The 72089-nt window shown below is 31.2% G+C and overlaps 2 protein-coding genes across 2 annotated transcripts; both read right to left on the minus strand.

Annotated features, from left to right (window-relative positions):
* Positions 1 to 16207: 16207 nt before the first annotated feature.
* On the minus strand, positions 16208 to 17183 carry LOC149484740 (uncharacterized). The gene is made up of 2 exons (XM_089700902.1): positions 16944 to 17183; positions 16208 to 16691 (listed from the first exon to the last, which is right to left on the minus strand). The coding sequence occupies exons 1-2, from the start codon at positions 17181 to 17183 to the stop codon at positions 16527 to 16529; spliced, it is 405 nt and encodes a 134-aa protein (XP_089557028.1). The 3' UTR covers positions 16208 to 16526.
* Positions 17184 to 23278: 6095 nt separating this feature from the next.
* Positions 23279 to 46904, minus strand: LOC149484741 (uncharacterized). The gene is made up of 6 exons (XM_089700401.1): positions 46743 to 46904; positions 34076 to 34281; positions 31427 to 31562; positions 30119 to 30252; positions 28876 to 29080; positions 23279 to 24837 (listed from the first exon to the last, which is right to left on the minus strand). Exons 1-6 carry the CDS (start codon positions 46780 to 46782, stop codon positions 24743 to 24745), a joined length of 816 nt encoding a protein of 271 aa, XP_089556527.1. The 5' UTR covers positions 46783 to 46904; the 3' UTR covers positions 23279 to 24742.
* Positions 46905 to 72089: the final 25185 nt, after the last annotated feature.

Consider the following 72089-nt stretch of genomic DNA (forward strand, 5'->3'; position numbering starts at 1 on the left):
CTTATAAATTAAAAAGTTAAAATGAAAAAAAAAAACATAAAAGTGAAAAATAAATTAAAGTTACCATACATTAAAAAGAATGGAATAAAAACTATATCAATGAAGGTTAAACAATTACACTGTTAAATTTAAAAAGCCATCTTCATAATCATCATCATCATCATCTTCCCTCTCACTGTCAGAATTATTTATGTTATCGTCTAAGCCGTCTAAGGAATTGTTATTGTTTTCCAATATTCCATTATCTGTAACAATAAAAAATAATAATTCATTTATTCAAAGTAAAAAGATTTGTTCGTTATAATATAATAATTTAGTTTTTCTTGATTAATGTTCTATTCAATACTTACTTTGAATAATAACATCTACAACTGTGGAAGGTGATTTCTCTCCCTCAAACCAAACAAAATCGTATTTATCTTTGTTGATGGTCCAACCAGAAGCAACTGGAGATAAAGCTGTCGGTTGTTTTTGGTGTGCATTTCTCCATAGCTTAGTCACATAGCGAACCCTTAATAAATGTTGAAACAATTAAGCTTTACAGGGTGGTAAACTGGAAGAGTCGAAGTTTCGAAATTTTTTTGCTAAGTTTTCTTCAGATTTTTTACACTTGAAAGTACTTGAAAACAGATGAAATCGAACATCATTAATATTACAACAATTTTGGACACCGTACATTTGACAAATAAATTTCTCAAGGGTTATAAAGGTACTTTTCACTATATCTTCATCATCGGTAATTATATTTTGAAAAGCTAGTTGATATTCGTTCGATTTTTCCAATATTTTAAAAGGTCTGACTTTGCCTTTTCTAAAAAATGCTGGTGTGTAATCACACCCGGTGATCGCGTGGAAGCATGGCAAAGATTTACATAAAGATACTCCAAGTATTCGGTATATTTCATTAACGTTTATATATCGCTGATGATTTCATTAAATTACATAGGTATATTAAATTAAATATTCTTAAAATGATTAGATGGAAATTAAAAAAGTCCCAGAGTTTTTGAAATTGGAAGCGAGACAACTAGAAAATTAGTTTCAATATTGATGTACACACATACACATACACAACACACACACACACACACACACCAAACACGACACACACACGTGAACACACACACACTCGCATGTTTAAGTTTGTATTGAATTTAACTAAAGTAGTTAGCATGAATTTATATAGCTAGTATACTAGCGGTCCGCCCCGGCTTCACCCGTGGTACCTACATGTTTAAACTATCCTATCTCTCAAGTTGGATCGAACTGCACATGGTGTGCGAATTTTATTATAATCGGTTAAATGGTTTAGGAGTCCATTGAGGACAAACATTGTGACACGAGATTTATATATACATATATATTTTAGTATCAGCATCGCAACCGTGCGAAGCCAGGGCGGGTCGCTAGTTGAGTAATAAAAAAAATTGTTTTGTATAGAAGATTGTTGATGTACCCTAATAGTTTATTTTTATTCCCTAGGAACAATTCAATTTCTATGCATCTTATATTTTCGAAAAAAAAAAAGTTATTGTTTATTGTTATTTAATTTTCGCGGCCGACCCTTTCTATCTGTCTTGCACTTTAAACTATCTCTCCATATACACAATCATCAAATTGTTATACTTATCTACTTTCACTACGTTTTTATTTGTACATATTTAATACTTAACAATCGAATTAGCGTCTGGCTAATTAATTTTAGATTATATTATGTTTGAAGAACATAATATGAAATTTACAGACATTCTAAAATAATTTGAATTTTTTATAAAAACGAAATTAAAAATTGCGTCTGGCACCTATTTAACAACGAAAAAAACGTCTTGCAATAAAAAAATTTTGATTGATGGATCTATCTAAAGGCAAAAGTTTAAAAATTACGCGTTAAAAAATGACTTTAAATTAAGGATAATTTCCTGTGCAGATAAGATGCGCACTACTGAACGCAACCACTCCGGCCAGCCAGACTGCGCGGACTCTAACCGAAATAGCTAGAGGAACAATATATCAAAAAACCAACTATACTAAAATTCTCACTTGTCAACGTTGGTAGCTCCTATACGATAAACTCCCTAAACCTTATTTAGCTTTTAATTATGAATTTATATAACTAATCATGGAAGAGTACTGCTAGGTAGCAATTTATTCTAATATTTGATAAACGATAAAAACTTTAAAATTTCGCATTTTCTCATCGAATAGATTTATTTGGCATCCATAATAATCTAATCACGACGAAAATTGTTAAAATAACTTTCTAAATAAACTTTGATATCAAATATTTGGGTCAATTTTGGGACGGAAAATTTTGATCGTTAATAATCCGCTTGATGAGCCATTCAGATCGGTTCTTGAGCCCTGGGCTAATTTCCAGATCAAGGTTAGGATTTTCCCCGCGAAATTTCGGGAAATTTAAACAGAAATTAAAATTGTGGCGGCTCTCTAGTGTAACGATGTTTAGGAAAATGCAAGTAATTGTGGTATTGTCAGTAAATATGAGTACCACTTGAGAATTGTGTATTACTTTCTAGGAAGAAGATTTTTGGTAAAGTATTAAAAAAATAATAGACAATAGACATCAGACAAGTCGTAAAAATATATATGGAAATAAAGTGTTTGCTCTATATTTTTGAGATAAATAAATAAACAACAGATATATTTTTAAATAATATGTGTGGGGTAACGCAAAGAATATAATATTACATTAATTGTAGTTGGATATATTTTGCTGTTTTGATATTTAAGTTTTTAAAACGGACAACTTAAAAAAGGCATTGATTTTTAAAGATTATTTATGTTCTAAGAAGCCGATATCTGTTCCAATTATTTCCAACAAGCCTTCTCGATATTTTATCTTATTTTTAATTTATTTTTACTTCATCTCTTTTATATTCTAAGAACTTAACATATTTTTATATAAGTTTTATAAATTTTATAAATAAATTCTAAGAAAGATTATAATACTAATTCTAACTAAGGTTTCAAGTAAAAAAAAGGTTGTTGAACCATTGTAAGAAATACGTTAGTCACTTTTACTATGCTCTTAAATAACATTAAAAACGGTGTTCTATAACCGCCATACCTCATAAACACAAATATAAAGCAGTCGAGTAATTAGAAGAGCCAAATGCGCATACGTGAAAAACATAAGTTTAAAGAGTCTGTATAGCAAACAGTCGTAAATCTGATACCCCGCTTCGGTAATGGGTTTTCTTGTGTCAACAAATTTTGAGGAGTAGCTACAATTTAAAAGCCGCACTTTTGTTGACTCACATCTCTGGAGATACGAGTTTCTGCACATTTGCCGTGTAATTTTGCATGGTAAGCATGTTATATATTAAGTGTTGGAGTGCCCAATGTATGTAGATTTAGTTTGATGGAAAAAATAGTACTAATAGTGTTTATTTATGTAGTAGTAGTATTACATGTATATGTATTATTACTATGAAATTACTTGAGTTACATTATTAGACATAGAGACACTGAAGAATTTGATAGGTTGTCGAAATACTTGCACGTTTTTATTAATGCTTTATCTGATGCCATTGGACATTGTATTTTACAGTAGCTAGTTTGGGTTATTAATGTTACAATGTCTTCATTTCTTTTAATTTGCATATCCATCGTGAGGTCATGAAAAACTACATAGTATCAACTATATTGTGCATACAATAGTTCTTTACATTATAACTTACTATTTTTACTATTCTATTATGTTGCTATCCTGTATATTAAAATGTTTCATTGGTTAATTAATAAATGGATTTTGAGATTTTCATAGAGAAAATAAATGGATTTTGCTTTAGCAGGCTTTCAAATATATAATCATAATATGTCTACGTCCTGTTTCACGCCTCAAATCTATCTCTATCTTTGTACGTAATTTAACTCAAATCCGTTCAGTGCTTTAAACGAGAAGAAAAGAGACAGAGTTACTTTCGCATTTATAATATAAGTATAATTTCCATGTAACAAAAAGTTATATAAATAAAGAGAATAATTATTGTACTCTAAAATAGAAATTATTATTCGTGAATATTATTTTTCATCATATTTCTCTTGACGGTATTGACGGTACATTAAAATTCAACAAATGCTACAGTATTCTGGATTAAGCCGACCGTGGTTTTATCATATTCAGTACGTGCATATTTAATATATTATGCAGAGGTAAATTCATACAACAACAAAAATAAACAAAATATATAGACGAGAATATAGTCGTAGACTATTGAGACGTGTAAATCAAGCTTAATCCCCAGACTAAAGCAAAAAGCCTTTTCCTCACAGAGGGTGTTGAGACGTCCTGCAGGATGCTAATGAGCCAACACCGCCCACAACTTCTACATACCTCAAACAATGAACATAGGTCTAAACCAGAGCATTAGTTTAATGACTAATATTTAGGCATTGTTAGGTTTCCTATTAGGCGGTTCCCTACAGTCTATATCTTAATAAACTATTTATTCCAATGTGTAGAAATGACAAAGCTATTACAATTATTATTTAACACTTTATGGTGCAAGAAAACCAGTACATAGTTACTATATTACATTAAATAAAAGAAAAAATCGACCTTATCACAGTATGTACGTCGTTAGCGCCATTAATTTCCCATTGGAGATAATACTGCTTTAACTTTTAATTCATAATGGTAAGCAGGGGAAAATGACAACACAAGTAATTTTTATCAGTCACCCAGCGTAACGGGAGTAACCATGATGACTTAAAGCGAGCCACATCCACACTGACCAAGCTGCTTCTTTTTTATGTGGTGTTTCTCGAAGTTAACCAGAAGGGCTGCATACATCTTAACGCGAACTCGTGGGTGAACGGAAGGTTCACCCTGGTGGTGACATGGGCAAGGGCGTCCCCCCTTGACGGCGACCACGAACCTCGGCTTGGGCTGTCGCTTGACCAAGCTGCTTCGCTCAGCAACTGCTTCGCGAGGCTGCTCTGTGGACAGTGGACACCCCGCCTATTGACTGTTAGTGAAAACGCTGTGGTGGATCCGAATAAATTATTTTTGTAACAGGATTACGAGTTAATCTATATTGCATTTCAATAATGACTACAATTACAGGCGTAAATTGATTTACAGAGCTAATGCGGTTCTGTACGTTGATTTAAGTTTTATGTACTTGTAGATTAACCTTGGTACTATGCTTTTGCCTTATTCTTACAGAAAAAGGATAGACTTTCGATTCTTTAATCTGATATATATTTTTTCATGAGCCCATTAATAAAGAAGTAGGTAAGAATTTTAATTCCAGAGGCAGTAAGTAAAACTATTACTTATTAGTCATAGTTAATCACGTTATCTATATTGAGATGTAGAAGGAACATAATTTAATTATTGAACAAAATTTAATTTATGATCAAATAAAAAGTGAACCTAACATTATAAAAATGTAACCATGTATGATAAATATTTACCTAGGTATAGGTATGAAAAATAAATGTTTTATTTTGGAGTACGTAAACAAAAGTCAATTCAAAAGCTTCTATATTTATTTTATCAAAGCTGCTGTTTGCTCGTACCCACAATGTAAAACCAATATATTTATTTTACTGTAGTTACAGGAAATCCATCTTGCTACAAATTTTAATAAACCCACAATTAAATAACCAAAACGATATCGCTTTCTACGGTTTAATTTAGCAAAAAGGAATGCAATATAGTATTCATTACTAGCCAGACCGGGTTCAAATAAACCAGCGAATACGGAGTTTTCGAGCAAGAACCTCTTAGACAAAATGGCTCTTACGTCGCTTGTCAACCCGAGTGTCTCTTCACTGATCTCGACTTGCAACCCCTATCTACACACTGTTTGAACCGAAAGAACTCAGTACAAACAAACAAAGGAATTTCATTGCTTTTTCTGTGAATTTTAACGCGGACGCAATGTAGTGTGGCATAAAGTAAATTAGGGATGATTGAGACAACTCAATGTCAAAGACTACATAGTCGATTTTATAATAGTAATTAAAAGTATTTTTTTCAGCTTGTTGAATAGTTAATATTTTATCAAAAGCTAGTTGAAAACACTATAATTCAGCTTCGTTTTAAGTTTCATTTATAATTACTGATACCGGCATTTTTCATTAGTATCTTTAAGTCCCTAATGTATATAGAAAATACACAAATTAAAGATTAACCGTTTGTGGTACTTTCTAATCTATCGACTAGTAGCGTGTAATTAATGGAATTTCATTTCTTTTGATAAATGAATATTACTTTTGAAAGCAATTTTCTTCATTCTTCGAATAAGGTTAAGCACTTTTGAGGCGTCATGTTTTCCAACAAGTTCCATCTTCAACGTCAAACAGTATTGGCAAGAAACTAGATATTTATCTAATATATTGATTAATCACTTAGAAAATATGCATATTAAGCATTCACCATATTAAATATGTCAAAGTTAAAATATTATTCGCCTTTATTATATTAAACGTTCAATAAACAATTAAAAAAAAGATTAAGCGTCCGTTCTATTGATTGGATAACAAAATGATATTGCAGCTTTGCACCTTCGTGATTTTGAGGGCTATTAAATGTTTTGAAGTCGAATCAGAAGCTGTTGCTTGAACGTTTTGTGAACTCCTTTCAAAAGAATCTGAAAAAAAAAAACATTGCCAACAGATTATTTCAAAACATCTAAGTGATAATTTATATCAAAATAGTCAAATCGCTTAAATCACTTCTGTTTTGTGATTTAGGTGCAAATCGAAAGAGAAGGAACTTCCTAATTCGATTTAAAAAATGTCACCATACCTATAAATTTTTATATTTTACCAATTTTTATTATACTCTTTTTAATTGAACGCTCAATCACGCGCTGCTAAAAAAAGACCACAGCTAAGCCATTAAGTTTTACCAAGTAATTTTTCCAACCAGTAGTTTTTCTCGTCTCGTTACTCTATCAAATCATTGGTACATTACTCAAGTATTAACACATTGGATTCATGCTGCATATATTCAAAGTTCCAGAAGCAAGATCGTTCTACCTGTATATATTCCATTCCAACGCAACTCGGCATTGCTATAAATTATTTAGCTATCGCCAGGGATCGTGTACCTTCATTAATATACAGTAAGAAAAACTGTCCCACCAGCTCTGCTCCGACATTTACTGTAAGTTATTTAAAAGGAAATAGACTAAAAAGTTTTGTTCTGTTTAGTAATTGCATACTAATTTATTCGTTTTCGATTCACGATGTTAAAGCCAATAATGTTGTGTTAGGCTAACTCGTGGATAGTTTATTCATTCAATTCTATAATGCTTAATAAACACTGTCAAAGGTTAAAAATTAAACTATTTTTTTTGTGAATTCTATAGTCTTTATGCAACAAAGAATTTTAAAATTCACGTCATCAAACTAAATTTACAATTACAATATGTTAGATAATAAACCCTATACTTCAGTATGAAGCAAAAAATGAAAATAAGATTAAAAAAATTGGCAGAGCACCTCTAGAACTCAAAATATGCCAAGCAAATGAATAAACAACAAAAATATTAGACAGAGCATCAGCGATGTTTACAAGTGCGCTGTAAGTAAAAAGAAGTGAAATAAGCCGCCAGAATGTGTGATATGTGGAAAATAGTCTCTCAAATAAGTCGGAATAAAATACAGTTGAACGAAACAAAGGCTGAGCTCGCAAAGCGACATGGTGTAACTCCGCCCGATAGATAAAAGCTCTATTAAGATAGTAGAAGCGTAACAGACGTCTTGCCAGGGTTTATTGCATCTATGTTTGCTCGCAAAGCTATAATAGCGGGACGACCCACCCTCCTTTGGAATTCCGGTACTAGTTTCCGATTGTTATTACTCCCAACTTAACCTATACTTGCTGTGAGGTTTACAAGGATTGGGGATCCGTTTAATAAAATACCGTTTGTTTGCCTATTTTTAGGAATTGTAGCAATTATAGAATTTTAAAATAAGAAATCGTATTACATCTAGTCATTATATTATGTATGCAGGTTTTATGAAAGCACGGAAATAGAGAGTCGTGAATATCTTACACTTATAAGTCGTCTTCTATAAAATAAATAGAAACCATCTCTCTGCACACTATATTAAACAATAATTAAGCATAACAATTTAATGATATTATAGAACTATTTGAAATAGACTGCACAGTTTAAATGCATCGATTTAAAACAACGCAAGTAGAATCTATAAATTGAAACTAGAAATAAATATTCGCAATCGAAAATAAATGTAAGTTATACATTCACGCGAACTAAGTTTGAATTGCTATGGACATTTTTCTCTTTATTTATTCATAAGTTAAGCAATCTAAAACAGACTGGAGCTACTCGAAAAATACGTGACTGCCAAAGCCTAAATAATTTATAGAGAATTACTTGAAATGCGGGGTTGATAGTTGCATAGCTGTTTACTCTTCGATTTTATGATACGTGGTATTAAAGCATTTGAATTGTTTGCTAGAATTGAGTTTCTTTTTATTCGTAATGTCGGCCACATTTCCAATACCATCTTTGTAATTTGAATAGAAATTTGATATTATTACTTATGAAAGCTTTGAATTTAGTAGCATTTATATGCTCAAATACGATTATGAGATCATAGAGTTATATTAAACTCTTAGATATATTGGTGATGGTAGAAAACACAAATAAACGGGGTATATTATTTTTTTGTTTCTAAATTGAAGACCAGTAGTTTTCCATAAAAATTATAAACATACATATTAGTAGCAATTAACACTTAAGAATTTTGCTTTAAGCGTCAAACATTTCTTTCTTGAGAGCTTCAAGAGATTCAGATTCATATTAAGTTTCAAGAGTCATGACATAAAGTTAAGCAAATTTTTTGACCATTTTATATCTATAACATCTGCTTGTACTTGTACTTGCTTCAACAGATATTACCTCTGAAACGTAAACCCACTTGGGGCCGTCACTGTTTAACTATGACTGTGCCATGAATTTTAGAAAAGAAAAATATTTAAATATGCTCTCGTATTCAAGCAAATCCTACCGACTGTACCGTTAAGATTACAATATTAACAATATTTGCAGGGATTTTCGGAAAATTGAAACGAATGTTGACTGAAATAACGTAAAAGATATTTGTATAACGGTCTCATGTTTCTTGTAAATATATCCTTATCTACTCGAGGTTTGTGCAAATATATTAGAATATTTCCTTAAATTTCATGAATACATGAAATGGAGTAAGGTATAAAATATTATCTGGATAAGGAATTGTTTGTAAATTAGTTTAATACGTAAAAGTTTGTTTTATAGTACCTTATAAATATAAATAATATGAATTTAAATATATTTTTACGTTTAAATAAACTATTAAATGTTACTTTAGTTGGTATTAAAGTAGACTTTTAATTAGATAATAAATACCGGGAGAGGGGTTTACAAACTTAGTTGATTAATTAAGAACTATATTGGCTCTATTTAGAATCTTTAAGATGATCACAACTCAGACCTCAAAACCAGATGCTTTTATAATTGACCTACGGTCCAGTCAGTTAAAAATTCAAAATTGTAAACCTATATTTTGCCTAAATCCACTTTCAGTATTTATACCCAATATCACTTAGTTATATCGCAGAAATAACACGACACAATAACAAACCTCACAAATTTTATTACAATTTAATATCAAATAATATTCCATGAAGCCTTTGGACTTTAATACATTTAAAGCCCCTAATCCCTGAGATCTTAACGCGGCGGTGCCCAAAATAATCTCTGAATACCTGCTTATCATCGAGTAGAAAATTAGTGAATCCGTTGGAAATGTATGAAATATTAAGCCTATTAATAACGGATCACAAAAGAGCGCCGCAGTAAGCAGCGTCTTGAGGACTCAGCTTAGAGATAATGATGCTGTGATCCGCGTTCGCGAGAGATTTGCCAAGTCCACTTGAATTAATTATGTTCGAAATCCCTCATATAAGTTACAATTTAACGTTGTTGAATGAAATTGTATCATTTGTAAATCTGGTTTCAATCTAATTTTTTATGTATTTTCACACGCTACACAAAACTTTATTAGAATGAAATCCGAGATTGAAATGTTATGTAATAGAGATCGGCTGACGTGCATACGAGCGATGCCGCAGGCGGTAAGCATGTATATTACTCGTATTTCTCATCTCTGTATTTTGTTTCAAATACAACAAAGTGTGTAAATAATATATAAATAAAGTAATATAATATAAATATAAATAAAATATAAATCTAATAAATTTTTTTTATAATGCATAGATATTCCATACAAACGTTTATAAAATAAGCTTAATGGGTCATCCATAAATTGAAAAAACACGTTAGGGGTTGGGAAGTAAAAGGGAAGTGTCAACGGATTGTAACATTGTGTGACAAGGGGTAGGAGGGGCCATAGGCTTTTTAAGTTCACTAGTCATGTATCAAATATTTTTTTTATATTGTATGTGTTACTTGGTAAAAGCAAATAAATGGGATATTTTTAACATTTTGTGCTATTTCAAATTATTAATTAATCGTCTACTGCAAATTCATACTTATTGGAAAGGAATCTATCCATCTATCCAAGGCAAAGTTTCACATTTATAGAACCTACTTTATTATAGCGTTCTAAAACTGTAATTCTATGTAATAATGATTGAAGGAAATAGCAAACATCTCTTCCAGTAACTAAACAACACATCCTTTTTCTGTTTATAAGTCTTATCTGGATCACGTTTATACTGAGTTCCCATTATGTATATATCTGTTTATAAGTCATTTTTTTTTTATCTGGATCACGTTTATATTGAGCTCCTACTGTATAAACATTGTGACTTCTATCACATAAAAATAGTAAGCTTCTTTCCTGATTAAATCCTTAATTATTATTCCTAAAAAGATTTATTCAACCAGGAAAAATTATTACAATCAACACTTCGGAGATATCAATAAAAGTACAGACGTACAACCATAACGAAAACAATAATCACAATTTTAAATAACCTTAAAATAGACATTTAAATAGATACAGAATATAATTGGTTAACTGTTTAATTGTTATTACTTTATTTATTAGCGTAGGTATGTCATAAACCAATTCACAGTTTGGGTTCTTATCGGTCTGATAATCATGGAAGTTTGTGGGGGCGATGTAACATCTCTATGTTATTAATATTAATTACATATCCTTTATTAGTCCCGGCTCTAGAGATGTTCATTATTTTTCAAGCCCACGATTTTTGTTGCCCACGTAACGTAACAGTAATTGACTTCATCTTAGATGAGGTAAAAATCGTGACTCTTGAGATCTCATCAACTATTTATTAACGATCTAACAACATTTGTTATTTATAATATTCCAGAAAAAAGCTATTTTGGTAAAATGTATCCTTCTTGCCATGTGTAGGTTGCAAGGTTAAATTATTATCAAACTTCTATGTTCTAGAAATTTCCAGTTATATCCCGAGATTTTCTTCACCAATACTATGGATAGTATTTTTTTAAACTGTTTTCAAAAATATGAAGAAGAATAATTATGAAACTTTTCTACATTTATAATTAAAATGGTAAAATATTGACAATTAATAAAATATAGTTCTTAACATCACAAACCTTTGTAGTTGAAGAAGACGAAAAATACAATTTTAAATTTCAAGATTGCTTGAAATACGTTGACAAAGGTGTTCCGCTGTGAACGAATCACAACAAGAAAATAAGTAAGTAAATAAAATAAAAGAAACTTACCTCACAAAGCGATATAAGCACAGGCTAATGACGTCACGCCTGAATTTATATGGAAGACGCAGCTTTTGTTGAAATTTTAATGAAAACGGAAAATGAATACGTTGTGCTAAGCATTTTACATTAGGGTGTGTTGATATCACATGTTTGAGATGAAGGTATATAGAGTATGTTGAAGTAAAAAGGATTTTATTTTATGTGGCATTGAGATCAAAGTAGCTTTCGTCGAAAACTCTCTGGTTTAGCTTTCAGGTTTATCAAAGTATTTGTGAACTATTTCTTAAGTTATGAACTGACGGTATTAAAGGTATCAAAATTACTACAATGAGAAATAAACTGTATACTAAATAATCATTCAGCATTTGAAAGTCAAGACTTAGAAGACACAAGATCTTTTCGATAGTGATAAACAGCGATCATTTTCAGGTATCCTATGGGCTCAATAATACAAAAAAGTAAATGTGATAAAAATAAAAAATGCAAACTATGAAGATATAGTTTGTTTGTGATAATATAAACAACTTTTAATCATCTCTGCATCACGTTAAGATAAATATTGCACTATAAAACGTCGGGCAACTCCGAAATTAGTTTTAAATGTTCTGTAAAAGTATGCTTCAATTTAAACTTTCAGGCACGGAACTATGTAAAGGAAAGTAAAGTCATACGAAAAATACGGCCTCCTTCAAGTTTTGATTGATATTCATTATTTCATAATGTTTACATTTTTATCTATTAACTAGCCGTGCCCCGCGGTTTTACCCACATTGTTGCGATCCTATTAGTCGCGTAATGATAATATAATGAATTCCTCGGTAAATGGGCTATCTATAACCGAAAGAAGTTTTCAAATCGGACCAATCGTTCCTGAGATTAGCGCGTTCAAACAAACAAACTATCTCCTCAACTTTATAAATAAATAAGTTTAGAAGATTGATATAGGTTAGAGAGTAGTAACAATGACATTTGTTCCTGTAACTATCATAATATTATATGAAAATTTCAGGAACTGGTAATCTATTGCCTATTTGCAATTTAATTATCAGAAAATGTAATTAATCAAACATTCTGGTCTAGTAAAGCTTATGTTAAATCATTGCAGCTGGTTTGAATGACATTTAATTATAAAACGAAACGTTAATGTTATTTATTGGAATATTTAAAAGTAGGGAGACGCAAAGGCTGAAAAGCAAAGTATGTATCAAGCTTACAGCGGTCTCACAATTACTTTTCACCAATTTTTTGTTACAGGTATCTTGTTGCAGTTCAATACATGATTGACGGAGTCCAAAAAGCTATGAGCAAAAGGTCAAACTATTTTAGTGTAATCTACAAACGGAGGAACTGAAGAATGGCTGGACAGATAGCGTGCACTAGCACTGCGTGACCATGCCTCATTGATCACTATTCTTGAAAGATAGATGCGAAAGACATTTTTTTTCACACGGAGCGTCCCCTTGTGGGCAAAGTGGGTGCGAGCAATTCTCATACCTACGTAATTTGTTACTTTAATGCGACGTGTGGCCACTTGGCGTCCCCAGCGCCTTTTGTGCGAGATTTAACTGGGCTTTTTATTTGATCGAGAATGTTTTCGAGGAAACTTTTTGGCGTCATTTTTATTGAGGTTTGCCTGAAATTGTCGTTATAATATATTGGTTTAATAGAATACTGTTGTTGTAGGAAACTGGCAAATGGCTGAGTGTCCTAATTGCTTCATTTACTATCAACTCCTTGATTAATGGACTTAGCACGCAATATATTTGTATATAATAATATAATCGCTGCCGTGTCTTGTTACTTAATTAGGTACGGACTATTATAATGATATATTGGAAGGGAATATTATGCGTCCATCCGAATAAAAACAAGGGAATTAATATTATATGATCGTGGAAATTAAATATACAACGTTAAGTTGGCTATTAAGAAGACATGTTGTGGTTTATTATACGAACGAGTAACTCAAAAAAACTAGATAAATTGACATACATATTATTTCAGATGAGATGTTCAAATCAAGAACTATCGAAGATGATGCTTATTAATTATCAACCAAAATATAATAAAAGCTCTATCCTGAATGTTGCTACGTAAAAAGCTGCTACTTATATTAAAATCTACAGTTTTAAACAAATATTTTTAAGAACACCATACCTTCTTTATTCTTCATTAAACTGGAATAACAAATTAGCTAACTCTATCAGAATACCCAAGCAATGACAGAGTGGTGGCAAAAATCGTTCACGCAAAGCTTCACAAAGGTAACATCATTTACTTATATTCCGACGGCGTTCGGAACTCGGGATTCGCAAACGCATCCGTGAGTCCACAAAAAATATTGCCCTCTGCTTCCTGCACTGCAAATTCGAACCTAGTAAAACATTTGATGGTATATAGTGTACCGCGTTTAATTTATTTACACCAATTCGCTTGGAGTACTTTCTGGATGATACTGTGAAGTGAAAATGTCTAAATCAATAAGGGAACAGGATATAGGTACAACTTATAATATTATGTCGATATGTAATCAGTATATACAACACATTTTAACAATTAAAGAAATTAAGGAATGGAATAGAAAACAGTTTAATCATTGTTGAATATCTTAAGATTTTGTTAATTAATAGTTTGTTCTTTTGTAAGCTCGATTACAGATAATAAAACGGAGGATCGTGTGTATTAAAATAGATATTTTAAAAGTACTTCTTTAATAAAAACAAATTACAGACATACCTTAACTGAGTAAATTAATAATACCTTTTTACATTTTTCTTAAAATAACAGTTAGTAGTAAAATACATAAATGGGTAAAATTTCTTTCTTTGCATATGGTCAAGTCACCTTGATTTATTTAGAGGCAGTAACCGTGATTTATTTATAGGCACAGGTTTCTTCCGAAGTGTTACAATCTTTAAATTTGTCACGAAAGGCTTTTGGGACACGAAACCCGCATTTTTCTCATTAAAAATCGTAATGTAAATGTTAAATAACAAGTTTAAATACCCTTTAACCTACGTAATACGATAAATATCTCGATGTTGGAGTTATGATTTTATTTTGTGAGTAAATAATACTAGATTATTTTTTTTGTGAGCGTTTGTAGACCTTCTAATATTTGAATAAATTAAACGAAACGAATAGATAAGAACCTATATAAATATATTACAATTAGTTACTTGTTTTAATATCTAAAAGTATAATGTTATCCTCAATGAACACAATCATGTATAGGTAAACCATATCAAACGTTATTCAATAATATAGGGTTATGTTAACGAACAAAATATACTTAGTTGCAGTGAAATCAATGGAATCTGAAAAAGAACGAAAACTATTAAATCTGATTTCCTACTACTCCCTGAACAGAAAAAGATAAAAAGATATCGTTTTTATTTTTTATTCACGCGCTTAAGTCCTTTTTAATAATCCGAAATATATTCGCTCGTCATTTAATTTCATGAAAAATATAATCTACGCGAAGTTAATAAACACAATCTACTGGTTTATTAATGCCACGAGGCTTATCTGACGCGCTTATGTTTTGAGATGCGACGTTAATTTAAGACTTTATTAATACCTCAGTAAAATACATAAGATTTTTATATTAATTTGGATTTTATATAACACTAGTGGTCCGCCCCGGCTTCACCCGTGGTACATGTTGACGTTTTCTCTCCATAATAACCATCCTCGTACTTCAAGGAATACAATAAAAAAAGAATTATCGAAATCGGTTCAGCCGTTCTCGAGTTATGCGCTTACCAACACATTTTGCGATTCATTTTTATATATAAGAAGATTACTATGAAAACGAAAGCGTGCTAGATTCTTAATGTAAGCTTACTTTTTCCTTTGTTTTTACAATCGGCAATCATGTGATTTAAAAACGCTTAACGCGTATTAATATTTCTAGTAGTTAATAAACTCCATCTACATTAAGCCTTTAAACCCACTTTAACGTATAAGTTATTACCAATAATCACTTAATACTGTATTAATATCGCGACAAGATCGCTAATTAGTTGGTTATAAGCTAGTCTATTCAACAGTAATTTATTTAGGTAGGGGAGATGGGCCCAAAGGGGGCACCTTACGGGAAAATTAAAAAAAATGAAGTTTGAAAAGAAGTTAATCCATTTATTTTTTTGCCAAAAGTTCCATTAATAAATACTTTTGAATGCTAAGTGGTTAAATTTGTCAAAAGTTAAAGTATACAATAATTATTAACAGATTACTAAAAGCCTACGATTGCCCGCTTTGCCCGAAGGGGAGGCCTAAAGCGGGCTTTCGTTTAGGGCAAAACGGGCAGTAGTTGGGTAAAGCGGGCAGGCCTGGATTTAAACAGTAGATTTCAAAATATACAGCTACAAATAATATATACAATAATAAATAGAGTAAAAGACACAAAAATATTTTATAAGTTATGTATTTCAAACAGTCATACAAATACAATTATTTTTAAATGAATATATGAAACAAAGGAACTTCTTAGGAGCTTTAAACTTTTAGGTACAATATTTCCAGATATATCTGAAATAATATTTAAAAAAATAACGCCCTGCTAACAGTCTATCATTATTTAGTCTCTAATAAGCGATACAATTATTTCATATATATATTTTTTTTATAAATCCTAAAATAATGTAATAGGTAGGTATACAAGTTCCAAAAATTCTTGTTTAGACAGCCCGTAAAATAAAGAGTCCATGTGGAATACGTATTCCAAAAGCTCCATTTCTTGTTCCGTAGAAAAGACAGTAAGTAGTAAACCTACCAAGCTTTACATTACACGAACCCAATTTAAGATGTCTGCAATGTCGTTCTTGGAATCCCATATTTAGTAGTTACTTTTTTGACAGGTTTTCCTAACTCTTGCACTTCTCGTTTTGCTTGCTGCATAGTTGAGCGTTGCCATGAGGCTTGTGAAGTTTTACGCTTATATTTACGCCGGTTATAAGCGGTCATCTGAAAGGAAAAAGCAAATTATCAAAAGAATGTAACATTTTAGCGGACGGGGCAAAGCGGGCGCGTGCCCGCTTTACCCTGCCCGCTTTGCCTTTTTCGACATTTGAAAGGTTCAGACGAAATTCTACCTCAAAATTTTTAGACACGTGGATTTTTATGGAACCAAAATATGGCCAGATAGCCACTTAATAACTAACAAATTTTGGTTAAAGGATTGTAAACACCAAAATAAAAAGAACACATATTACATACCTTGCAATATTTTTCAAAAATCGTCGAAAAACATTTATTTGTTGCAGCTTGTAAATGCGTGCTCGCAAGCGAATCCAACGACTGCCGCGAGGTGGGAGGGGTGTGGGGATCGTGCTCACGAGTCGCGCGCGCGCCATTATTTAAAATTGCGATACTATACTGAGTGCCCTCTTTAGGCTCTGTGCCCACTTTAGGCCCCTTTCCCCTATTACTTGTATTTATATGATAAAGGAAATTCATAAATCCAATTAATACCACCGAATAAGTATCGACATAATATACTCCATACTTGTGTATTTATTTACGGAAAGGTAAGAAGAAAATGTATTTCGGCATTTACAAGAAAAAGTAAAATAAATGAGGATCATTTCGAGCGGTGGGATCATTCACTTTCCTTCTGTTTCTGATTCATAAGATTCTTATCGCCTATTAGAAAAAGGTAAACAACTGACACTTACATATCGTTTACTCGTCTCCAAAAGTATTTAAAACTACGTGAGTGATAAAATTGCTTTATTTAGTTACAAGCTAACATTGCGTGACAAAACGCGGCTATCCTCTAATCAGATTATGTGGCCATTTGGTTGTCTTTCTTGTCAACTATCAGACCCTACGCAATAAAAGTCCACGGATACATTTGTTTTACCGTAACAATAAATAATGGGATTACTAGTGGCTTGAAATATCAAGTTGTCCGTGTCCATAGGTAGCTTATTTACCTATTTATGTGTTTGATAAAAATTATTTCAGACTATTTCATGCTAATGCTTTCGTCGAAGGTATGTTCAGAGCATAATTGATATAGCTTTTCATGTCCTGGACTATAACTCTACCAGCTCAGCTGGACAGCTATTATGGTTTTGACAAGTTATGCGTGAAGCAATTGTATGCCATTCTAAATTTAATTCATTGTTCCTGATAGTAAACTTTTTTATGATCCACATTTCAAACTTGTCCTTATTTATTGGAAAGTCGCAATGACGCTATCAGGTATACAAGTTTCAAACGCCCGTTAAAATATCTGATGAAAGTAAATTCCATCTGTTTTTCTAAAATATGAAAAGAAGAAAACGGACTAATTTATTTATATTCAATTAGTAATGGATTCATTTACTTTGAACCATTAAGACACTGCTCAAAAATCTTTATATCTCGGTTCGCGTAAGATTTAGCTCCCTGATAAATTATAATGAATAATTAATTTAATTCATAATCCTGAATCCAGCTTAATTAATAATTAAATTCTGTTGCTAATATTCCTTAATTTATGTTTGAATAGATCTAAACCAGACTCCTTCGTGTAAGTAATATAAATGTTGCTTTGATGTACTTAAATACTGTTATATATATATACTAGCGGCCCGCCCCGGCTTCGCCCGTGGTACATATGAAAATTAGATGTTGGCCGATTCTCAGACTTACCCGATATGCACAGAAAATTTCATGAGAATCGGTCCACCCGTTTCGGAGGAGTATGCAGACTAACATTGTGACACGAGAATTTTATATATAAGAGATATCAATTTGTTAGTTCGCGTGAGTAATAAAAAGTATGCGTGTACAATATAATTTTGAACAAAATAAAGTTATCCTTCAATGTTTACGTATGGATTAGCCGTTAAACTAGTGGGATAATACCATGAACTTCGCTGACTAGGCAGTTTTAGCTCGTAAAAATTCAATAGAATTCTATGAGCTATGAAGTATTTTAAAGATGAACTGTGAACTCTGTTTATATTTTAATTAAAAAACATTTATAGGTAGGTACACTTATACATATTCTTCAGTTGTAAAAATTGTTTACGATATCCAAAAACCTGTCGTGTAAATCTGGAAAATTATTGAAAATGTAATTTTTAAAAACAATTCGCACCAACGAGCTTTGAAAATAAAGCTAAAATTTATGAAAATAAAAAGTATCATATTAATTTTATAAATCCATTGAATATAAGAGAAGGCTCAGAGAAAGGGTATTATTTAAAGTACAATTTGTATCACTTATAAAAAGAAATAATTATGCAAAAACTTTGAATCTGTAGCCAACTTTGAGTCTTAATTTTTTCCCAACATTTCTACTTTTGTTGTAGCTATATTTTTATAATGTTATAAGGTATTGTAGATTTCGTGTTTCTAGATTTTCCGCTAAAAATCTTTTAAACAACCTAGTCATTTACTAAATTAACCTTTAAGAGTCTACAGTGCTTCTCTTATGCTACCCTAATTACCGTACATGATTGTACAAATTCATATAGCTAATAATTATTTTTATATTATTGTGGGAACTTCATAATTATTTCCATATTCCTTACAAGTGGGGGTATAATTTCTTATTTAAAATATTTCAAGTACCTACTTTATGAGGTAAGTACAGAAGCCTCTTGACCCTCTCTGGCCAAAACCTAAAGCATTCAAATGGGTATTATTAAGGAACAACAACGGGTGCTCATTTGCGAACAATCACAAGCAACTTTGCGTAGCTCTACAAAGTTAAAACTTCACCCCAATTGTATTATTTATAATACATACAACTTTGTTATTGCGAGTAACAAAGCCCTCGTCTCGACGTCTTAGAAGAAAGACGTCATAAAAATGTTATTCCCTAAAAACTGTCAGACTACCCTTGTTTGTATTGCATTGAGCCATCTCGGAGTTTGAAACTCAGCGACAAAAATTTAATAACGCAGTTAGAATCTCATTTAAACTTTTAGAGGGTGTTATAAACATGGAATACAATTATTTGCACTCTGTTCACGCATTTAACACGTAGCTACACCCTTTTGCGTGTCCCACGTTATTAACTCACAACGCGTGTTTGACACGACCACTTAATTGTGACCTAAACTTTTTGGCACATTACCCTGATATAATCACTTTGTTCGTTATCCGAGGGAAACGAGGCGGTTCATTTAAAAGTGGCGGGTTAATTATTTTGATGGCCCTCCTATCACCCGTTGATTTACGTAAATGATTCTTTGCGTGCCAAATTATAGTATAAGGGAAGATTACAGTAACTTTAAATATTGCTGGTGTAAATATTCCGATTGTTTGAAATTGAATTCAATGAACTTTAATTTGAAGGAGTTTGGTTGGTTTCTACGCAGTTAGCATATGCAAAGCTTTAAGTTCCATTGAGCATACAAGTTACAACACTGTATTGAAAAAAATAGTTCGAACCTGAGGAAAATAATTATCATAATTAAAAAAAACACACGGTTCGTACGTATTTTATCGTATATTTTTTATTCAAAAAGCAAAACTTTACAATACGTATTTGGCATAGTTCCATTGTAGGATTAACGTAGGCTTAACTAAAATAAAATTATGAACAGCGATACAGTAATTTATAATACACACTGTATTTATTATTAGTGCTGTTGAATGTAGAGGCATAATATTATATTCTTATTGAACGAATGGATAACCGATAATCCATAATCCATACTAATATTATAAATGCGAAAGTAACTCTGTCTGTCTGTCTGTTACTCAATCACGCCTTAACTACTGAACCAATTTGCATGAAATTTGGTATTGAGATATTTTGATACCCGAGAAAGGACATAGGATAGGTTTTATCCCGGAAATCCTACGGGAACGGGTTTTTCTTTGAAAACGCGGGTGAAGCCGCGGGCGGTAAGCTAGTATTATATAAATCATAAAATTGCGTGTTTGAATCTTTACTTTAAATATTAAGAACATTCTCAAACGTTTATAAAATAACCAAAAACTAAAACCAAACTTATCATATTACAGTAAAACCATAAAACATAAATAGTTGATGGACTCAGTCAATTTAATATACTTACTGTAAGTTCAATTTAGCGACGAAATACGACAAAGGGTTCGTACACAAGTATGTTGGTTTGCTGACAAAAGAATCTTGTAGACAGCTTCAGCAATTTGCCCGAGATGGTCAGGATAAAATGTGCTTTACGAACCTTTCAAGCAGGATTTACTTTCTTAACTGTACGACTTTTATAGTAATAACTCTGAGCTGCATTTTTGGTCAGTTTGCGAAGCTTTAGAATCAGGGATTATTGAAAACCAATCTCTTCCAACTGGATGCATTTTTTTGGTACAGATTTGGTTATTGTCTATACATTTTTAATCGGAGGATTTTACCTAGTTTTATATTACTTTAATTTACATCTGATTCATTGATTTCATTAACTCAATATACTATTTTGATTTGACTTATTTAATAATGAATGCTGAGTCCATAGCGACAAAGTCTATCTTATATCCAATTCAAATGAATTTTTAAAATTATAATGAAGTACTTGAATAAATACAAGATTTGAAGAAAATTTGATGAAAGAAGTGCTTCTGAATAAAATATGTTAACTGATAACAATATAGTTGCCGGGCGAAATTACCATAAACGATTCTAGGCTGTATTATTGCACAGTCTTCGTTGTGAATGAAAAATGGTGGCATTTATGTCCGTCCTCATAATCTTTATATGAACATGGGTTGTTATTGTTTGGCTCGCCCAAAGGGTAACATTCTTAAGGGTATACCTACGGATATTGATCCAATGTATTGCGGTCACGTTCTCAGTGTTCGAAGAAATGCAATTTTCATGTTTGGGTATTTTCGAAGTGCTATTAGGTAAATCAGTTTGAGTGCTTAAGTGAATCTGTTGATAGAAATATTAGTAAGTACCTACTTACTACATTTTTGTATCAAAATTCCGCGAGTTGAAATGAAATACAGCATGATGAAAAATATGTTGACTGTTGTGTCTAAAGACAAAATTGCACTGAAAAGCTTATTGAATACGATAATAATTATCATTTCCAACCTACAAAATTACATTGGTATAAATTAATTTTCAAACATCATTATTAAAACCTTTGAAAATCACATAGCTTCATGATAAAATTGGAAAAGCTGGTCGCACAGAAACACTAGTAAAATTATTCCGTTTCGTGTAAGAAATGTCGAAGAATAGCAGACATAGCAGTCAATATTAGTCTTCATGTAGGACTACTTGTTGCTCAACGTATATTTTGCCAAGCGATACGTTATCGAAGAGTTCATAATTTATGACTGTTGTTTTTCTTTTTGTAAATATTAGTGTGAGTTGTTTACTTTTCAACTTTGTCGTGCCTTTGTATCGTTGTTAAAGGTTACACTAATGTTGATTTCGGTAAGATCAGAATCTTTGTAAGTAAATAGAGTTGAATAAAATAAAAGATGAAGTATTTCAATTATTATAAGGTCTATTTAAAATATTGTCTATTCACTGTATAGTGTGAATAGTAGGTATGTAGAGTGTCTAGTTCTAGTATTAGTGTACTAGGAAAGTAGCATATTATTAAGTAGCATATCAATGAAAAAGTCTTTGGTGTATTATAGCCATACACAGATCATCTAGTTACTTTAGAATTTTCAAGTTTTCACAGTTAACGTTTATTATCACATTAACGTTTATGCATGAGATGGTGTATTTGTGTTATTGTGACGGTGACTTGTTATTATAAATACATTGTAAATATTATGTCTTTTAAAGCGGTTTTTTTTTCATCAAAAATAAATGATTCAAGCCTCTCTATTATAATAAGATTAAATAGAGAGAGTTTTAAGAGTAGATTATAGTGAGGTAGATTAAATGAAAGTAATAAAACCAATTAATTATGTTAATTGTTTATTTTATTTCAATAAAATCATAATCTTGTATTCTAGATACAGAACAAATGAACAAAAAAGCATTCGTTTCTTAGAATCTATTCACATTACCTTAACAGTTATAAAAACTTCCATTCGATTCAGTTCTTCAAGGGACTAGAAAAGGACATGAAATTGTAGCTATTTACTAATAAAATGGATTAAGCCGCATTGATGTCTGGGTTTCAACGTTTAACTATAAGTTCGTTTAGTTCCTTTGAGCTGTAAAACTTACTTTACGGCCGAAGTTAGAACCAACCTTGATTAGAGGGTGTTTAACCGTTCAAACAGTTAGGTAACTTGATACCTAATTACATAAAACATTGAATATTATCCATCGCTTCATCTTATATAACACAAAAAACAAATCATTATTTTCTACAGAGATACAAATAACGGCAATCACTATAAATAAGTCTATTTTCTCAAGGTAAGGTAATCAAGTCCTTAGCGTAGGTTTGTCTCAAGAGAAATCCACGGAACAAAGAAGTAACCCGACATCGGACTACGGCCGTTGAGTATTGAGAATACATTGAAAATAGACAGAACTTTAATTAGGATCTTTTTTATTTCGTGTTCATGTAATTTATGAGTAACATTTCATATGCCTATCATATGCATATGAAATGTTTGCAATAACAATTTTTACGCGTTCATTTTGAATTTGAAATTCCAAACGTATTATAATCCATTTCACTCTATCATGTAATATTTGATATGTGAATTTCTGTTATATTTAATATGAACTTATTTATACAGAAGTTGATATTCTTTCAGTTTATTTTTATTAAAATTTAAAACCTTTCAGCCGCCGTCATATTAGCTTTTTATTATAATTACATTAATTTCACAAGTAGGTACTTTAAATCAATATAGGGCTCATAAATTACAAGAACTACAAAACATTTCAAAATAAACGAGAACAACTTATGATATTTTTTTACATTCAAACTTATTACCTCATTACACTTATAAATTAATATTCGTATGTTTGTATTTACAATTGACAAGTTTACCGATACATAGCACTGAGTACTAAAATAATTTGTGAAGATATGCCTAATAAAAATAGCCAGAATTGAAAAATAATATTTCATTTAAAAATAGATAACATTTACATAGTACATGTTTTAGATTTATCCCTAGAAAGATTGTCTAATCATGTTACAAAAGAACTTCACCTATGCAATATTTACAAATTTATTTACTAGGAAGGCGTTACTAAGTTTTTATTCATATCCAAGTAGAAACAAAAATAATAATGAGAAATAAAAAACTTGAGTGATGTCAAGGGACATCCGGATGGAACGAAGTGTTAAGTTAGATAGAGACAGGTAGAGAACCACGCGCACGCCGAAGGGCTTACAACACTAGCAAAAACTTTTCGTAAGAATTTTTTCCGTTTGGCCCCCTTTCATGACGCGCGATAAGGAACTTCGATCCAATTAATTTCAGGCATGTTTGTAAAACAATAAGTGGCTTAATTACAGATATGTATTTGATGCTTATGATTAACTAATTTCCAAAATATCTATCTATAAAGTATGGGATACTTGCATGGCTGAAAATTAAACAATGTATGCAAAATTTTATTAACTACTTATAAGTATCACAATTATCGCTTTGGGGTTACATTTTTAATACAAATAAATCACTAGAGACTCAAAATTAAACGAGATTTAACATTCTTCATTTTAACATCGACATTAAAATAATAGTTTTCGAAGTACCTAAACGATAAAAATAATCTGTACAACATTACCAAATCTTAAAAAAAATTACACTTAGAACGTGTATATAAACGGATATGTTGAATTTCTGGCAAACCAATAATTTTATCTATTACACAGATTCGAAATATACGACAAACCTTGTAAAATTCCATATTAAATTATATCAAAACTTACAGTAAGTACCTACAAAATAAACAATTAAAAGTATACAAAACAAAACCCAAAAACAAACACAATACAATAAAACAATTAAATTCAACCTTAAATTAAACCAATTAAAAACACAAGTACCCCATCGCAAATAACTTACACCTAATCAGAACCCATTGCTAACGAATTCAGAGTCATGATTGCGTCTTAGCACATTTTCGGTTAATAAATACAAGTGATAATTTATCACGTCTCTGATTGTATTAGCGAACTGAGGATTTGAAGGAGCAAAAGTGTTAACAGCATTACACTCAACGTGGCTGCCTCGCCCGAACTTCGCACTGAAACAAACAAGCCCAGTTATTATTCAACTTAATGGAAGGACTTTTGTAATGATAACTGTGAATAAGACGGGGGAATTGCGTTAAGTATTTAAGAATGTTTTTATGTTCATCTCTTTGCTCTAATTACACATAATTAATGAATATTAAAAAGTTCGTTATAGCGTGTTATTTTCGTTGGAACGAGCGTGGTATATTATGCGAGGTGTAATGCTTTTTGTTAGAATAAGTTGCTTATTTTTTGTTGACGCCTGTTCCTTTGATTTATGTGGCAAGATAGGTTTGGAATTATAGTACATAATATTACTATTTCACAGGGTATAATAATATAATATGTACAACAGTACTTTTGATCAACTAAATCTGTTAACTCCGAGTTGAACTTTTTCATATTTTACAGAAGCTTTCAAGTTTTAAATGTTATTACCCTATGTACGTTTGTATTTAATTTTAATTTATTCATTCAACATATGTTTTTTGCTCACGCATATGTTTTTTTAATAATTTTGTTACGATATTAATAAAAATAACAACTCAAAGTTATCTTCGTAAGGAGGTAACATATTCTCAATACGGTAACGAACTTGCTACGTAATTAATCCAAACTAGATGAGTCTTAGAATCCATATGTTGATAAACTGCAGTCAATCATTGAGTCTGTAATTAATTAAATTCTACATAAATAGTATACACTAAGTGAGTATTTCAAATTCTTTGTAATATTTTATTTATTTAATTACTAGTTACTCTATTGAGTCTTCTGACTTAAAATATTGATGATGTATCAAAAGTTTCGTGCCCCCTTATTAGATTTTTGTTACATGCATCACGATTGTTTATTAGGATATTAAAAGTATTCGACAACGATATTTAAAACCCCTTTTTCAATACGAATTTTCGAAATCAAAGCTATTTAAAAATATATTAAGTTTACATTTTAAAGAGATTTAAAATGAAAACAATTTAAAAGTACGGGTGGCGCCGTGTGCGGATACTAGTCTGACATAATTAATTTTGCAGCCACTAGAACTAACTAGCAACCCGAATGCGATCATGCAATGCATTCCGGTTATTTATAGGAGGTATATATTAAATTTGGACTGAATTTACAGTGAATTATTTGTATAGGTAATTTATATTTAGGTATATAGACAAGAAAATAATAAATTGTAATAACTAAGTTGGTTATAATTTAAATAAAGGTTTAATTTTAGGACATGTTTCACTGCATAGTATAAAACAAAATTGCTTGCCGCTGCCTGTCTGTCCTTATAATATGTATATTGAAAAGTACGCTACAAAATTTGATGCGTTTTCTTTAAAGGTTAGAGTGATTCTCGAGGAACGTTTAAGTTCGATATAATTTGATAAGTTTAGATAAAGCGGACGAAGCCGCGAGCGGAAAGCTAGTTTCTTATAAAAAAATATGACGATTGCTACAATTGTGTATTAAATAACCTAGACGATTTATAAAAGATACTATTAAATATTTGATATTCATTTCCACATAAAAGCATAAGTTAACCATCAATATAATAGATCTACGCTTTTCATTTTTCTATTCAACGTTTAATACGAAATTGAATGCAGTGGCTTGAATGTATAATCTCCCACGGCGAAGGAATATAAATTATACAGTCAATTTAGGAATTCATTCCGTAGAAATAGCAAAGGGAATTATTAGCGTTGATTAAATGTAATATCATGGCCGTTTCACAATTGAAAATATCGCAGCCCCAATTTAGAGAGGGCAGCGAAGTATATTCGGTGTTGGCCGAGTTAGTCTTTGATATAACTGAATTAAGATTTGCTTTTTATCTGTTCAAATATTTATCGTGATTAAATGTATAGTAATTATATATGCATTAAATTATAAAAGAAACAATAATACCAATGAAAATTAAATCATATTATATTACAATGTTACAATGTGTCCTTAATCGGGGATTGATTAGTGTATTGCAACGGAAACTAAACAGGACAAACCTTTCTAATACGATTTCTATGTCTATTTACCTATTAAAAATGCATAAAACATAAGTACCTAGATACTTATGGGCTTAAAACCTCTTAAACAACGGGTAACGTAGACTTACAGAAAACAGACAGTCAATTTCATTTTGTTTTATTTTAATCACTTCTTGTCTCAAAATCACCACTTATTGCAACATTTTTTACATTTATAGGTACTTACAATTTTATAATTGTTCACATGAAATCTCTAATACGCTATTCTCCTGCACAAGTTCTGACCTCTTGGGAATTTAGGATCTATCTTCCTGTGAGAGACTTCTTTAAATGTAGAATGTAGAATAAGCCCTCAGAAAGACAGACAGTAAAGTTGAGAAAAAAATGTTTGGTACCTATCGTTTAAGCGAAATAAAGAAAACAAAGTTATTTTGAATTCATAGGTCATAGTCATGTTACCTAGTTAATGTAACCTACAGAAAAATATTCTATCAAATTGAAAATATTACTAAAAACACGTTGTACTGTACTTCGAAAATCGTATTTATTTTTGTTAATTAACAGATGTAACTAGTTCGAAATAAATTAGTCTGAATATTTCCGCTTGCTTTCAAATAGATAAAATTTAGTTTACACGAACGTTGAAAATAAATAGAAAGTTATTCATATGCGTCAATCGAGATTGTAAAGAGCATTTTCATTAAACTAGCGTAAAGGAAAACGATCATATTAATTTACTAATTACTAATAGTGTAATCGTATTTAAAGTGGTATTGAGAATACTCTCCAACAGATATCGAAGTTAACTAGTTGATAACCGCGACTTTATTATGCACAAAGTTTTCCTATTAGCGTCTCAACCAAATGGAGTGATTTTATATCGTCATTATTAGAATAGCAATTGACTGTGGAATAGTCAATGTTTGTTATTATTTTGTAAAACTATTTTTTTTTACATCAGTATATCGGTTTAAGGAAATTGTCTTTATCTTTTTGAATTATATTGAATGTTATTGTAAAGAAGAAAGCTTTACCAACTTCGTACAAGGAAATGTTGTATTTGATAAATTTTTTGAACAAATATTTATGAAGTTCATAACTACTATACAGGGTGTCCCGCTTTCGGTATACTAAGCGCGAAGGGACTTGTAGTTTTGCATACACTAATCACATAAAAAATACTTAAATAACAAAATTACGCGAAAAATTTTGTGCTAAATTTTTCCTTAAAATCCATGTATTCGTCTCTAGCTTCGCGCAGCCGGCATATACCGCTTCGCTAATGTGAGTATTTTGTCTATGAAAACATAATCTTAAACGATAGCTCACATGCGGGTGGCAAAGTTGGGCGGTTTGCTTGTTGGGGGTGTACACATGGAATTTTAAGAATTCCTCTATTTAAAAAAAAAATGCGTCTGGAATTTTATAATTATTTTTTACGTACTCAGCGTATGCAAAACTACAAGTCCCTTTGCGCTTAGTATACCGAAAGTGGGACACCCTGTATATATTTTCTTCTACGTAATAAATACTACATATATAAATGTTTAATAACTATTTTTTGGGTATTAGATTTAAGCTGTGTACTTTAGAAGCTTTCTTTTAATAATAACTCTACATAATATTTTGATTAATTGTAACAGTAGGTATAGGTACAACGGCAGTCTGTCATATGCAATTATACTATTGATTTTGATATAATAAGGCAACGTCATGAAAATGAGATGATTCAGATTGGGTATACCATATATTATTATAAGAAAACGAAAGTTGTAGTGAGAAAGATGTCTAGACACAGGCATAGAATTTGATTTTATTGTGATCTACTTACCTGATAAGCTCGTCCTTTCGATATTATAGAGTTATAGATGTACTAAATCAGTGTAACAGTAGTCTCCTCCGACAGAATCACGTGTATGTTTATTGTTATAAGACACAATACCTTAGAGTTTAGACTTTGTTTATAAACAAAAAGATGCGTCGATTTTCTTGTTGATAAAATTACCCGATTAATGTACGACACCTAATTTGAAGTTTAATTCATTAGACCCACAGTTAACTTTCGCTTACCTAATAACATAGCTTCTTTACTATCAGCCAGCTGGCTGTTGCCGATCACGGCTTCGCTGCCCTCCCGCCAGCCGGGCGCGACGCGGGCTATGCAGCGAACCTGCATCGTCCGGCCGGTTGGCACGCGCAGCCCTAGCGCGGTTGACAACAGCCCGTGAGCGTGTTGTATTGGTGGGTAGTGGACTAGTAACTCGGGGTCTGTTACCTGAATAAAGGGATAAAACGTTATGTTTGACGAAAAGATTAAAATAAACTTTTCTATGTATTTTCTGACATCTGACATCTAACTTTGAATAGGGTTATTAATACAATTAAAGCAAACACGACCTTTAAACTTTAACAATATTATTTTTTATATAAGTTTTAAACGTCTAGACTTTTATATTGCAAATCTTGAGTATCTTAAATATTCAAAATCTGAATAAAACATAAAATATGAATTCATACTAAATTGCAAGCCTTTGAATACAAACATGTTGTAAAATGCTTCTAGGATTCAATCTTATGCTGAGTTCTCTTCCTACATTTAAAGAATAGTATCAAAAGCATGTAACTAAGAATTTATAAGATATTTACTCGAACATTTTGTATTTCATTTTAACCGCTAGTTTACGATACTTTGTTGTAAAGTATTGTATTTCTCACCACCCTTATTGTTTTCTTTATCAGGTTTCATACTGGATATACTCGGGCTTAAATTTATTGAGAAACTTTGAACGTATTGATTCATTATTCATATCATGATTATTTTATCATCAATAACATATTATTACTGACAATATTTTGTATAACGATTAGTATAATTATTATGGTCGATAGTAGAGACTAGAGAAACATTAAATAAGGTATATTACGAAATATGAATTATTACTTTACTAATAGAGGTCTAACTACAAGTCCAAGTAATATTAATATCAAATACTAGCTGCGCTTCGCGGTTTCACCCGCGTGGCTCCGCTCCTGTTGGTCTTAGCGTAATGATATAATAATATAGCCTTTCCTCAATAAATGGGCTATCTAACCCCGAAATAAATTTTCAAATCGGGCCAGTAGTTCCTAAGATTAGCGCGTTCAAATCTACAAACAAACTCTTCAGCTTTATAATATTAGTATAGATGAAGAATCTAAAATCTATTTCGTCTCTAGTGTCTCACACTTAATCGTATGGATTTCTTAAATATTACTTATTATTACAATGAAGATACTAAATTTTAGGTTAAACGTAATAATCATCTTTATTTACCTTCTCACCATCTATGTCCCAACTAAGTACTGCGGCGGGGTATGATCGCCCCGACGTACAGTTCAGAAATAATGAGTCACCTCTTCTATTTTCTAGTTCATTACCAGTTATTCTTGGACCCTCACGTGGTAGATCTGTAACAAAATAATTATTTTAGAATCTATATTCAGTTTATATGATAATGCTTAGTGTTTTAAGCATCGTGTAGAGTTGACTGATTTCAGACGCGCAGAGCTCTATAGGCTCTAAAAGCTTTTTTATATGACACTTTTCTACGTTCGTACAAAGTTCACTTATTTCTTGTTCAATGCTTCCACACACTTTCCTGTTATAAGTGATGATTGATATCGATTATTTGTTTTATTAGAAATTAATAGAGAGTCATGGTTATTGTCAAAGCTAAGCTTTGTCTCTAGGTTTATTTTAAATATTTTAAATATTTTAAATGAGTAGTACTGCATGCATACAATAACATATATTTACTTTAGGTAATTCATCGCTCTACATTCACAAGACTAAACAGACAAATAATAATAATGAAAATTACAAACGCCATAAATAAATTTAGCAAAACAATTTGAATAGCAATGCCAGTAATACACTATTTTACCGGATTGAATTGATAAATGAGTTACCAGAAACGAACTCATTGTCAAAATAACACATCGCGCATCCATTAATATGCCGCAATATACATCATTACATTATATATGTGTTTTCAACTAAAATAATTGGTTTTGAGTGTTTTGGTAAAGCCTATTGTGTGGGCTATTGGGCAATAAAACCGATTGATGTATGTGCTTTAGACAAATTCGTTATTAAGTACGATACATAAATTACCTATTGAAGTGAAGAGGATCATAAGTAATGAATTGATGATATAGCCGATTTACTGGAGCTTTATTATGGTTAATTCGTTAAATTATTTAACGAATGCAGTGCTGTTCATTTCAATAATTTATTGATTGCAATCTATACAGATGTTTATTATTAAACAAATGCGTATATCAGGTTATAAGGCTATAAGCTGTAATGAAGAGTCAAGAAGGTGGAAATCACTCTGAATTTACCCAATAAGTACGCAGTAATTACTCAATAAATTAATACCTGCCTAAAAACGTCAGTAACAAGCAACGAGCCATAATTAGAATATAAACTACAATAACAACACTATTTTTATAACCAAAGCAGCAAAACACTTGAACAAAATTTCATCTAAGTCGGAACTAACATCCAGGTATTTTAATCTGGCCGACCGATGTAGTTTAAATGAAATTGAAAACTTTTATAGGAATTGCGGGGACTTACAAATAACTTCCATTCTTCCCTCGTCGGCTGCAGATGCGAAACTAGGCGCTTCCGCTGACACTTCACATCTGTATATGCCTGATGTTTTGAGCGTCACTTGGTGGAGCAGCACCTTCTTCATGTCTGATTTTGATAGCTGCAACAATTTTAAGCGTTATTCCTACTACACTATTACCACAAATTATTCTACACCTTTTACTATAAGTCTCTTCTAGCTTTCTGAACTATTATAATACTATATCGTTTACAAAAGGTCTCTAAATAACTAGCTTTTTGGTCTTATTAACGCTATTGCGACCATATAGTCAAAGCAAATGTGAGTTTACATGCGTTCAACTTGTATTGTAAGGATGGAGTAGGTAAGTAGATCGAAAAATCTTTAAACATGTTTGATTCATTATTTTAGGTTAAAACCATGAGTTAATATCAAATTGAGTTCTGATAGCGCAATTTGCGATGCATAGGTATGTACCATACATTTAGTTTTATTTCTGAAAATAACTCCCATTTATTTAGGCTGGGTGTAAAAATAAAATTATTCTATTCATAAACCTATAATATTGGTCATTGAAATACCTAAAACTTAACTTAATAACGATTTGTTGACAAACCGTTCTGTCATTCTCCACGACACTCTAATTGAGGCTTTGATTTGTTATCAACTGACGACAGTTAACTTGTCGCTATGACTGTTTACTCAGAAAGTTTGGATATCGATTATACAATATAGAAGCACCGAAATATACGCACTGTGAATAGTCCAGTACGTTAGAAGTTTTATATAATTGAGTATAGGTAAAAGGGTTGTCAGTTAGAAGATGTTTTAATAGTATATTTTATTGAAGTAATTTTTTTAAGGACATTGTGGAGCCCAGACACAGCTAGAAGGCGTCACGGCAGGTCGAAGAAAAGATGGCGGGATGAACTGGACCAATTTAATAGAGACTGGTCTATAATAGCACAAGATCGTGATTCATGGAAGCGCTTTGGGGAGGCCTTTGCCCAGCATTGGGACACAACAGGCTAATACAATACAACGATACAATTTTTATAAATATTAAAGCCTTATTTAATTAATGATGACTTAACATTGAATATAAAAAAATTGGTTGTCTGTAAAGTCCGTTTACTGAAGATAGTTGAACGTGACAACGTCCGATTGTACTTCTTTGTCGCTCGTTCCGCGCTCTCGCTTGCATTTCAAGCCTTACATGGAACGCCTCAGAGCGAGGTAACGCCGCATGAGTCATGTTTTTTCGTGCGTGCAGCCGGCTCTATCGAATTATAAGACGTTGTCACGTCAAAAGTAATGCATTCGTAGATATTATTAGATTTATACTTAACTATTCACTGAAAGTCAAATATCCGATGAAGTTTAATTATTTCCTAATACAGTTTATTACTAAGTTATTTTTATATGAATCTGATACAAGTTCAAATTGGTCAATTAAGCATTTATCTACACAATACATTTTATATAACATGCCTACTAATTACATAACATTACCTACAATTGCTTTTGGTTTTAAATTACTAAAATCGAATAATTGTAATTAAATAATTCCTAATATAAATTTTGGAATTATAATGTAAAATATTCACATAAACCATAACGTCAACAAATAGTGTTTTCAATTAAAATACTTTTACTATTTTTATGTGAAATAAAATTCCAAATATTAACTGAAGCATTATTAAATTTAATACTATGTTCCAGTAAAAATATTTTAACGTTAACATCAATAAAATTTTGTCCTATCATTAAATATTTTCAGACATTATTTTGATAGAAAGGAAATGAAAGAAGCGACTAGAATTTTATCATTAAGTTAATAACATCGACCGAACATTGAAATATTCATTTTTATAATGTACAAAGTGAGTGCTTTCGTTCGTCCCATTTGCTTTACTAATATTGATAAGTATGTTTGAAATAATAATCTACACTAATATTATAGAGTTGATTTGCTTGTTTGCTTGAACGCGCTGATATCAGACACCACGTGTCCGATTTGAAAAATTACACTGTTAGACAGTCCATTTATCGAAACATATAATCACGCTAAGACCAATATTATAGGAGTAGAGAGCGAGTAAAACTGCAGGGCACAGCTAATTAAACCTTAATTAATGTAAATTAAACAAAATGTCACACGCAAAAGTTAGAATAATATAAAGAAAAGTTTAATCATAATAATATAATGGATGCAAATTTACGTTTCACACTCTCAATATTTGTCATTGTTTAATTATAAGGATAATAAATAACAATAATTAGAAAAGCTATCTTTTGATCTACATTATAAAATACTCGTATAAATAAATAACTGTTACATAATTAGATGTCCATTTTACTTTTCTTCTTAGAACGACATAATTATTATACGTAGATTTAAATGACAATACTATTTTTTAAATATTTATGCTCTTTAAATATAGTAAAGACATGTTATAAATTTAATCAATGACTTTTTATCAATTAATTTACGTATTCATGTGGATTTATTATTCGTAAGTTAGATACTTATTTCATAACAAAAATATCCAATACTAATTGTACAAAAGACTAAACAAGCAATTGCGAAAATCCGCTTACAAGTATTGTATTAATTAATCCATCAGATCATAAGTTAAACGTATAATACTCACGTCAACCTTAATCCCCTCGACTTTATAAGCGAGTTTGGGCGGATCAAACTTCGGCATGTACCTGTAGAACTCTTCATTGTCTCTGTACCATTTGACTGAATATAATTTGTCTTCACCTAACTCGAAATTACATTCCAACTGGGCCGGTTGACCCCTCACGCGGTATGACGGGACCGTCACCCGAACCACTTTTAGAAGTAGAGAATCTGAAACAATTAATAACATTATTGGTAGCTTTTTATCACAGAAGTTTGTATGGTAGTTGGTAATATAGTTATCCTTGGCTTGTCGACAAGTTTCTTTGTATCTTTATATTATTAGGAATTCACAACCATAGTCTTTCGTATTTCATAGAAATGTCGCTAAAGTAAATTACAGAAAAAAAGGATTCAAATACATTTAAATCTGTGTAAATTTGCAGTGACAGATGTTGTATCCATTTATTTATAGGCTGATAAATAATTTGATAAAAATCCTGAAATGATTTAAAAAGAGAAATATAACATTCTTCGGTCAACAATCAAAAGAAAGACAAATGTAAACGACATAATATTCAAACATGGTTTATGTACGATTAGACAAGTTGAAAAGCCGCCTATCTAATATATTTCTGCACAATTTACGCAAGAAACACTAAATACAATTTGAAAGATATCTATAGGCAATTTATTCGTTGAACGAAGATAAAACTGTCGAACAATTAGAAGCAAAACTTAAAAGGAGATAAGCCGAAGCAAGTTAAAGAGCCATAGTTGGAACAGCAATTAGGCAGCCAACTCTTTAATAATTACCTTTAGCGGTACGACATTGTTATCGTTCTTAAGTTTTATAATTCTGTGGTATTTGGTACGTACCACTTAAGTGCAAAATGGTGATTTTTGGGTATGAGCGTTTGAAAGTTTTCACGGTTGCTACCCTGTTGCTACAGATCGGAATAAACACTTGAGTAAAACAAATTTATGTTATTTAAATGTCTATTATGTTCAAGTTTTGAACACTTACAAAAAAAATAAAAAAAATGTTCTAGTTCAAGAGTAATTGTTACTTAACATGTTTGTACCAAAAGAAAAAATGTGAAAATGATGTGAAAATGTCTAAAACATGTGTACTTAAGTCGATTAGAGCATATTTATTTGTACTCTTAATTAGTATTTATTCCTATTTTTACATTAATGGAAAGGATTTTTCTTTTTTTTTTTCGACGGAGACATAAACAGACATTAAAAAACAAATATTATGGGGAAACGTCTTCCATACAAATAGATTTAACCATATATAAAAACAAAAACGAATAGGAGTGTGATTTGCCACAAATAAGTACTCATAAAAAAGCCAGGAAATATTGTGATTTTCGTGCAATATGCAATTCTCTGATACTCTCTCTACAAAGTAAAATCCTAAAAGTAGTGTGTGTGTGTGTGTGGTTCTGAAGTCACGGTAGTTCGCTTGCCTGCCGTGCTAGATGCTGCGGGATCGATCCCATCAACCGACATGTACCAATGTGTCTTTTTCGGACGCATAAGTAGATTCTCTAATAACCAGAGATACATCTTCTATAACAAGAAAACATCATCATTTCTAATAACAGGAAAACATCGTGATGGCAACCGGGATTTTGGTCTGAAATCACCAACCAGCAGTGAGCAAGCGTGGTGATTACTGCTCATGTCTTCTCCTTGTGAGAAGATGTATTTACCCTGTAAATAGTTACGAGCTGGATCCAGTCAAATAAAATTTGTTTGTAAAACGTACCACTACAACATTCATTCATAGTCGTTATCACTGTCACTGAAAGTCATAAGATTGTTTCTAGTCGGACCATGAGACAATGATTTGAAATAACCATCATAAATTGGATCACTTATTGGCAGGAGATCTAAGATATCTTTGAATTTCAGAGCATCGATATTGATAGGCTCATTAGAGGCCAATGGCAAAGCCACTTCGGAGACTTCTATCTTTTCTCAGTTCTCTTAAACCAGAAATACAGAAACTCTTCATTTTCACTCAAAGAGTATTTAAAATCTACGTCATTAGACTTTTCATACATCAACCAGAAAATACCTACAGTTCTAACCAAATGTAGTTTTGTCTGTTGCAGTATTTCTTTTGATAAAATGAGTAGGTAGTCAATAGTTTCGAAAATGGAAAGAAGTCAGATTCATTCATTAATTTTACATCATGGCGATTGCTGGTCATTTTCATTCATCTCGGGGAACGGAGATGGTGCTGTTTCATTTTGAATGAATCTTTCAATATCTGCTTAACAGGCAAGATATAATACCGTTTTTGACCTGGAAAACACTGAATATAAAATAAGCTACTCTAGGTACTTCTTCTGCCAAACGGTTAATAAAATGCCATAAGCATGATGCGATTTCATCCGCACCTCTTTGAGCTATACACACATAACATAATGGAATGTTCGTTTAGTAGTAACTTTGCGGATTTTTAAATTAAAAGTCCAAAGTTTCTTTTATAAAAGGCTACAGATGCAGTTAAATTTGGAATCTTTAAACAAACAGCTTTTATCTTTTAGTTTCATAGTGAAATGTTGCCTTATGCTCCGATTTTTCTAAATCTATTCTAATCTGACATGAAAGAATGAATTTGAAGAGACAAAGAATCAAACCTTGTGCATGTAGGTATCGTTATTTGGCTTTTTAAACGTTTACCAATCTTTAAATCGATTTAAAGATTGGTAAACGTTTCTGAACACACTAAGTCTAAGAGATCTTGCATCACATGCATGTTTCTTTATAGATAATAGGCTTGAGACCTAATGTCTGAAGATTTAAATTATGTGCCAAATCCTATTAATATTATAAATGTGAAAGTTTGTATGGATGTATGGATGTATGGATGTGTGGATGTATGGATGTATGGATGTTTGTTACTCTTTCACGTAAAAACTACTGAACCAATTACAATGAAATTTAGCACACATATAGAGGGTAACTTGGATTAACACATAGGATAGGTTTTATCCCGGAAATCCCACGGGAACGGGAACTATGCGGGTTTTCCTTTGAAAACGCGAGCGAAGCCGCGGGCGGAAATCTAGTAACGTTATATTTAAGTAAGGGAGAACTCAGAGAAGACCTGTTAAGTTCACAAATAATTTTATTTGATTTGGTACAAATAAGTTAATTGATGATAATAATTATTCAAGTTTGGTCTAATTATGTTAAGTGCTCTTACGTTGTAAATGGCCGTTCGTTGATTGAGTATTCGTTTTACAAGTCTATGTTAAGTTATATTAATATATTTGTATCAAATAAAAATATTTTTTTTTGTACTTAAGTGGTTTTGATACAACCTATTTAAGGTATTTCTACTATCAATAGGCTTATGTGACATAGACCAAACGAAAGAGGACGTTTTTATCAGTATAGATGGCCAAAAAACAAAAAATGGCCATTTTTGCACTTACGAGGTATATACCAAACACCACAGAATTGTTTCCGATAATTCTAGATAAACAGCTCACGCAGAAAAAACTTTTAGAAAAAATACAAGAATATCTTTGAGTATTAGAGCGAAAGGCCGCCAATTTGTACGGTGAAGATTCCTTTTGTATATTATTGTATTGTATATCTGTGCATTGTACAATAAAGTGTTTTTTATTATTTTATTATTATTTTTATTATTAAAATTATTGTAAAAGACAGACAGATTAAAAGAAAACTTTAGTTTTTACTTTATCAAAGCCATTTTGATTAACTCTTACCGTCAACTGGTAGCGTCTCGTTATTTATATTTCTTAAATGGTCTATAGTTGATACAACTAGTTCTGCTCCGTGGTTTTACCCACCGATTACAGTATAATATCGCCCCTTTCTTTCTATTTATCGTTGTTGGCTCTTTTATTTCTCGTTCGGCCCCTAAGGGTCGTAGCGTGATGTTAAATGGCCTTCGAGAAGTGGGCTATTCAGAACTTTCAGAGGTTAAGAAATAAATAAACTATTCAGCTTTATTGTATCAGTATAAATTACTAATGGCTAAGTGTTTCCTTGTGTTATATTTTTTGGAAAACAATTTTTTAAAAATTTTTAACCACCGATATTACACTGCAACAATCTGCTTGAGTTTTTGTTATAAACTATATGTTTATAAATATGTTTTTGTTATTAAGTATGTTATGCAAAACAAAATTATTATTGTCTCAATATTATAAAATTTATGGTAGAGTTTAGGTAGTTGGGTAATAATCATAAACTACATTTTGCTATAGGAGAATATAATTCATTCAAGGTATGAAAAGTACGACCAGCACTTATGAACTATCATTATAACATGACATAAATTGAATTTTTATTGTTACCAATTCTACTGAATTCTTACTTCAAACCCTATAAATGCAACCGTACGTATACCTACGAAGATTATTCCTTCTACAAGTATAATAAATATGTTGTTCGTACTAATTATAAGCTATTGACGTAGATATAATTGCGGATAGGCGGTCATAAAGTGTAAACATAATTATGTAAACATTCAATTAAAGCTTTAGAAAATACAATAAATCATATACCTTACTGCAAAAATAATGGTAATTACTGTAAAGAAATTACAGCGTATAAGTGATTGCAAATACAGGCGCACTCTGTTCCATTATTCTCATAGTCCGATGGGCCACACCAACGACTGGAGAGAGATCAACTCTGGTCGAGACCGATAAGGTAACCTTATCCAAGCCACAGGAGTGGAGCACATCTTAATCCCGACTCTAGACAGCTACCGGGGCTTTATAAAGTAAAAATCAATCAAACTATGCAAGGCGAAAGCCTGATTTACACTGCACTTTGTCGCGCGTGCCCCGTCCGGGGCTCGATCAAACATTATTGCTTTTTGTATGAAGTAATTCATGCCTGAACGTGGCTCGGCCGTGCACGGACGGGGCCCGGACGGAGTACGGTGTTGAAATGTGTGTATGGATGTTGTGTCATTTATTTCCCGTCCCCGGCACGGTGTAGCGTGAATCATGCTTTACAAATTCTTGCAAGTAATTGATCTATAAACAATTTATACCACAAAACGGTGCAAGTAAACTTCTAAAGACTGAAGTAGAACTTGTACGCTTAATCTTTAAAGCTCAACCCTTTAGACGCGAACTTCTGATTTCGGATATTCAGTGAGCCAGGCCATGACACAAGGCACTTTACATGTAATTTAAACTTTGTGAGATTTAAAATGCAATGTATTTGCTTAACGGTGCATTAACATCAAAACAACATAGAGCTAGAGTAAGAGCATTATTTCGTGATCTTTTAGTGTACCTAAACGAAAACTCGTATGTAGTATTGTTCAGTAGGTATTAGAACATTGTATAGAGTTGTATATAAAATATAATATTTTCCAACACACTAACAAAAACAATTTGACATAGTGGGGTTAGAATGAGCATTCTTTCGTTGGGCGTCACCGTGATAGATTTTTTACATTTTTCTCAAAGTTATACAAGGAAACATAAATATAGCGAAATATTAATGATACCTATAATTGAACTCTAAATTAATCAATCCTAATTTATGATTCCAGCGATATTTATAGAAATAAATAATAATTCAAATCATATCGTGACATATTATGGTAAATGGCTTAATCATCCTTAAAAATTTGATAGAAAAATTGAACGTTAGATTAGTGAACATATTAGGTAGTGGGTAGATACACAAAGTAATATTAAATCGTATCTCTAATATACATTGATACAACGTTGCTATAGTAACTTTTTCTATCAGAATTGAAATCAAATCCTAATAATTCTGGTTAGCCTACATTTGTTCTCACTCCAGGGACAATAGGTACCTATTATATAATTATGGTCAGAAATAACGCATTTTAAAATCAGATGAACGATTGCTTTATTACTTAGGATTTTTATAATGTTGCTAAAAATAAAAATAAAAAATATTCGATCATCTAAACACAAACAATATAATAATTATATTGCATAATGTACCAGAATATTAATGTGCTTTACACTCAACAAAACGCCCAACGCTATGTGGCTGTATGTAATGAATAATACAATATTGAAATTACTTGAAAATCCAACCTAATTAATCTAATAAGTTCATATCCAAATCAATTTCAGTGCATATTTGCAAAGCGTAAACCGCCTGAAATTGTCCATGATTATACAAAGGGGATTTATTAAATTTTGATATAGTAATTTTACCTGAATGTGCGGCGAGATGTAAATTTTCATGTAATGTTCAAATGTGATGATACTTCCAATTACGTGAAACTAATTAGTGAGAATATTCAAATAAGTGAAACACCTGCAATATCGTTTGCACATTTTCTATTACACCCAGTTTCAATTCATGCAAAACATTTACAGGAAATTTTTCATCAAAATATATTTCTTTTAAAAATAACGTCGGATGCTCATGCAAATTGATAAAATCAGATATAGAACACTTCAGTGTATTTTCTATAAATAAGAGTCGAATTTAAGTTTTAATCCATAACATCTTTCTCTAAAATATATTTTTACAAGATTTATTCGTTAAAAAATCGAACATAAGAAAACACTTGATGGATCGTTGTTACAGTTTGCTGCGAATTTGCTACTTTTCTGCAGCAAATTCGTTGATATTGTATATTACAGAAGATAGCAGGTTTTATTTATATTTCAAGTGTACTTAAATTTAATAAAAAATATATTGCTATCATGTGAAAGTGTTTTAATATGGAATTTCTTATTTGCGTATTTATTTATGTTTTCACCGTTGATTAATAAATGATAAGTGAGACTTTCTAAGGAAACATGTATTCTAAAGTTACAATGAATCTTTTTAATCTATTGCATAGATTCTATCGTGGGCCTTGAGCGCGTCGACCGAATGTAAAAATTCCGTAACGAAAAAACCTAACGCCCCCCACTCCAACCGGCTGCGGCACAGCGATGCTATGGAATAGCTTTACCGCGGCAGTCCTCGCGTGCAACACGTATTTTTTATTTTAGTCATAATATTATGTGGTATAAATAGATATTTATTTCATCATCCACCATTGAATTTCTACATTCACAACTGTTTAAAGTTATTCATATGAATAAGTGTTTGATTAAGCTATGCAAAATTATTTAAACGTGTTCATTTTAAATCCTTTACCATTGTTCAAAATAGTTTCATACAATAACGCCTGAATTACCGCTTGTTTACGACCATTTATTGGAAATTCACAAAAAGTTCTAAAGCTATAACTGTGGAAAGAAGATTAAAAAATGAAATATAAAATACTAATTCAAGGTAAGTAATGAATTAAAACTAACAAAACTTCGGGATTTTTATAAATTCTATTTTTTAAGAAGTTTTATCAGTATTTATTGATCATTTTCCGTGAACAAAATTGTGTAAAGCTTATATTATTTTTTACATTTTGGAATCGAATATGTAATGATAAAATAAATTGTACTTCGCAGTTAGTTTAGTTTTTATAAAATGTCTTGCAAAGACGAATGAAAATAAGACGTTTTGATCACATGTATTTAATAATATGATACCTATTTGATACATCTCTACATAAGATATATGAGTAGCTTGTTATAGGACCATTATAGGACAGTATGACAAAGGCAACTAGAAGTTTGTCTCCGTACCACTAATGCCTAATTGCTATGTGTATATGGTATGCTATATTATTATAATAATTGACTACAATTCTATATATATCTAGTTGATAACAATTAGTGCTTCAGGAAAAAGACGTAAATTATCTTTTAAATACGAAGAGAAATGCGACTAGGTACAAAAGTGCCCATCTGTCTATTCATGCAGGAAATAAAGATATCATTTTATGTCAAATAAAAAGTAGACTTTACTGTTATAATTATACGGTTGAAATTCCACATTACGATATTAAGTAATGGAACCGCACAGCCGAAGCAAAAAGCATATTTTTCCGACAATATATCTAAATGACTCTAGATTCCTACTATTTCACACAATACCGTCTAATTCTGTACTAAGGTTAAAATGAATATATTTATGTATGTAATTTTGTGAATAATTCATGAAATAACATTGAATTCTGTGTATTTATTTATATTCTAAATGACAACATATAAGTGCAACAGGAATACTATTTCTTGTAACTATTTATTGTAAACGTTATTATGATAAAATGTAAGTCAATGAGATACTTTAAAAATAATTTAGGTCATTTTTAACAGGAACTTACAGTATTTATTTATATGTAATAAATAATATTAGTTATTCAGTTGTAGCGGTTCATTTTTTGGTAACCCACGAAATCAACAAAAAGCTGGGATTTAAAGTATCTAACTAATTTCAGTTACTTTTTTACTAGGCATACATTATAGTTCATAGATATATTATACTAACTATAGGAAATATTTCCACTATAAGAGGTTATAGTACAGGATCCATCGCCCATTTTTGCAAGTGATTACTATCAAGCTAATTTTCCATGAGTAGATTTATTTTGATGAGACGACCAATAATTTCATGTACGAAACTCTCGATTGTGGTAGCTTACAGAGGTAACAAGGATAAAATTTTTTGATTTTATGGTTCTGAAATATTTATTACGCAATTTGTAGGACAATATGTCTGTTGAATTATATAAATATTAACTAAGTGAAAACAAAAAAATCTGCTGGTTAGTAATCATTTATGATGACCTCGTTATCGATACAAATTGAAAAGAGTCCCCTACTCTTTGATCAAACCATAGATTTTGTAGGACAAATATTTTTTCGAATAATTAAGATAATAATTATTATCTTGAGATAGAACAAAAAAAAATCAGTTAGTAATAAATATTTGAGAACCATCAAATCAAAATATTGTATCCTTGTTACCTCTGTTAGCTTCCACAATCGAGAGTTTCGTACATGAAATTATTGGGCGTCTCATCATAATAAAGCTACTCACGGAAAATTAGCTTGTTAGTAATCGAGTGCAAAAATGGGCGATGGATCCTGAACTATTACAATTTTCACAATACCACAAAAATAAACAAAACACATTTATAATGTTATTGAGTAGTGACAAGACAACTCTTAAGCGCGTCACACACGGTGAAGATTTGATCTTAAGATACTGTTATATTTTATATTACAGTATCTTAACGCATCCGGTATCAGCGTTCGGACCATCATTTTTCTTTTTGTCATTGCGTACTAAGACTCCTGTAGAACCGCCATCCTGTTACAAATGGCCCACAAAATTTCGCGTCATTTGTAACAGAATGGCGGTTCTACAGGGGTGGGTGGTACGCAATGACAAAAAGAAAAATGATGGTCCGAACGCTGATACCGGAAGCGTTAAGATACTGTAATATAAAATATAACAGTATCTTAAGATAAAATATTATAGTATCTTCACCGTGTGTGACGCGCTTAATATATTTTACAGATACCCATGTCTTGTCTTCACATGAATCTTATTAAATATTCAGTTTAATATTAATTAAGTTCAGAATTATTGATAGCAATGTCGGCTGCGACTAATAAATTAAATACTAAATTACCTTTAATATTAGGGTAAATTTAACTATGTCAATTATTGAATGTTCTTAGTGTTAAATTTTGCATAATGAACATGATAAGACAAACATATTATTATTTACAGAAAGTTTATCCGTATTCCAAGCAATGGAATTTATGGTTTGTAACTTATAAAAATTGTATTGAACATAAACAATACATGAGAAACAATTCCTGTTCCTAAACCTCTGAATGAATGTCAAGATTTTCTCTAGGGATACATCTTAGGTTGTATTTTAATACAATGTAACTCAGTTCACTCAAACTTATATATTAAGATAGAGTATCATTTTCTTACTTTTTATTAATATACTAGCGGTCCGCCCCGGCTTCGTCCGTGTACCTACATGTTTAAACTATCCTATCTCTCAAGTTGGATCGAACTGCACATGGTGTGCGAATTTTATAAGTGGTTTATGAGTTCATTGAGGACAAACATTGTGACACGAGATTTATATATATTAAGATATTAGAAAATTTGCCTTCAGTGCTATGTTATTCATTCGTTATAATTGAAATTATCTATTATGGTACCTACTACAAAAAAATACAAAAACTGTAGCGAACGAGGTTCAGAAGAATTGGGTGAAACATTTGTGTTTAGTTCTCGATGTGTTGAGCCCAATATTTGTTTGAAGTTATGTTTTACTTCGCATATACATAAGCCACTTATATAATCATTTTAACAAGATTTTAACACCTATTTGTCAATAATATTTTTTCTTCTTCCTTGCCTTCTTGTGTAAAACTTTTTAATTTTCAAAATTGACAATACGAAAAATAATTATCTACAACAACTTTATCGTTATGCATGGCTTAATACTTTATAGCAGCTGTTAGTAGACATTATTGTCTACTTTTTATATTATTATTGTTGAATTGGTATACCTATTATACCAATAGATGTAAATAATAAAACAAGGCTGATACATATTTTTAAGCAGTTATCACTTGAAATTGGTCTGGTTTTCAAAGGTTAAAAAATATATTTACAATATATTAAATATTTATTATCTAGAATACGATAGAGCTAACGATAAGTGATACTAAAACAAAAAAAAAACTGTTCGTTTGTTAAATTAAATCTCTAGAATATCAGAGAATTCATATCTGATAAAAAATGAAAAATGTTTAATTCCTTAAACTATCAATAATTATTATTAGCAGTCCTTAAAATATAGCTTGATCTCTGTGACAGATATCAACGAAACCAACGAAATAACTTTACAAGAGCCATGTTGATAATTGTAGTTATCATGACTTTTATTTTAAGTATTTTCTTAACAGTTTTATCGTGATTGAAAAACAAACCTGTGTATTTTAATAAAATAGATATTCACACGTAAAACATACCTCGTTTGACCTACGTCACATTTAAAGGACTGCAATAATATACTATTACTAGCTCATATATAATCAATATTCATACGATTTCATCATGTAATACCTACCTATAATTATACGTATATGCACGATCTTCACATTTATCATCGCAATATTCCGAAGCTTAAGCAAAATATCGCATTCATCAATGACAATGCATCCGTTATCCAAAAACCAAATTAAAAAACACGCTTGATTGACGGGCAATGACAAAAACGATACCGGCACACACCGGCACACAACCCTCCATTTATTTACGTATTAAAAAAGAATACGTAATGTTTAAATATATGCTATTGATTATACATTTGTTTTATTTATATTTAAGGACAACTCGTAAGTATGTTTACACTAGGTGTTATCATATAAATAGTTACCCTATCAAATGGTTGATAAAAATTACATATTATGTGTGTATTTACTGACTAGAATAAGAAAGTTTACCATTTACTACAATCGATAAATTTAAAAGGAAAATATAGTTTAATTTCTCATACTCATAAAAAATAATTACAATTTATTCATGAAACAGTATCACAAATATTAAAACGTTTTGGACTTTTCGTGGAAATATTGAGCTGTATTTGTAACTTTACTATGAAAACTTGCGAACTTCCACGAAAAACAATAAATGACAAATAATGTACCGAATACTTTACAAACTGATGACTTCACGTAGCGGTTAAGTTCAATAAGCATGTTTTAATTCATACTTATTATTCGTATTGCAAAACATATTTGTTTGCACAAAAATATGTTAAACTTGTACATTTTTATTAGTCATTATTTAATTATTATAAAGTTTATATACATTTTACGAGCTACGTTCTAGACACAGACACATTATATGTACTAAAATTAGGAATCTATTTGCTTCATTGTCCAATATGAAATATTCATTCATAATAAACATTGTAAAGAAATGCATAAAACAATGCAATTTATGCTCTGTACTCACTCTTCACTTCTTTCTTCTGCACGTGTATATATATATCACTTGCGAGCAGAATTTCGTAAGTAAACTTGAAAATATAAGTGACTGAGAGCTCCGACTCTACAATTATTAAATTCCTTATAATACATCTCACGTATTTATTAATTGAACTAGCAAGATGTTTCTTTCAGTAAAATTTGAAAGAAAAATAACATGAACCAAAAACGGGTGGTGCTATGAAATCCCACTTGGGGTCGTTTGTATTAAAACACGAATATTTTCTTGAGCCCCTGGTATAGTATTGTTGAAATGTCCTCGATTTTTGTTGAATAGGTTGTCAAATAAATATTAAAATATGTGTTTTATGAAAACATATTATACAGAAAATTTTTTTATTAGAAAAGATACGCAGGGTTGAAACAATTTCGTATCCTTTAGAAAAATAAGATAGAGTCACGCGTCATTTGTTAAACGAGAATCAATTCTCATGTTATATTTGGAAAAATAATTGCTTTAAAATGAAAGATGAATCGTGTAATTGAATGAAAGAATCAGAGCAACGTTTCACTCTCATGTGGGTCAAATGCTTTACACTAATAGTTATTGTTATTTTTGTCATAATATGTATTAGTTTATAAGGAAAACTGTAATAAAATAGAATTATCATGTAATGTGATTTTTATTAAATAAGGTAGTTTTTGTAAAAATCTCTGAACAATAACAATTGTTAATTAATTTTTAAAATTTTGTTTAAAAACACTTGAAAAAGTTCAGTGGCGCCCAACGTTGCCCTACTATTAAAATGTACAAAATTATAATAATCTTACCTTTAACAAGTAAGCTCAGAAATATTAAAACGATATACATCCTTAAGTATTGTTCACTTACAAATCACATATCACAAAACTTTTGTCATGCACAGTTCACGCGTGTTTATGTAACTTATTATACGAACACGTTTTGTATTGTCCTAGAGCGCTCAATGTACACGTCTTTTGCCATGGAGCGCGCGCGGTCGACTAAACGGCGACGGTTGGATTTGGCCGCCCACCCCCCCTTGTCGAGGTCACAAAGGCCTTTTTATATTTTCATGATCTTACAGCTTAAGTCGACAAAGTTTACGTTTGATCAAATCCGTCACAGCTCATGTATTATGTCATTTGCGACACCTTGCTGCAATTTGCATCGGTCCAGATGGTTCGTAGCCATTTCGTAGCGTTTTCGTTTAGCCCGTAGACCCAGTTCTTTATGAAAAGGTTGGGGAAAATCGAGCTGAAATAAAACAATATTATTTTTTTATTTATTCTCCACTTCATTTAACGTTTTAATTTTATAAAATCTGTTTTATTTTATGTTGTTGTTGTTTTATAAAATATAAACGCCTGTGAACGTCATTTGTATAATAATTATTAATGAGTCCTTAAACAGTTATATTTATAAAACTACTAGCGGTCCGCCCCGGCTTCGCCCGTGGTACATGTTTACGTTTTCTCTAAATAAGAACCATCCTCGTACTTCAAGGAATATAATAAAAAAATAATTATCGAAATCGGTTCAGCCGTTCTCGAGTTATGCGCTTACCAACACATTTTGCGATTCATTTTTATATATAAAGATGTACCTATATTTCACTAACACAGAATAATTAAAAATATTAATTACTTGTTCATTAATTTTTAAGTAAGTCCTGTGAATTATTATAAAATAACGTAAAATTTTATTTAAATACTTATTTTCAAAACGAGTCTAATATTATATTATTTCAAAGCCTTATTTTTATTACCGATGGTCTATGATCCAATTGTTTCCATGTCACCTTTGGTCACGTACCTATCTCAAGGGTTTATTTCGGATCCTCAGTCTAAAATTCACGTATGAGTTCTATCGACCGTTATCTATTTTAAGAAAAACCCCTTTTTCTTGATGTAACTAATAGATAAGATTAGAATGAAAAAAATATTTTAAAATAATATATTATTGTGAAACGAGGCGTGTAAAACGGCGTAAAGTAATTATTTCGTTCTTGCTAATTATTAGTGATTTACCGAAAAAGTAATTCTAGAAACAGAAAGCTTTTGGTTTAACTAAAAACTGGATACATAGAAGACGGGAATATTTCGTTTTTACGATACATTCATAAGTTTTGCATTGTAATAAAATCGAGAGCGTATCGTATTTTCATTCCCGAAGTTCAAATTTCATTTGATTGATTTGATTTCGTTTATTGTAAATATGTTTCGATATTAATTTTCTATTTTATTGTTTTGAAGTATGATAAATCCAAACAAGAAAACAATAACAATCCAATTTAATAAAGTAATAGAACATTGCACTCGATAATCCATCGGCTGAAAAGAAAAATGGATTTAAAAAAGTGCACGAGTTTTATAGTAGGTACTCATATTCAATTAGATTTTATAAACCTGGTCAAGATATTGTTAATGTATCATGCTAAATTGTTTTACTAGTTTCTCCTTATTTTACTACGCTATCATTTTGTATGTCATCATTACTTCTAGATACTATTTTAATAAAAGAATATACAGCTATTGTATAATCCTACTAATATTATAAATGCGAAAGTTTGTTTGGATGTGTGTGTGTTTGTTACTCTTTCACGCAAATACTACTGAACCGATTACAATGAATTTTAGCACACATACAGAAGGTAACTTGGATTAACAAATATAATAGGTTTTATCCCGGAAATCCCACGGTAACGGGAACTATGCGGGTTTTTCTTTAAAAAAGCGGGCGAAGCCGCGGGCTGAAAGCTAGTCTCGTATAATTTGTCACGTAGTCATATCATTCATTGAGTTATTAAGGCTAAGATGTCAACATCACATGTTCCTCTCATTAAGGTAAATGTTCTTCGTATTCTTTATAACTGGGACGTGATATATTTTCCCCTTTTCTCGGCATCGAGTGGATCGTAACGTTATCGTAATTGTACGACTATGAAGGAGCATCATACAATCATAAACACTCCGTTCTATCCTTTACGAATTTGCCGGGTTATCGTGAATGGTCGATTATGAATTTGCTACCGAGTACGTGAATGTTTTTCCATCAGACAGATTATCTTGTTGAACTATTCAGAGCATTGTTATTTGGTTGGATTCACTGACTTTTCGTTTACACGTAGTATTTTTGAGGCCATGTAACGGGTTAAGCTTTTTGCGTAATTCTTCTTGACTTGAAATTAATTATTCGGTGCTGGGCCTGAATTTAATTACTCGGTTCATAGTTAGGAATGCTAAATTATAAAGAGACACAAGGAGATAATAATGTACATATTATATCTAGAATAATATTATTTATAATGGTGCATTCTTACTGTATTTGATTCATGATTCAAACCTAGGTATTGTACTTAATCTGGTAGCTGAATAAGTTATTTCATTTATCTGTTTGCATCGTTATTACATCATTCTTCAAAATAAAATATTTTGCTCACACAAAAACTGCCTTAGCCTTTATCCAAGTAAGTTACATATTAAGCGAAACAAAAAATCTTCGCATTGGGCACTTCAGATAAAGTTAAGCTTTACTCGCCCTTCTGCATGACGAGCGGGCACAGGCGGCTTACATCCAACGCTTTATCACTTAATTTGAATCGTGTTCAGAATTCACAAGACGTTAGAGCCCGGGCAGAACGAATCATCAAAGCATGATTAACAGACGAATAAGGTTACGTAATTCGCAAATTGAACGTTATTTTCTGACGGAATTCACTTGATGACAGCAGTAATATCGACAAAGTGAAACGTAAACTGAGACGAGTTTACGATACTTTTATTCGAGGGAGGCGAATCATAATATCCAAATTATTATGAGGGCAATAACTTTTGATCAATAGAGCGTTCGATGCTTGAGAATATGCTTTACGTTCATTGTTCACTTCAGAATGTTACATATTACTTCTCGCTTCTTAAGAAACAATATTTTTTGGTATTTTCAGTTTATACAGGAATGAATAAATAAAGCACCAGTGAGTTCTGGCATTACCTTATAATAAGTGGAAAATATTGTGTTAATAACATAACTATGATATTTTGAGCAATTGAATATTGTGAATGGTTTTCAGAATATTTGTTTTTGATATATATACGGCTAAATACAGCTAAGAATGCAAAGTACAAAAACTCCCTGTTAACAGAGATCAGTAGATAATAATCAGTGCCTATTGCAACGAAAACATGCAAAAAAATGTTCTTATTTTAAGGCAATATAAGGATATGAGAAAAAAATTAACTGACGCAATTTAAGTCCCTTTCTAAAGGCGTATTTACTGCGAAATACCTAGTATATTTACAACATTAGCATTCGCTTTTATCTATCGTTAATGTGATACTGCCGCGTCGTTTGCGTGATTTTCGTACAACCGGGCTCATATTTTAGTGGTAACATATACAAATATGACAACCCTCACCTTTCTGTAAATCAAACATGCATAAATCTACGCCGTCCCCTTTACGCTATTATGTCAACCGATACGATTTATGATCACATCTAAGAGATTTTCAAGACGGAAATCGGGGTAAATAGACTAAGTAAATATATGATTTTCAGAACAAATACGGGGAATTTTCCATTTGCATGTTTCCATTGGTTTGTATTTTTTTAAGATTAACTTACATTATATATCTACATATTAAATAAGTAATTCCTTGTTCTTAAAAGTCCAACTAAGGAACTGATTACATAGTAATGACTGTTTAAAAATATTTTTAATTTAACTTTGGTAAAATACAACCGCTTTAAAATTGTAGTGAAAACAAGTTATTTCAATCAAGAAACAAAGAGTCCTAATTTAATAATAAACTAATTTTCCTTTATATAAATGTAGTATCCATCTTCAATCACCGTCATCTGGTTATGAGGACGAATATGCAAATGTAGGAAGCGGTATTATAGTCCTTACTCTTTAGTCTTAATTGTAAAATCTCTTAGAAGCCCTCTTGCTAACTGACATCTCCGTGAGAATGCGAAGCTTGGTGCAAACGTGATGCAATATTTGCCGTACCTAGTGTTTCTCTAGTAAACATATTGAGTATATGCGTCTGCTTCCTTAGAGTTCGAGGTAGATCAAAATCAAGTATCTATCGAGTACCTTAATTTCGCTGCATGTGCAGAATTTAACTGAAAATGAATAAAACCGCGTCACTGGGTCTTTTAAGAGCACGACGCTTCTTAGCACATCTGTGGTAAAGAATTTCAATTCAATAAACGTTGTCTTTTAAGTATTCACTTAATGTAGTCCTCCGATAGTGTGGTGTCTAAGCGATTTCCCACCGCAGCCATGTACGTAACTTACCAAGGTATTTGTACCACTTTGACTGAAGTTGGCTCTGGCCCAAACTGATGATATTACTTTATATTATGCTACATTTGTAGATATTACTTGGACGATTATGGGCCCATATCTTTGGTGTAATAGGATCAACTTTGTAGAGTCGAATTCCTTTGTTCGGAATATTCTTTGCTTCCTTAACGATTTGGGGATTTCGCTCCGGTTTTTTACGTTATTTGTCACTGGAATATACTAGCAGTAATACATATATTTCACTTTTATGAATCAATATAGCAGAACCAATTATTATACTTTAAAATTACGTTTATACTTAAAACAATCTAATGTTATAATGTTTCAGTTTATAGTTGCATCTAAACATCCGTAATTACTAAAATGTTGTTCCTTATGATGTGTTTTTAGTATTATCTTATTTATTCCATTTTATGTTTTTGATGTTATTTTCTGTGGTGGATACAGGAAAATTTTTATTGGGAAATTCACACTTCCCCGGGGAGAAGGGAAAATGTTCACTTAGTTTGTTATTTATAAGAAGGCTAAAATTATTTTTATTTAATAAAAATGGCGTTGATTTTATTATCCAGTAAAATTACACAGTTTTAGTTTTTTAAATATTTCTAATCCAAGCGGAGATGAATCAAACAAACCAAAAATCATTAAAAACCATGCTGGTATGGTTTATTGACTCAATCTTAATTGATAATCTATCAATCTAATTGATACCTAAAATTTGAGATACTAAACTGGAATCTTATTTAAAGAAATAGATAATATCCAATAACAGCGCAGCTGAGTATTTGATAAATAGTTACGAATCGTCCTAAACAAAACGGGAACTTTCGTATATCAAACTTTCGATTGATCATTTTAATTTAGTAAAAAGCCATTTCACTATCGTAAAAACATCGAGTTAAATCTAATAACCAACAGGTTGATAAATTAGTACCAGACATGGTAATATAACAAATTTCCCCAGTCACCTGAGGTCAGAGCCGAGTTGAGTAATGCAATTAACGGTCAACCTTTTTTTAAACCTCAGCCACCCTGTCGGTTTTTTCACGTGGTTAATTACAGGACTACAATTTAGGTAAAGCTGTGACGTCAAGGAATGTTATTAATGCGTTATGTGGAGTTGGTTATAAAGGCAGAAAATGGGTAGGATTTAGGATGTATAATTGAGGTTCGTGTCTTTTTATGGATTATGGGAATAGATGCGTTTCAAATTTCTTTTAGTGATCGGTCAGGGACAGGTAAATTTTGAAATGATTTTCACCCGGTATGGAATCATCGGCCTTTACCTAACAAAACCCCATACAAAGGACATCGTCAATAGAAATCGTAATATAATTTATTAATTGGGCGATATTATAATCATAATATAAAACTAGCCCAGTATAGTACTATTTCAAAGCTTAATAGATATTTTAATGAAGATAAATTGAACAAAAATAGCTTAATAAATATTATTTACTCAATGAAAAGCGGCTTTTTAATTTTCTATATAACTATAATATATAAATAAAAAATCAAATGGTATAAAAGTAGTAAAAAAGCTATTCAAACCAATATAAAAGTAAAAGTAATTGTAAACATTTTCGTGATTAAATACAACTTTTGAACTTGGGTTTTATTGTTTTCTTTATAAGGAGCCGTAAAGTTCGAGCCATAAAAAATAATTTATTGTTGTAAACACTTTTGTAATTTAGCGTCTTTAAGAATTTTTAAAAGCAATGAAGTATAAGATTACATACATTATATTTAAATACAGCTATCCAATATGAAAAATAACCTTTGTGTATGTAAATAGGAATGTTATCGGTGCTTTCATCCTAATAACTAAATATTGAAAAGATAAATAGGTGACCTAAAAGACAAAAGGTGCCAAAATTCTTTGTAGCAATTTTTCACATCTCCATGAAATTGTATATTCAATGATTTTCCAGGCGTATTTTAGGTGAAAGTGATTTATTTGACTATATTACGCACCCTGGCCCGGCTTCAATGGCATTACGTTGACAGCTTATGAGGTCCCTTATTTATGTTTGATTTATGTAGTGAGCAGAGATACGGCTGGTTTAGGTTTGTAACGGTGGAGCTCAATAAGTGTAAGAAAATTATCTTAGTTTTTCAGAGCAACAATATTCGTGTAAAAGTTGCCTATTCACGGCTCGATATTTCAACTAACGCTGTGAAATACTAGGATATAAGGTTTCCCTTGACAGAGAGTCAAAGAAAGTCTATCATTTGGAATAATATTACACGTAGTCTGGACTAGCACGGGAATAACGGGATGTATGTGAGGTCCGTACTCCATATCAAGTACGAATATTTACCGTAATAAGTTTGTTATCATTGTGTATTATCGCTATATTGTCGACGAATATTTCCTGTAAGATTTTCATTATACTACAATTAAGTACATCATAATAATATCCATTTAATAACTTAATTGGTAGCATAGACGCGATAGTATTTCGCTTCGTGGTATGTGTGTAAATTGTAATAAGATACTATATACCTAGTTAAAAAAGCACGCTTAAACTCATGATGTTATAGTATTGTCAATGGGTCAAAATCAAATAAAGGACCACACTACAATGCATGCAAAAAATATTACTAAGAGAAGGTAACTCACAAAACCGTAACGTGGGAACTGGGAAAGGGGTCATAAAATAAAATAATTGACACGTGAAGAATCCATAAATAAGCTCATATCGCAATAAAGAGTTTTGATGAACGAATTTACAATATTTTTATGAGTGGCTGAAAAATTCATACATAAAATTATGAGTGTCTAAATCCTAAACACACTTGGGTATTGTAAAAACAAATCGCTTAATGTGAGGTTTCGTCATGCAAATTCGAGGGATTTCCTGAGTCCAATGAAAGCTTTGTTGTAAAAATAATTGGGGTCACATTGTCTGTGCTTCGCTGCTGTGGGTACTTTCAATGTTTAATCTGTAAAGATTATATAATATTATTGTTTAAGAGCCTTTGTTTTATAGTAGTATTACATTATAGTGTAATAGTATAATTACTATAGCTTACTATGTTACTAATAAAAGTATATATTATCTGTCACCAATATATTTACCTTCTCTTACTAAAATAGGTAAGCAGTATTTGCAAGTTTAATATGTATTTGTAAATGATAAAATATATTTGTCTATACAATATAATTAAATAAGATATTCTTCAGACATAAATTTGAATTGCATCCAATCTTATTAAACGCGGAAACGAGTAACGAGTGGTGGATAGGTCATTGCAGAGATGATTATTATAGAGATAAACAATATTCATTTATTATATCGTCGCATGGTCACATAAATGCTTCATATTTACATCACGAAACATTTTTTCAGAAGTACAAAATTAACAAAAGAAATTTGGATAAAAGATAGCAGCCAACACTGTAATAAGAATATTAAATAACCTACACTTACATCACATATCCTTTCCCAGAAAATAAACGTCTTCGTTCACTTGGAAAATGTAAAAGCTTTTATTCAAGAGCCTTTAATTACACTCCAAAAGCGTCGCAAAGTACCTTCTCAGTCATTATAGATGCCGTGACGCGAACTATAAAGCGGGAATATACTTCATGCAAATTATTTTACCTGTGGCAGTGCTTGCTATTAGTAATAATCGTATAAGTCGGAAAACGTGAGTAAATATAGGCACCTGCTCCTCATATTGTATGGAGTATGCATGTAAGGCGTGCTATGTGAATGTCCGAACGACAGCACGCTACCATTAAATCTAAATGGAATTTTTGTTCCTGTCACATTTATTGGTAGAGGTCGTTATGTACTTCGTTATAGCGTTAGGCTGTAACTGCTAAGTAAGTTCTGTTTTTGTTTATAATCTTATTAATTAATATTATATTATGTTTTGAGAAAAGTTACCAAAGTTTTAAATAACTAATACATTAATAGGAGAAATTACAAGGAAGTTGTTGAGTAAACTGGTTTGCTTGTATACTGTAAATCGTTACGAAAATCATATTACGGATATAAACTAACACTTATATCACTCATCGTTGCTTACCGTACTTGAAGCGTTTGAATATTAATTAATACAATTATAAAAATACTAATCAGGAACGTAACAATATGTTATTTATAATTATGCATGCATTAAAGGTAATTTTTGCTGAAGCATCCACAGCTTTAAAAAGTCTAAATACCTCCACGCGTTGCGGTTAATAACAAATCACTACATGTGTATGTTGATTGCCAATACGTATTGATTCATTAAATTGCTCGCCTATGAGAAGTGGCAATTAGTTTATGTAATTAGAGACATCAAATAAAATGTGTGGGCGGGATCGATGCACCGTCATACAACTAAGGCTAGGATAAAGGACACCGATAAAAATCTAAATATTTTAACGTATAATGTAAGAACATTGAGAACAGAAGAACGGCTATTGGAACTAGAGAATGCTTTATCGGAAATAAAATGGGATATAGTGGGATTATGTGAAGTAAGAAGACAGGGCGAAAACACATATGAAAGGGAAAATAGCATATTCTATCATTATGGTACATCCACAAGCTTATATGGAGTAGGATTTTTTTAGTGAACAAAAAGTGGAAAAACAATATATTGGAATTTGTGTCATATTCAGACCGAATAGCTCTTCTTAAATTTAAAGTTTCGGATAAATATTCTCTAACTGTAATACAAATATACGCTCCTACATCAAGTCATACAGACGATGAGATAGAAGACTTCTATGACTTATTAAATCAAGCTCTGGATAGTCACAGAGCAACATGGAATGTCGTGCTAGGTGATTTCAATGCCAAGTTAGGTACACGACTACCCACCGATAATACACAATTCTTAGGACCCCACGGATTAGGTTTAAGAAACGATAGAGGCACACGGCTTATTCAGTTTGCATGGGCTCAAAATCTCTTCATTAGCAATAGCTTCTTTTATAAGAAATCTTCCCGCAGATGGACTTGGATCTCACCTAATACAGAAACTAAAAACGAAATAGACTACATATTGATTTCAGAACAAACTATTGTCAATAATATACAAGTTTTAAATAGAATTAAATTTAAATCAGATCACAGACCAATTAGAGCATCATTGAAATTAAACACAAAAACTCAGCGACAAAAAACATTTAGCAACAGAATTAAAAGACTGGATAAAGAAACCCTAATTAATAACAAGGATGACTTTTGCATACAATTAGAAAATAGTTTTAGTGCACTGAATATGTCGAGTGAAAATGTTCAGGAACAATACAGTAATATAGAAAATAGTTTAAAGAATGCATGTAAATCAATCAAACAAGTTCCTTCGAATAAACGCAAATTATCAAATTACACAAAAAATTTATTAAATGAAAGATTAAGTACCAATAAGAACAGTGCAGAGTTTAAAACCATAGACAAGAAAGTGAAACGAAGTATTAGAAAGGATATTAGACGATACAATAACAGTTTAATAATGTCAGCCATTGAGAACACCCGATCTTTAAAAACAGCTAAATACGGAATTTCACAATCCAAAAATTGGATAACTTGTTTAAAAGACCAAAATGGAGTCAAACAACGCAATAGAGAAAAAATAATGGACATATGCACGGATTACTACAAATCTCTATATTCCCAAAATAGCATTTCATTTGAAAACATCACATCACCAATTAACTATATTTGTTCTGATGATATACCACCGATCACAGCTTTTGAAGTTAACACAGTACTACAAACAATGAAAAATAATAGAGTGCCTGGAGAGGATGGGATAAGTACGGAAATGCTAAAAATAGCCAAACACCAATTACTACCACATATATGCAATTTGTTTAATTCAATTTTAAAAACCGGTAATATCCCTGAACAGTTCTGTCATTCAAATATTATTCTTTTACATAAAAAAGGAGATAAATCTGACGTCAACAACTATAGACCAATAAGCCTAGTATCTCACTTGTATAAAATGTTCATCAAGGTTATCAATAACCGTATTGCAAAGCAACTCGACGACGAACAACCACCCGAACAAGCTGGATTTCGCGCAGGACTCTCCACCACCGATCACCTTCATACAATCAATCAAATTATTGAAAAATGTCAAGAAAATAACATCTCATTGTACATGGCCTTTGTAGATTACTCTAAAGCGTTTGATAGTATAACACATAATTCAATATTCGACGCCCTTCAAACTCAAAATATAGGTTCTACATATATTAATTTACTCAAAAATGTATATAACAACAGCACAGCTTCAATAAAATTGCAAACAATTGGACCAAAATTTCAAATCCAAAGGGGTGTTAAACAGGGCGACCCATTATCTCCTAAATTATTCAATAGTACCTTGGAATATATATTTAGAAAACTTACGATTGGTTGGATGGAACGGGGCATTGTTGTCGGTGGAGCAAAATTAACCAACTTGCGCTTTGCTGATGATGTGGTTCTATTCTCTTCTTCAGCTCGCGAACTACAAGAAATGCTACAAGACCTAAGCAACGTCAGCCTTGAGGTTGGACTAAAAATGAACAGGACCAAGACCAAAATCATGACCAATACCACCAAGATCAGAATGACCATCGATAACGAAGATATACAATATGTCCAAGAGTACATATATCTCGGACAAGTACTCTCCTTCCAGGCAAGACAAGATCGCGAAATCACAAGGCGAATAGAAAATGCTTGGAGGAGTTTTTGGTCCATGAAGGAATTTTTTAAAGGAGATCTCCCTATCAACATCAAAAGAAAGCTTATGGACATGTGTATTCTTCCTATCTTGACTTATGGTGCGCAAACTTGGTCGCTGACAAAGGAACAAAAGTCCAAACTGAAGGTCTGTCAAAGGGCAATGGAGCGAAGTATACTGGGTGTTAAATTAACAGATCGTGTTCGAAACACCGAGCTGCGCTCCAAAACTAAAATTGCCGATGTAGCGCAAAAAGCCGCTGCGTTGAAATGGAGTTGGGCAGGGCACATAAGTCGCATGCCGGACGAACTGTGGGCCAAGATAACCACTTTGTGGAGCCCAGGAACACATAGAAGACGTCGCGGCAGGCCGAAGAAGAGATGGCGAGATGAACTTCACCAATTTAAAAATGACTGGTTCTCATTAGGACAAGACCGCGATTCGTGGAAGCGACTTGGAGAGGCCTTTGCCCAGCATTGGGACACGACAGGCTGATATAATAAAAAATAATAATAAATAAAATGTAGGGCGCTGTTCAGCAAACAAAACGAGAACTAATTAGCCCGTGCACTAATTATCGTATTTGAATTAATATTTTCATGCTTTAAATGAGAGCGTTGGAAGCTTTGGTCCCGGCTCGCTTGTGATGTTAACTTAGCTTACAAGATTATTCGTGGGTCTTTACTATATTTGTAAAGAATTTTTTATTTTCTTTTATTTATTTAGAGATTTTTGTTAATAAATACAATCACTGTTCCATAGTAAGTTAATCCAATGGAATGCTTATGAACAAGTATTTTTTTTTATAAAAAAAAAATAACTGTTTTAAAGTAAGTACCTAATATCTACCTAAGTTTTTCTGCTAGAATAAAATACAATAAATTCTGCAAGGTTTTCTTTTCACTATAATTCAGGCCACTTTTCATGTAGAGTTTTTAATATTTTTAATTATTTTATAACTGTTTGTTTGTCATGAGTGTTTTAAAATAAGACAATTGCATTTGCTTGCTGCTCTTAGTATAAAATGTTATTGTTCCAAATAGCAATGTGTGCCAAACCACACAACTTTTATAGTTATATTCATATACTTGGGGACTATAATGGTAAGTGTCTACTCTTCTTGTTTTATATAGTAAATCATTAATGTTATGATTTAATTAATTGTTAAGTGTATTAATGTAGATAATATTACAAATACGTATAAACATCATTTTCCTTAGTAATATTATAAAAAAAATATTTAACATTGCAAACTGTGTTTGCAATGTTAAATAATTTCATAAATTATACCTACCTCATAAATTATACCTACAGTCTTAAAACAATTACCTCTAGTGATCTTTATTGTGTCTAAAAATAGATATTGTAACAAAAGCTTCCCTCTCAGTTAAATTTAAACCACTTATTAATATGAATTACCTTGCGTACTCGATAACTACACAGTCTTAAAACTACAACAGATACTGAGACTAATTTTGCGTTGGAGTCTTAGGTTTGAGTTGTTCTAACTAAAATCTATAACGATGGCTTCCTTCCTTACATTTGCACATTCAATATTCCTTCTAGATTCTTAGGTCTCAGCATTTAAAATAAGTTTTTTTAATACTTTAGACTTTTAACTCGGTAATTTTGGAATGTTTTAATTTGTACTACTAATGTATTATTTATAACGTATTAATACACACACTTACATTCATATATAGATTCTAAAGGCAAGATATTAGTAGAAGATTATTAAACATTTCATAACTATATTATTATCAAAACCATGTCGTTCTAATCTGCTAAATCTACTTAAAGTAAATTATTAACTGTGAATAGGTTACCAAATCTATGGATAAAGAAATTTCAACCTTATTAGTTACATTATAAGAGCAATTATAAGTGTAACAAAAAAGTAAAATAAAGTGAGCAATATCAAAACACGAAAAAAAACTCTTGAACAGCTTGAAATGGTTAAACAGCAGCGTCATTTTTTATCTACTCTTAGGGGAAAAATTCAACTATTATTTTTTTCTTTCAAGTACTTTTTAGGGTTGCGTAGATAACCTAAATAAATAATCCATACCACTGTTTTTATTGTGACATTAAATTCATAATTCAACAAAAAATATTTTGTTAGTAGGTACTTACTTACCTTAATCCATATATCGTTGGAATATTATTTTTATGAATTACTTCCCATTATATTTATGTTAATATCAAGATAATATTATGTTTGCTAATAAAACATTAAAAAGACGATCGACTGTAAAATTAAAATACATAATTAAGTATCACTAAATCGAAAACCCTAAAAACGCATTGACAAAGAACCCACGAAGCGCGATACAAACTCGAGCTTGATCGGTTTTTATTCTGTTAAAAATCAAGGCCCTGTATTCAAATATTTTGAAGCCCTCGTTAGATCCAATGCGGTGTCGGTTGAAATGTAGAGTGAATTCATTATCGCGGTCGGGCAGTCGTTAGTGGTTTACAACCCTGTTCACCATCTCTTTGAAATAATGCTCCCCTGGTACCTTCATGTATCACGTAAACCCACCGCATTGGAAAGACATTTAGAATACAGCCCGGGACCTGGAAACGGCCTTTTATAACCTTGGCGTAATCACTGCGAGGAATTAAAAATGCGTTGTGTAGCATTTCTAAAGAGGGGAAGATGTAGAGCTATTTCTGTATTACATAGCAACAATTTTTTTTATAATTTACATAAATGATAACAGAAATAGTTTTAGATGGACGTTGCATGTATTAATTTGTTGAAAATTAGAAGTACCTTTCTACAAATTTTCCCCAAGCAACTTCATTATATTCTATAATAAACTTGTAAACAATAAAACGTTTTCATTAAAAATTGGTACAAGCACATATCCAATCATGGTCAATCAACGTATTTAATATAATTAAAAAGTTAGCGTTGAATATTCACATACCAACTTTAATAATATAACGTATCCGAATACGAATCTACGAAAATACGAACGAAATTCCTGAATATAACATCGTAAATTCAACACTCGCTAGAAATCATTTACTTTCACACCACTCGTAATGTACTGTAGGAATTAAAACTTATCTACGCAAAAGCTGCGTTCACTAATCCCAAGCTAAATGAGTTATTTTGTGAAACTACTCAATTAAATTGCCAAAGGGCCTAAACGAAACCTTGAAAACCGTTCAATAAGGATTATTATACTTAGTTAAGTTGCTGATGTGACTTTCAACTGTATTTCATTATAATGCTATTATAAGCGTACTAAAAATTCATAATGTCATTACGTTACTCACCTTAATCTGCTTAAATGTATCGGTTACATAAATGAAAAATTATATTTTATTTTCTACATAAGTCAGCGAAGTTAATTCATCGCTGAGCCAATTAGTCAAATTAAACTGCTTGCGTAATTATGTCCTTAATCTTTGTTCACTGGTCATATTTTGTAATAAAGGTCAAATTTGAAGGGTCACTGAGCAAATCAGCGTAACGTTGGAACCCGACGTTTAAGTAATATTTACAGTTATAATTATAATGCTTTCTCGTGTTTATGTTTTGGGGGATAAAAGGTATTGTTCACAAGTTTATATAAGTGTACGTATTTCTTATTCTTATTGGTATAACTATCGCAAATTCGTATGCAACGCCTTAAGTTCTCAAGTTTAATTGCCGGGCATGCATTGTGTTACTCCTTGTCAGTATTTGGAATTTTAACCTTAAAAAACTTGTTAGAATCCAAATAGCTATTTTTTTACCCATTTTGGATGTAATATGTTCACCGAAACGAAATATAATTGAAATACAATACTATAATTTTAGCTTTAGCATAAAACTCTCAACTTTATAATACATAAACTATTCGCGATTTAAATGCGCTATAAAATTTCTAAGCACATTACATATTATTATACATCGATGTAGTACCTAATCGTTAACAACAAATGTTTTCCAATGTTTTTCTCCTAAAATGTAAAACGCGTCACACACGGCGAAGATTATTTAATATTTTATCTTAAGATACTGTAATATTTTATATTTGGTTGGTTTTATATTTTATATACTGTAATATAAAATATTACAGTATCTTAAGATAAAATATTATAGTATCTTCACCATGTGTGACGCGCTTTATTCTATTTTCAATATTATCTGAGTTATTACTTTTCAATATTCATGGTCGCTAATTGAGGAACCCCTTTAACGTCATCTCGTCGACTTTCACAGCTAAAAGTTAACTATCATACTGTATAAGTAGTGCAAGCGTCTAGTCTTCACTTTTTTGGCCGTGGGCATTTTATTCGATTTTTCTATAAGTTAATTTATACTTTGTACCTATAAAAATACACGGATGAACGTGAAAGAAGATTATTTCTAAAAGTTACTCTTCAGATCTTCAGAGGATCTTTTGCTGTTAAATAAATATATAACAGACATTATCGAAATAAAAATAATTTCACAATATTGTAAATACCCTCCTATCTCTACATCATGTGAATTAAAAATATTGTATATTACATGATTTAACGCCCATTCTAAGCAAACATTTGGTGCATTAGAACCTATTTTATTCAGAATGCCGTTCTATATGTAGCATGCGACATGGAAAATATAATTGACTGCATTCACTCAGCCGTGTTACGTTTCCTGTCCACCCCTTTCAGTTAAATTTTCACGAAGTAGCACTTCGCGTATACAATTACTTTAAATGTATTCAACTTTAATGGCCTGCAGAATTTGAAAAACCCCACTTATGTTTTGTAAAGAAACTGGCGATTAAGTAAATGGCTATATTTCGATCGTAATTAATGTACAACAGTTCAAATTACTAGTCAATCGCCCCGGTTGCGCTTGTGTTAAATTTTTCTTAAACACTTCATTTTTCATTTTATTTTATTCGGTGAGGTGCAGTCGTTCGGAAGTTACGCGTGTACAAATATTTCAGCGATTTCTTTTTATTTATATAGACATCCTTATTTCTGTGATCTAGTGCGCGTTATATCTTAGCCACTGTGTTAATCATACGTTTAATTCGTAGCCTAGGCTCTTTATTAATACGCCGTTTAATCAGACAGCTAGATTTACTTAGACAAGGCATTAAAATTGAGACCCAGGTCATTGTTGTTTTAATGAGTATATAATTTCAATCTATTTTCATTTACGTCCACACAATATCTTTTATAGCCAAAAGGTAAGTGACATGAAAATAGTTTGTTCCATATTAAATAGGTCCCCTAGGAGCCATATTAGGAAAGTTCTCTCCTATCGTATCACTATCCCGATTTCTTTAGGAAACAGATCATGCAAATATTCATCATTTTCATGATAAGTGATAAATGTTTTGTGTGTTGTAAGACTGATTGGCTAATAGTGCTATCAGCTAGAGAACGCTACACTATGCTACGTGCTACGTGCTACGACGGCTCTACGAATTGGTTAAAAGGAACTATATGTTTATCGTCATTAATTTTGATTAGGTTTTTTTTTCTATTTTTGCATTATCCCATAATCTTCTTGCATTTCCTATCCTGCCAAGTTGCCTGGTAGAGATTGCTGTTCAACAATAAGGCCACCTTCTGTACAAATTATGCTTTTGTAAGATTGCTTCTTTTAACGGAGTTTCGTATTTTATACAACACGTTTTTTTCATAATAATATAATTCAAGAGAAACTCGACCAATAATAATATTATATCTATTCACTGCAGCGGAATGCAGCTTTTAAATCAATTTAATGCTTCCATCAGTTTGAGGAAAAAAGGAGGAAAAAATCAGCTCTGTTGCATTAAGGCGAGTTAATTACTTAAGGGTGGGATTTATGACTTTTTTTTCTAAGTGTATCAATAAAAACAACCTAATTTCGTTGACCATGCTTAATTAATTAAGGACTTGTTATGTTAGATAAGAAAACACGTTCATTAGTATAATGCTCAATTCTGAAGGAAATACAGAAAACTGTTACACACTACATGCCGAGGCATTTTTCACAATAATCTTGATAAAAAGTAAGCAGAACTTATACGAAATAATAAACTTCCTTTTTCGAAGAGGTATTTTCATTTATAAATTCTCAGGGATAAGGTCCAGATTTCCACGAAGGAAAAATAAGTATTTCATTATTATAAGGCTTTAAGTGCTTTCAATAACGTAAAATTTTATGTCCAAAGTGAGGTGAATGAACCGATATAATTACATTAATAAGTAAGATGAGTATTATATGAAGAACCTACGAAGTATTGAAAGTACAAATATATTACTGAAATGAAACTTATAAGGAAATCGACTTCACAGAAACCATATGAATAAGGCACGTTTAAAGACCAAGTAATATATTTTACTAGCAGTCCGCCCCGGCTTCACCCGTGGTACATATTTACGTTTTCTCTACGTAAGAACCATCCTCGTACTTCAAGGAATATAATAAAAAAAGAATTATCGGAATCGGTTCAGCCGTTCTCGAGTTATGCGCTTACCAACACATTTTGCGATTCATTTTTATATATAAGATTAAAGGAACATAACGTAGGAGTGGAACCAGAACTTTGGATATTTTATTTTTATGGATTAGAACAGTTTGTTTTCATTAGTCAGGCTTAAGGGCTTGGTCTAGTAGTGCAAACAAATGCATCCTGTCATCCTATATGTAAATAATACAAATGTACTAAGGGAAAGTTGCTCCACTTAATTTTTAAAAATTAAATCATTCGTATGCATAATTTAATATTCGTAATAAGTACCAAAAATGACAATTTGAAACAATTTTCGTGAAAATTACACTGGGTGATTTTTTTTTTATCAGTACACAAAATTTGCGAATACTTTCTATTGATATCTTCAACTTCATGTTTATATAACTGATCAACTTTTACAAAGAAATTTGGACGAAATATAAAAAAAAATAAGCTTTCCATACAAAATGCATAACTCTATACATTTTTTTCGACCTAAGTTTCTTAGTGAAAGTTGTTCAGTTTAACCATAGACTAATACGTTTAACTAATAAAACGGATAAACAAATTTTGTATATAATAAAAAAAATGTAATGTTTCTGTTAAAAAATTATTAAATAGAAAAATACAAAGATGAAAACAAAAGATATTTATTTCTGACTAGCTTCCGCCCGCGACTCCGTCCGCGCGGATGTCAGTCTTCGCGTCTTCTACAGATTTATTATACATATTATGTATAATATATAGATTTATATTGATAAACCTAATATATATTTTTTGCTAGCGCATTCTGATGCTTTATCGGTTGCACTGGATTTATCTCTTTTTTTTCAATCACTTGAATGATATAGGATGGGTCCTTGATGGACATCGAATGCTGAAGTCTCGAATCAATCAATTCTGACAGTAGGCAATTTATGTAAAATCTTGATCATGGTCCATCATTTTATTTTGCCTAAACGTTACATACTTTTTTATGTATTCTATTTTTAACGAATGATTCACTCCAGTCCAAACAGCAAATAAGCAGACTTCTGCTTCTGCAACGTTTAGTTGTCCCTGAATTTGGAAAAAATAGTCATGATTCTTATCTATGACCAAAGTGTTATTTTTTGCATTGTATTTCAAATATTAAATTTTTTTTAACCGCATCTTCCGCATTCATGTCTTTTGCCGGAATTAGACATTTAACTTCTACTAGTCCCATTTTCCCTTTTTGATATGGGAGTGTATAAAGTAAATTTTTTAGATATTTCTCGTTATACTTTTAAAAAGTTATTATTGTCATTTTGCTCATTAGGTAAAGTAATTTCGATATCAGTTTTAAGTTTTTTGATACCTGCAATAATAACGTCATAATCGCCTGCACATACTTATCGATTACACCCTGTATATAGGTCGGGTCATGTAAAAAGAACGCTGACGGTTAAGCTGCGCATTGGCGATTTATTGGTCTATTTGGTGTTATGAAGTGGTATAAGAATAACAAATATGTAGTTGCGAAGCCACGACTCGAGAGCCTACTTCAACAATAAAATAAGCAGCAAATAACTTTCGTGCTAAACTCGATACATGCCAAAACACATCCCATCACTTTCATCCAGCGTTCTTTTTACATGATTCGCGTTATACAATCCACCATCCACATTCATAATGTTTTCCTGTCCTCCTCTCCTTTACGCTGTTCACCGATACATTTTAAATGAGTAAATCTGCTACCACTGAAGGATGTTTCATTGTGATCAGCAAATTTTCACCACTGTTGTAGATTATTTGTTTTTCATTTTTAATCAGCAATTGGGAACCATCAGTTTTGTTTTTTGCAGATTGGTGATGTACCCTAACAATACGTCGAAAAGGGAAAGCATCAACGAATTATCGTTTTCGTCCTCTTTTTTTATTCTTCGCGTCTCTGTTACTTCTGTTTGTTTAGTTCTCAACACCCACTGAATTTTCTATGTTATTGTGATCTTCCATTACATCTGAGTTTAAATGATGTGGTGATAATCCATTCGTTTTATTATTGGTACTTAGAGTTGGTAGACTAAACTAGAAATGGCGAACTAAATTTGTCAGCGCGTCTGTAAGATCAGAATATAAAACCATCATCCTGTATTTAAGTTACAAAATTAATAATCAAACAAAATGCCGCTACGTTGAAAATGACTAGAAGAAAAAATTAAAACACCTCGGATCAATTTTGGAGTAAACAAATCATTTTCCCCGTATGGGGATTTCCCCGGATGAACTTGGGAAGTTCAAGTTCTCAATACAAGTTTATATTATATTTCGTATTTCTCAAACGAAAAATAAACATTTTTGGAACTTCAAAAAAATTATATTATAAGAAAATTTATGAGCTTACTTTAGTTTTAAAGAAATATACATCCCTTTACTGACACCCCGTAAAATAAAGAAATTGTTGCCAATCACCTTTGCAATCTATTTGGTTTCAATAACTTTATGTTCGAAGATAATTTTTTTTCTAGTAGTTACACGCGTATTTTTTTCGTTTATTTTCCATATCGAAATCAAATGTTTAAAAATACGAATATTTGCACAAAACTAAGATAAAAATAATCAATTAACAAAAATATTAAATTTAATGAAGTAGAGCAACTTTCACTTCGGTATGAAGGAAAATCGAGCGTAGAGCACACGTCAGAACGCTCCGGCCCAAGGAGCGCGACTAAAGAAATTCGCTAGGATTTTTCCTAATTATTTTAAATATTTTTTTAATATCTAAAGAATTATCAAAATTCAAAAAAAATTTTTTTTAAAGGATTAATACTCATTGGTCTTCAACCAACTCGAATAAATTAATGGAAAAAATAACTTTTAGCAGTATTTATCAATAGATTTTGTAAGGCAAAAAATGGGAAATTTAATGAATTTATAACGTTCTAATTAAGAAAATCATAAGTTTTTCGGCAATTGTATTCAGCAGTTTTTAATAACGACTATATAAGGATAATAATGCGCTGACAACGTAGTGAGTGCACAAACTTAGCTCGAAATGTCTTTGGGGGAAAGAGACTTATCTTGAAGGCCTGATTAAGGTAACATAAAGTAACTTTATATATGTGAAAAAATTCACGCGGATTGCGTATATAACACTAATTGATAAACAAGAAAAAAAAATTCAGTTTATCATTTCATTAGCCGGGAAAAAATTGTCAAATAACTTGTTGAAAACGCAATTTTGCTAGACTGCAGCCTTAAGGGCAATAATTATTTCCGCATAATATATTTCCTTGTAAGCAGACACATGTTTTTATTTTCTTGACTATCAGTTGTCATACCAAGAATTACACATTTTTCTATATAAAATGTTCTCCTTTTAAAGATTTTTCAGAGAAACACACATTTGATAAATACAGATTACTTTTACTTCTGAAACTTACCTTTTTGATAATATTTCTGTATGAACTGTATTATAATGATAACGTACACCACGGTTATTGATATGGTTGATTGATTGACAGGGTTGCTCAATTGCTTATTATGAGGTGAAAGCCCTTCCGGGAACAGAATTGATCCTGACAGCAGCGATAATCAATGTACTAAATTCCTTAGTTAATTGAACGTTATTTATCATAGAAATTATACTTGTAAGAATAAAACAAACTCATTGACAGTTATAATTTAATAAATAATTATTTAATAATGAAAGCTATTACTTTTTCCGTTATTTTGCTCATTTACAACAAAGAGTAAAAATAAATAAACAAAGCCTCATTTTTAACCGACTTCAAAAAAAGGGGGAGGTTCGGCCGGTACATTTTTTTTAACATCAAATATTTAAATTTAATGGTGTACAATGTACATAACAATCGACATACGCGAAAACTGTTCGCAAGCATAATGTTTTGTCGGAACCTGAACGCTACTTACAAGTCCGAGCCCACATTAAGGAATGACGAAGGCGTAGTCGGACAATAAAAAGGTAAGCCGTAAGCCGCTTCGTGCGTGACCACCGACTCAATGCAAATTACACTTCCATCCATTTTATACAATAATACCAAATGAGCCCTTTTAACGCGACATGAGAAATCGATAAAAAGTACACGTCCATGCTTCGCTCTAAGTAATTTATAGTTGGCTGACTCACTGCTTGTATTTTTATACAAACTTCCTTATGCTTATGAACACTTCAACTGAAAGTAGCTTGATAAGGGTAGGCTTATTGCATGTACTCACTGGTAATGCCTATTCATGCATAATGATAAGGGTCACACTTCGTGTTGCCAATAATTGTCGATTTATCAGAATTATCTATTTTTGTACTTAAAAAAAAAAACAGTTATTTTTCTTTGTAGTGCTCATATTAGCTTCAAAAATATTACATAATAATTCATACGAAAGATAACAGGTAGATTATATAGTTTCAAATAAAATCAAAATATTATTTTTTAAATGAAAATCATAATTAAATATATTTTATTTAAAGCCTTTTAACATAAATAAATAATCAATCGCGCCATAACGTGGCAGCTTTGTAATTCATTGTTATTTATATACGAAAGAATAAATCAAAAAGTTCTTAAGAAATATTCTTACGATTTATTAGATTAGAACTCCTTATTTTTTTAATATTGTTATTTGTAAAAAAATCACAGAAAACGTACGGTCTACATTACTTAGTTATTCATGCAACCTGTAAATTTTGTGAGGAGATACCAAGAAGCAGTAACAACCAATTCATTATTTAGGATCCCAATTTATAGTCGAATTTTGAGAGTGCAAAACGTTGTTTTAATTTGTGTCATTGTTGTGACGCCAAGTAAGGCGAAACGGTTTTCTTGTTTCCCTAAAAGCAAAACTTAAGCATTACATCCCTGACTCGACGCGTTACTGTTAAGGAAATTTCATTTGGATTTTACTACGTATATAAAGAGTACGGTTACAGTCAACTCAGGTTGCAATGAGGAAATAATTTGTGTGGAAGTGCAATTTTCCTAAACACTAATGTCACTTGGAAACGTTTTTACTTTTTACGTCAGCTAGAGTTATTCAAAATACATATTCACTAGCTTTCCGCCCGCGGCTTCACCCTGTTTTTTCTACAACCTAATAAATTATATAGGTACTAAAATCTTAAAACCTTCCTCGAGAACCACTCTAACTATTTAAAAAAAAACCACATCAAGTTTTAAAGATTTAAGCATACAAATACAAATACTGGCATAAGTGAACTGATCATCCGCAAGAAATAACTAATCAGGATGGCTTTGAAGTTATATCAAATTATCTACGTTCGACATTATCATAGATACATGATATAACATATATACTCATGCTAGAATATGACAGCACCAAAAGCTAAGATAACAAACAATTAGACCAGTGTAGGATTGTCTCTGTATTGTGGATCTATAAATGAACAATAGCATTCGATGTTCGATTATAAAATATATCTATTCTATAGATATAATATTTCAATTAATTTATACGAATATGGTAGAGCAATATGTTATACATACTCATGCTAGAATATGACAGCACCAAAAGCTAAGATAACAAATTAGACCAGTGTAGGATTGTCTCTGTATTGTGGATCTATAAATGAACAATAGCATTCGATGTTCGATTATAAATATCTATTCTATAGATATAATATTTCAATTAATTTATACGAATATGGTAGAGCAATATGTTATAATATGAAAGCTCTATGACATTCTCTATTCGACGCAAAAAATGATAAAATTTTATTAACATTTCATAGTTAAAAAGTGGTTGTTACACTTTGCTAGAAAAGAAATCTTTGTTTGATTAATTTCAATAAGGGTCGAGTTTTAATTAAAGTGACGACACGAAAGGAAAGTGAGGCGAGAAAACAAGCTTCTAAGAACGTCTTTCAAGGAAGTGTGATATTTCTGTCCCTCCGGAATACATGGATGCACGTCCAGCTGCTGAACAATCTTTTGAAATATCTTTGAGCAACATACAATATAAATAATGGTCGACGTTAAAGTTTTTCTGAAGAGGGTACGTTTTTTGCTCGTGGAGGATGTATTTACCTTATCCGGAATCTTGAAAAGCCTGAGACGTAGTAGAATAGAGTAGAATTTATATCGAATCTAAACGAATAAGGAAACAGCTTAATAAACCTGAAATCATATGAATTAATATCCCGTATAACCTAATATAATATTCACAGAACTACGAAATACATATCCTTTTTTAATGTACTCGTTTAATATTTGTTATTCGCTTCGTACAAATGAAACAAAATATACATTCTGTCGTCAGGTACAGACGTTATATTATATTGTTAGGCAACTAATAACGTGGTATTATCGCTAATACTTGAAGGATATCGGCTTCGAATAATATGTGATCAAGTTTTTGACGTTGCAATCTATTGCTAATTTTCCGAGAGGATCACCTGCTGCCACAATGAAGAAACTATATTATTGTTACCGAGCAACTGTAAAAGTACGTAGATATTAAATTGGGTTATTCGATACAACTCCTCTTCCTTCTTGTATTACAAATGTGAATGTGAAATCTTTTGTGGATTTTTTATGGAAAATATTACGTTCTAGATAGATTAACGTTTTCTAAAAACACTTTTTTTTAAATATGTGTAAAATAGAGAAATTAATGTACTTATATAATATGAAACTAAACATTATAGTACATTATAATACTATTATTATATATGCATACATACTATTATTATAATAATAGTATGTTTCAGTTTGATGGATTTCTTAACAATTACAATGTATGTAATGTATCTATTAATAATTTAATTTATAACTGCATTTCCTTATTAGACACATACAATACTTTATTAACAAAACCTTACGTAAATTATAATTTATTATATTTAACTCGAAATCAATTATTTATTTCCATACAATAAAGAGATAATTGAGAAATAATTGAGAGAAAAAAATATTATGATAATATTTATGTAAGTGTCATGAATAGTATGAAGTTAAGCAAATTAAGTAGAGAAAAATAAAATGGGAATTCATAATTACATTAGCTTCAGTAACCTAATTAGATCTGATAAAATATCCGCCTGGAAAATAACATGGAATTTTTAAATATAAAAAATTCTGGAGCTTTTCTTATACCGAATATATTATAACTGTTGCTAAGATCTTCCAATTAGGTTGAAGATATTTCTTGATTTTGTTATGTTTTGTTTAATAGTATGTTATCAATGAACTACGTATTTTTGTATGTATTTATTTATGTATGTATTTTTTATTTTTATTTTATTAATTTTGAGATATTTGAAAATTATTATATTATCGAACGTAATTATTTATATTTAAGAAATAATTTTCACACTCACATGCTATTCATTTTAGAAAATATTAGTTATAGGTCCATAAAAAATAAAAACCCTGAATTAAAATAGAAAGGTAAGTAAAATAATAAGTTGAAAGCAAAATTCTTATTAAGTATAAGAATGTGACTTTCTGCTAATGTAATAAATAATTTCAATTTATAATAAAGACTCCAAAAAATATGGGCTTTATATAATATCGCCTTATTTTAGGCTATTTCCTTAATGGTATGAAATATAAACATGACGTCAGAGGCCTGAGAGCTCTTACAACTTCCAAAAGTCCTTATTGCGTGGTTACGATTTCTCGAGCCCTAATGGGTGCCGCGATTTTGCTGACAAATAAATATGTACTTCCCTCAGTAATTGTACGGGGCCAGTAAATCGATGACCGACTTAAAACCCATTCTAGGCC

This window comes from Colias philodice, chromosome 11 (genome assembly GCF_061535455.1).
Source record: "Colias philodice isolate Cphi_HAF_F1 chromosome 11, ilColPhil1 Martin Lab GWU primary, whole genome shotgun sequence".
NCBI lineage: Eukaryota > Metazoa > Arthropoda > Insecta > Lepidoptera > Pieridae > Colias > Colias philodice.

What these genes read in the sequence shown, in the direction of transcription:
- LOC149484741 (XM_089700401.1), bottom strand. Translation starts at nt 46,782, where the DNA reads ATGTATATCGTTTTAATATTTCTGAGCTTACTTGTTAAAG. An exon ending in TCGAGGGGATTAAGGTTGAC is followed by an intron (nt 31,563 to 34,075) that starts GTGAGTATTATA and finishes AAATTGTTGCAG; the next exon opens with CTATCAAAATCAGACATGAA. An exon ending in TAAAGAAGCTATGTTATTAG is followed by an intron (nt 24,838 to 28,875) that starts GTAAGCGAAAGT and finishes TGTTTGTTTCAG; the next exon opens with TGCGAAGTTCGGGCGAGGCA.
- LOC149484740 (XM_089700902.1), bottom strand. Translation starts at nt 17,183, where the DNA reads ATGAATTTCCTTTATCATATAAATACAAGTAATAGGGGAAAGGGGCCT. An exon ending in TTTTTGAAAAATATTGCAAG is followed by an intron (nt 16,692 to 16,943) that starts GTATGTAATATG and finishes TTTTCCTTTCAG; the next exon opens with ATGACCGCTTATAACCGGCG.